Source organism: Pleurodeles waltl, chromosome 5 (genome assembly GCF_031143425.1).
Source record: "Pleurodeles waltl isolate 20211129_DDA chromosome 5, aPleWal1.hap1.20221129, whole genome shotgun sequence".
Classification (NCBI taxonomy): Eukaryota; Metazoa; Chordata; class Amphibia; order Caudata; family Salamandridae; genus Pleurodeles; species Pleurodeles waltl.
This window is the reverse complement of record NC_090444.1, coordinates 1,377,426,802-1,377,498,890: the sequence shown is the minus strand read 5'-3', so window position 1 is coordinate 1,377,498,890 and position 72,089 is coordinate 1,377,426,802.

Here is a 72,089-nt window from a genome sequence, read left to right as displayed (position 1 = left end):
AAATAACAGGGGCTACTGCTTCCCAATTTAGGGATACATGCTATATGAACATCAAAAGAGTGAGTGACTGAGCCTGCAGTGCTGGGTTTCATAAACATTGGCTTCAGAAGACAGAAATGAAATATAAGTGACAATGACTGACGGGTTGGGAATAAAATAGAGCTAAAGGGAGGAGCTGAAGAGAGAAAAAGAGGAAAATTAAGAAAAGAGAAGTGCTGAAAGGAGGAGAATGCTTGAGTGAAAAGGGCTGAAAGGAAGTGGAGAAGCGAGAAGGGCAGAACGGAGTAGAGTGAGGCCAGAGGAACGGTGAAGGAAAGTAAAGGAGTTGAAGGAATCACATTTAGAGAGATGAGGTTTGGGGAAGTGGACGAAAGAAAGGACCTAAAGAGGCGAGATTGGAGAAGACTGAAGGAGTTAAAAGGATGGAAGGCAGTAGACCCAGGGCTGAGGAGAAGGGGAGAGGAGTATTGAAGTGGGAAGAAGGAAGGCTGAAGAGAAGTGATGGAGAGCCAACGACTGAAGAAAGGAGAATGCTGGCATAAAAGGACTGAGAGGGGAAGGGGGAAGAGGAGAGAAGCCTCCAGTGAAGAGGAGTGAGGTAGAAGAGACAGATAGAAGGACATTATAGAGTGAGGAAGGACTAACTTGTGGAGATTGGAGGAGTTTAGCAATAACCCACCTCTTGTTATGAGTACCCTATTAAGGTATATTTTCCACATGACCAGACACTTTCATATATTTAGCACGATAATATGTTTACTTGGATATTTAATACTGGTGTGTGTGGGGTGATATTTGAAACAAGGCATCTAATTTGATGATCTTTTTTTATTTTACGTATTCACTCGTATAGCACTATGCGGTCGCCATAGGGTGGTGAGTAGCAGTGTTTAGTAGCGAATTATCTTTTGAGTAAAGGCAACTGGCTGCAACTACAGCTTCTGCATATTTGTTTCCTAGGGGATGTTCGCTTGTCACAAGCAAACACCACTGTGTAACTATTGGTTTAGGTGTAGCATAGAATTACAATTTCTTAGGGGAATGATTAACAGCAAAATGAGAAACTCAGCACAAAGTGTTATCAAGGACTGTATCCGTGCTTTAAGAACACAGGTATGTCAATTCAAAACTGCATAAATAGTTAAGAGTCTTGCAAAATGAAAAAGCACAAGTGTTAGGTGTTATCGTAATGGTTCAAAGCGGCCACGAACATTTTATAAAGAAAAGTTTAGTGCTGGCAATAAGAGAAAGAAAACAAACATGAGACAGCTGCAGTGCTGTGCCTTCCTGTTCGGTTATACAATCACGTTTCTTAAAATGGAGTGGTTGTTGCATTTAAACACTCTGATTACTATTGCAGGATGATTTCCAGTCTTTTGCTGCCACCTTTTGCTTTTTGTTATAATTGCACAAAAACACACAGAAATACTGAAATACTAGTAACTAAGCACAAATTATATGACATCAGTATCTTTTAAACATTGGGGACAAATTAAGATGCCTCTTCTTTCACTGAATGATCAACTTTTACTCATAAAACGTTCAGGTTGTAAAACCCTCCATTTTTATTTGTTTGTATATTTACATAGTCTACATAACAAAAATAGTAAATACTGGGAGTCATTACATTCGCCTAAACATTGTGAAGGTTTATGAACACTCAGGGCCGTATTTATACTTTTTGGCGCACAACTGCGCCAACGCAGTTGTGCGTCAAAAAATATAACGCCATTCCAAAGCGCCATGCGGGCACCGTATTTATGGAATGACGTTAGCCGGCGGAGCTGCCTGGTGTGCGTAAAAAAAAATGACTTACACCAGGCAGCGCCGGCGTAGGGGAAAATGGAGCTTGGGCGCCAAAAAATGGGGCAAGTCAGGCTGAGGCAAAATTTTCGCCTCAACCCGATTAGCGACATTTGTTTTGACTCCCAACCCCCATTGAAATGACTCCTGTCTTAGCAAAGACAGGAGTCATGCCCCCTTGCCCAATGGCCATGCCCAGGGGACTTATGTCATGGTTATTGGGCATAGTGGCATGTAGGGGGGCACAAATCAGGCCCCCCTATGCCACAAAAAGACTTACCTGAACTTACCTTAAGTTCCCTGGGATGGGTCCCTCCATCCTTGGGCGTCCTCCTGGGGTGGGTAAGGGTGGCAGGGGGTGTCCCCGGGGGCATGGGAGGGCACCTCTGGGCTCCTTCCGAGCCCACAGGTCCCTTAATGCCTGCCCTGACCAGGCGCTAAAAAACGACGCAAAAGCGGCTGGATGTCATTTTTTTTGACCCGCCCACTCCTGGGCGTCATTTTTGCCCGGGAGTATAAATACGGCGCCCATGCCTCGGAGTCATTTTTTAGACGGGAACGCCTACCTTTCATATCATTAACGCAAGGAAGGTTTCCATGCTAAAAAATGACGCAAACTCCATGAACTTTGGCGCTAGATGCGTCTAACGCCAAAGTATAAATATGGCATTCGTTTTGCGTCGAATTAGCGTAAAAAAAAACGACGCAAATCCGGCGCAAACAGAGTATAAATATGCCCCTCAGTGCTTTCACAAAACATCCAACAGTACTTGTGGAAAATTCACACACTGTGAAGTTTTATGCACACACTCGTTCGCCCAACCTTATGTACCTGATTAAAGAAAGGCATTTCGGAGTGCGTAAAGTATGTTACAGTAGTATTTCTTCATTTACTAGAAACTGCAGTTCAGAAATACTCATATTTCAGAGCTCTCTACCTCCCTCTCTCCTTCTCTTATCCTTTATGTATGCATCCTTTATGTGCAGATAATTCATGTTGATTAATTCATTTATAAAGTGCGCTGTTACCACAAGGTTTTCTGGTTCTGTAGCTATTACCTGAGGAGGGTTAAGTGCTGCTTAAAAAACTGAAGCCCATGTTTATACTTTTTTTGGGCTGCATTTGCATCACTTTTTGACGCGAAAGCAACACAAAAATAAAATTATTTTTTTATGCTGCTTTTGCTAAAAAAAATAAGCAAATGCGGCGCAAAAAAAGTATAAATATGGGCCTGAGGGCCTTATATGTAAATTATGTTTGCAGTCGGAAATAGGCCGATTCACAGAAACAGTCTATTTTCTGACCCCAAAAATAGTTTTATATATGTACAATGTAGGAAAGTACCATCTTGCCTGGCATGTTACCCCCATTTTTCACTGTATATATGTTGTTTTAGTTGTATGTGTCACTGGGACCCTGTCACCCAGGGCCCCAGTGCTCATAAGTGTGCCTGAATGTGTTACCTGTGTAGTGACTAACTGTCTCACTGAGGCTCTGCTAATCAGAACCTTAGTGGTTATGCTCTCTCATTTCTTTCAAATTGTCACTAACAGGCTAGTGACCAATTTTACCAATTTACATTGGCTTACTGGAACACCCTTATAATTCCCTAGTATATGGTACTGAGGTACCCAGGGTATTGGGGTTCCAGGAGATCCCTATGGGCTGCAGCATTTCTTTTGCCACCGATAGGGAGCTCTGACAATTCTTACACAGGCCTGCCACTGCAGCCTGAGTGAAATAACGTCCACGTTATTTCACAGCCATTTTACACTACACTTAAGTAACTTATAAGTCACCTATATGTCTAACCTTTACCTGGTAAAGGTTAGGTGCAAAGTTACTTAGTGTGAGGGCACCCTGGCACTAGCCAAGGTGCCCCCACATTGTTCAGGGCCAATTCCCCGGACTTTGTGAGTGCGGGGACACCATTACACGCGTGCACTACATATAGGTCACTACCTATATGTAGCTTCACAATGGTAACTCCGAATATGGCCATGTAACATGTCTATGATCATGGAATTGCCCCCTCTATACCATCCTGGCATAGTTGGCACAATCCCATGATCCCAGTGGTCTGTAGCACAGACCCTGGTACTGCCAAACTGCCCTTCCTGGGGTTTCACTGCAGCTGCTGCCAACCCCTCAGACAGGCATCTGCCCTCCTGGGGTCCAGCCAGGCCTGGCCCAGGATGGCAGAACAAAGGACTTCCTCTGAGAGAGGGTGTTCCACCCTCTGCCTTTGGAAAATGGTGTGAAGGCAGGGGAGGAGTAGCCTCTGGAAATGCTTTCTTGGGCACAGATGTGCCCAATTCTGCATAAGCCAGTCTACACCGGTTCAGGGGACCCCTTAGCCCTGCTCTGGTGCGAAACTGGACAAAGGAAAGGGGAGTGACCACTCCCCTGACCTGCACCTCCCCTGGGAGGTGTCCAGAGCTCCTCCAGTGTGCTCCAGACCTCTGCCATCTTGGAAACAGAGGTGCTGCTGGCACACTGGACTGCTCTGAGTGGCCAGTGCCACCAGGTGACGTCAGAGACTCCTTCTGATAGGCTCCTTCAGGTGTTGCTAGCCTATCCTCTCTCCTAGGTAGCCAAACCCTCTTTTCTGGCTATTTAGGGTCTCTGTCTCTGGGGAAACTTTAGATAACGAATGCAAGAGCTCATCCGAGTTCCTCTGCATCTCTCTCTTCACCTTCTGCCAAGGAATCGACTGCTGACCGCGCTGGAAGCCTGCAAAACTGCAACATAGTAGCAAAGACGACTACTGCAACTCTGTAACGCTGATCCTGCCGCCTTCTCGACTGTTTTCCTGGTGGTGCATGCTGTGGGGGTAGTCTGCCTCCTCTCTGCACTAGAAGCTCCAAAGAAATCTCCCGTGGGTCGACGGAATCTTCCCCATGCAACCGCAGGCACCAAAGAACTGCATCACCGGTCCCTTGGGTCTCCTCTCAGCACAACGAGCGAGGTCCCTCGAATCTAGCAACTGTGTCCAAGTGACCCCCACAGTCCAGTGACTCTTCAGTCCAAGTTTGGTGGAGGTAAGTCCTTGCCTCCCTACGCCAGACTGCATTGCTGGGAACCGCGACTTTTGCAGCTACTCCGGCCCCTGTGCACTTCCGGCGGAAATCCTTTGTGCTCAGCCAAGCCTGGGTCCACGGCACTCTAACCTGCATTGCACGACTTTCTAAGTTGGTCTCCGGCGACGTGGGACTCCTTTGTGTAACTTCGGGTGAGCACCATTTCATGCATCCTTGTAGTGCCTGTTTCTGGCACTTCTCCGGGTGCTACCTGCTGCTAAGAGGGCTCCTTGTCTTGCTCGATGTCTCCTCTACCTTCTGGTCCAATTTGCGACCTCCTGGTCCCTCCTGGGCTACAGCAGCATCCAAAAACGCTAACCACACGATTTGCAGCTAGCAAGGCTTGTTGGCATTCTCTCGGCGGGAAAACACTTCTCCACGACTCTCCATGCCAAGAGAGATCCGTCCACCAAAGGGGAAGTCTCTAGCCCTTTTCGTTCTAGCAGAAACCTCAGCTTCTTCTGTCCAGTAGAAGCTTCTTTGCACCCACAGCTGGCATTTCCTGGGCATCTGCCCATCTCCGACTTGCTTGTGACTTTTGGACTTGGCCCCTTGTTCCACAGGTACCCTCAACTGGAAATCCATTGTTGTTGCATTGTTGGTTTGTGTCTTTCCTGCATTATTCCTCTATCACGACTTCTTTGTCCTTAGGGGAACTTTAGTGCACTTTGCACTCACTTTTCAGGGTCTTGGGGTGGGCTATTTTTCTAATCCTCACTATTTTCTAATAGTCCCAGCGACCCTCTACAAGGTCACATAGGTTTGGGGTCCATTCGTGGTTCGCATTCCACTTTTGGAGTATATGGTTTGTGTTGCCCCTATCCCTATGTGTCTCCATTGCATCCTATTGTAACTATACATTGTTTGCACTGTTTTCTAAGACTATACTGCATATTTTTGGTATTGTGTACATATATCTTGTGTATATTTCCTATCCTCTCACTGAGGGTACACTCTAAGATACTTTGGCATATTTCCATAAAAATAAAGTACCTTTATTTTTAGTATAACTGTGTATTGTGTTTTCTTATGATATTGTGCATATGACACTAAGTGGTACTGTAGGAGCTTCACTCGTCTCCTAGTTCAGCCTAAGCTGCTCTGCTAAGCTACCATTATCTATCAGCCTATGCTGCTAGACACCCTATACACTAATAAGGGATAACTGGGCCTGGTGCAAAGTGCAAGTACCCCTTGGTACTCACTACAAGCCAGTCCAGCCTCCTACATTGGTTGTGCAGCGGTGGGATAAGTGCTTTGAGACTACTTACCACTCTTGTCATTGTACTTTTCATAAGAGAAAAATATACAAAACAAGTTCAGTGTGTGTACACATAACTAACAAGTTTTGCATTTCCTCTTTTCACTCTTTCTAAAGTGCTGAAAAGTACTTCTAAACTTTCAAAAAGTTCTTAAAAGTTTAAAAAGTTTTTTTTCTGTCTTTCTAAAAAGCTCTGACAAACTTTTTTCTCTTTTTCTATCACTTTAACTCTTTCTAAAAATGTCTGGCACAGGCCAAAATGTTGAACTGTCCAAACTTGCATATGACCACCTTAGCTGGAAAGGAGCAAGGAGTCTCTGTGTAGAAAGAGGTTTGAGTGTAGGGAAGAATCCTTCCTTGGAATTGTTACTTAACATGCTTAGAGAACAAGATAAGGCTAAAAGTGCCCCATCTGTTGAAAAAGTAGCTAATGGTTCCCAATCTGATCCAGGGACTCCCCAAGGAAAAGATTCAGGAAAGAAACTTCCAAGCCTGCCCATTACTAGACAGTCTAGCATAGTTGGTACTGATGTTGAGTCACACCATACAGATAGTGTTGTCTCACATCATAGCAAGAGCATTCATTCTCATCACAGTAGAAATTATGTTTCTGTTAGCCAAGCTGTTAGGGTGTCCTCTGTAAGGGACAGGTCTCCTTCTGTCCATTCTCATCATACTTCTGTTTCAAGACATGTCCCTCCCACCCACCCTGATGACAGATTGTTAGAAAGGGAGCTCAATAGATTGAGAGTGGAACAAACCAGACTGAAGCTCAAGAAGCAACAGCTGGATTTGGATAAACAGACCTTAGAAGTAGAGAAGGAGAGACAGAAACTGGGTTTAGAAACCCATGGTGGCAGCAGCAGTATTCCCCATAGTCATCCTGCAAAAGAGCATGATTCCAGGAATCTGCATAAGATAGTTCCCCCTTATAAGGAGGGGGATGACATTAACAAGTGGTTTGCTGCACTTGAGAGGGCCTGTGCTGTACAGGATGTCCCTCAAAGGCAGTGGGCTGCTATCCTATGGCTATCATTTAGTGGAAAAGGTAGGGATAGGCTCCTTACTGTGAAAGAAAATGAAGCTAATGATTACAAAGTTCTTAAGAATGCACTCCTGGATGGTTATGGCTTAACCACTGAACAATACAGGATAAAGTTCAGAGAGACCAAAAAGGAGTCTTCATAAGACTGGGTTGATTTCATTGACCATTCAGTGAAGGCCTTGGAGGGGTGGTTACATGGCAGTAAAGTTACTGATTATGACAGCCTGTATAACTTGATCCTGAGAGAGCATATTCTTAATAATTGTGTGTCTGATTTATTGCACCAGTACTTGGTGGACTCTGATCTGACCTCTCCCCAAGAATTGGGAAAGAAGGCAGACAAATGGGTCAGAACAAGGGGTAACAGAAAAGTTCATACAGGGGGTGACAAAGATGGCAACAAAAAGAAGGATGGTAAGTCTTCTGACAAGGGTGGGGACAAATCTAAAAATGAGTCTTCATCAGGCCCACAAAAACACTCTGGTGGGGGTGGTGGGCCCAAATCCTCCTTTAATCAAAACAAAGAAAAGAAACCATGGTGCTATTTATGTAAAGTAAAATGCCATTGGACAACAGATCCCAGTTGTCCAAAGAAAAGCACCAAGCCTCCTACCACTACAACCCCTACTGCTACACCTAGTGTCCCTACTAATAGCAGTGGTGGTGGGAGCAAACCTACTAATAGCCAATCCAAGGGAGTAGCTGGGCTCACTATTGGTAACTTAGTTGGGGTTGGTCTTGTTAGGGAGACCACAGAGGCTATATTAGTCTCTGAGGGGGCTATTGATTTAGCCACCTTAGTTGCTTGTCCCCTTAATATGGATAAGTACAAGCAGCTACCCCTAATAAATGGTGTTGAGGTTCAGGCCTACAGGGACACTGGTGCCAGTGTGACTATGGTCATAGAGAAACTGGTCCACCCTGAACAACACCTACTTGGTCACCAGTACCAAGTAACCAATGATCACAACAACACACTTAGCCACCCCATGGCTGTTGTAAATCTCAACTGGGGGGGGGGGGTTACTGGTCCAAAGAAAGTTGTGGTAGCCACAGATTTACCTGTAGACTGTCTACTAGGAAATGATTTGGAGACATCAGCTTGGTCAGATGTGGAGTTGGAGGCCCATGAAGCAATGCTGGGCATCCCAGGGCATATATTTGCTTTAACCAGGGCTCAGGCCAAAAAGCAAAAAGGACAGGGAAGCTTGGATCCTGGAACAATGGACCAAGTGCTCCCTAAAGCTAGGGCTAGTAGAAGCAAACCACTTCCTACTATCCCTCCCTCTACAGTGGATTCGACTTCTGAGGAAGAAGAATTTCCACCCTGTGCAGAACCTACACCAGAGGAGCTGGAAGCAGACACTGCTGAGCTTTTGGGTGAAGGGGGGCCTGCCAGGGAGGAGCTGAGTGTGGCACAGCAAACCTGTCCCACACTAGAGGGTCTAAGACAGCAAGCTGTCAAACAGGCTAATGGGGATGTCAGTGACTCTCACAGAGTTTACTGGGAGGACCACCTCTTGTACACTGAAGCAAGGGATCCTAAACCTGGAACTGCCAGGAGGTTAGTGATTACTCAGGAGTACAGAAAGTTCCTCCTAACTCTTGCCCACGACATTCCCCTAGCTGGACATCTGGGGCAAATGAAAACTTGGGACAGGCTTGTTCCCCTGTTTCATTGGCCTAGGATGCCTGAGGACACAAAGGAATTTTGTAAGTCCTGTGAAACCTGTCAAGCCAGTGGCAAGACAGGTGGCACTCCAAAGGCACCCCTTATCCCACTGCCTGTGGTTGGGGTTCCCTTTGAAAGGGTAGGGGTTGACATAGTTGGCCCCCTTGACCCTCCTACTGCTTCAGGCAATAGGTTTATCTTGGTGGTAGTGGACCATGCCACAAGATATCCTGAAGCTATTCCTTTAAGGACCACTACAGCACCAGCAGTGGCAAAGGCCCTCCTGGGAATATTTTCCAGGGTGGCCTTCCCAAAGGAAGTAGTATCAGACAGGGGAAGCAATTTCATGTCTGCATACTTAACGGCCATGTGGAAGGAGTGTGGTGTAACTTACAAGTTCACAACACCCTATCATCCACAAACAAATGGACTGGTGGAGAGATTTAACAAAACTCTCAAAGGCATGATTATGGGTCTCCCTGAAAAACTCCGCAGGAGATGGGATATCCTGTTACCATGCCTCCTTTTTGCCTACAGGGAGGTACCCCAGAAAGGAGTGGGCTTCAGCCCCTTTGAACTCCTCTTTGGTCACCCTGTTAGGGGTCCACTAACACTTGTCAAGGAGGGTTGGGAACAACATTTAAAAGCTCCAAAGCAAGATATTGTGGATTATGTACTTGGCCTCAGATCAAGGATGGCTGAGTATATGAAAAAGGCCAGTAAAAACCTTCAGGCCAGCCAAGAGCTCCAGAAGCAATGGCATGATCAGAAGGCTGTTTTGGTTCAGTACAAACCAGGGCAGAAAGTGTGGGTCTTGGAGCCTGTGGCCCCAGGAGCACTCCAAGATAAATGGAGTGGACCCCACACAATTGTTGAGAAAAGGGGTGAAGTCACCTATTTAGTTGACTTAGGCACTGACAGGAGTCCCCTTAGGGTGCCTCATGTCAACCGCCTGAAACCCTACTCTGACAGGGCTGATCTCACCCTGCTCATGGCAACTGATGAGGGACAGGAAGAAGACAGTGATCCTCTACCTGATCTCTTCTCTTCCACAGAACAAGATGCTCTTGTGGAAGGTGTAGTTTTGGCTGATTGTCTTACTGCTGAGCAGAAAGACCATTGCATAAATCTCCTGGGTCAGTTTTCTGAACTCTTCTCTACTGTGCCAGGTACCACTTCTTGGTGTGAGCACACTATAGATACTGGAGACAGTTTACCTGTCAAAAGTAAGATCTATAGGCAGCCTGACCATGTCAGGGACTGCATAAAGCAAGAGGTGCAGAAAATGCTAGAACTGGGAGTGGTTGAGCACTCTGAAAGTCCATGGGCTTCTCCTGTGGTACTTGTACCAAAACCCCATTCCAAAGATGGAAAGAAGGAAATGCGGTTTTGTGTAGATTATAGAGGTCTCAACCAGGTAACCAAAACTGATGCTCACCCTATACCCAGGGCAGATGAGCTCATAGATACACTGGCATCTGCCAAGTATCTAAGCACTTTTGATTTGACTGCAGGGTATTGGCAGATCAAATTATCAGAAGATGCTAAACCTAAAACTGCATTTTCAACCATTGGAGGCCATTACCAGTTCACAGTAATGCCTTTTGGATTGAAAAATGCACCTGCCACTTTTCAGAGGTTGGTGAACACAGTCCTGCAAGGGCTGGAAGCTTTCAGTGCAGCATATTTGGACGATATAGCTGTCTTTAGCTCCAGCTGGGATGATCACCTGGTCCACCTATGGAAAGTTTTAGAGGCCCTGCAAAAGGCAGGCCTCACTATCAAGGCTTCAAAGTGCCAGATAGGGCAGGGTAAGGTGGTTTATCTGGGACACCTTGTTGGTGGGGAACAGATTGCACCACTTCAGGGGAAAATCCAAACAATTATTGATTGGGTTCCCCCTACCACTCAGACTCAGGTGAGAGCCTTCCTAGGCCTCACTGGGTATTACAGGAGGTTCATTAAGAACTATGGCTCCATTGCAGCCCCTCTTAATGACCTCACATCCAAGAAAATGCCTAAAAAGGTATTATGGACAGCAAACTGTCAGAAAGCTTTTGAGGAGCTGAAGCAGGCCATGTGCTCTGCACCTGTCCTGAAAAGCCCTTGTTACTCTAAAAAATTCTATGTCCAAACTGATGTATCTGAATTAGGAGTAGGGGCAGTCCTATCACAACTTAATTCTGAGGGACAGGATCAACCTGTTGCTTTTATTAGTAGGAGGTTGACCCCTAGGGAAAAGCGCTGGTCTGCCATAGAGAGGGAGGCCTTTGGTGTGGTCTGCGCTCTGAAGAAGTTGAGGCCATACCTGTTTGGCACTCACTTCATTGTTCAGACAGACCACAAACCTCTACTTTGGCTAAAACAAATGAAAGGTGAAAATCCTAAATTATTGAGGTGGTCCATATCCCTACAGGGAATGGACTATACAGTGGAACATAGATCTGGGAGTAGCCACTCCAATGCAGATGGACTCTCCAGATATTTCCACTTAGACAATGAAGACTCATCAGGTCATGGCTTGTCTTATTGTCCTTCGTTTGGGGGGGGGGGGGTTGTGTAGGAAAGTACCATCTTGCCTGGCATGTTACCCCCATTTTTCACTGTATATATGTTGTTTTAGTTGTATGTGTCACTGGGACCCTGTCACCCAGGGCCCCAGTGCTCATAAGTGTGCCTGAATATGTTACCTGTGTAGTGACTAACTGTCTCACTGAGGCTCTGCTAATCAGAACCTCAGTGGTTATGCTCTCTCATTTCTTTCAAATTGTCACTAACAGGCTAGTGACCAATTTTACCAATTTACATTGGCTTACTGGAACACCCTTATAATTCCCTAGTATATGGTACTGAGGTACCCAGGGTATTGGGGTTCCAGGAGATCCCTATGGGCTGCAGCATTTCTTTTACCACCCATAGGGAGCTCTGACAATTCTTACACAGGCCTGCCACTGCAGCCTGAGTGAAATAACGTCCACGTTATTTCACAGCCATTTTACACTGCACTTAAGTAATTTATAAGTCACCTATATGTCTAACCTTTACCTGGTAAAGGTTAGGTGCAAAGTTACTTAGTGTGAGGGCACCCTGGCACTAGCCAAGGTGCCCCCACATTGTTCAGGGCCAATTCCCCGGACTTTGTGAGTGCGGGGACACCATTACACGCGTGCACTACATATAGGTCACTACCTATATGTAGCTTCACAATGGTAACTCCGAATATGGCCATGTAACATGTCTATGATCATGGAATTGCCCCCTCTATACCATCCTGGCATAGTTGGCACAATCCCATGATCCCAGTGGTCTGTAGCACAGACCCTGGTACTGCCAAACTGCCCTTCCTGGGGTTTCACTGCAGCTGCTGCTGCTGCCAAACCCTCAGACAGGCATCTGCCCTCCTGGGGTCAAGCCAGGCCTGGCCCAGGATGGCAGAACAAAGGACTTCCTCTGAGAGAGGGTGTTCCACCCTCTCCCTTTGGAAAATGGTGTGAAGGCAGGGGAGGAGTAGCCTCCCCCAGCCTCTGGAAATGCTTTCTTGGGCACAGATGTGCCCAATTCTGCATAAGCCAGTCTACACCGGTTCAGGGGACCCCTTAGCCCTGCTCTGGCGCGAAACTGGACAAAGGAAAGGGGAGTGACCACTCCCCTGACCTGCACCTCCCCTGGGAGGTGTCCAGAGCTCCTCCAGTGTGCTCCAGACCTCTGCCATCTTGGAAACAGAGGTGCTGCTGGCACACTGGACTGCTCTGAGTGGCCAGTGCCACAAGGTGACGTCAGAGACTCCTTCTGATAGGCTCCTTCAGGTGTTGCTAGCCTATGCTCTCTCCTAGGTAGCCAAACCCTCTTTTCTGGCTATTTAGGGTCTCTGTCTCTGGGGAAACTTTAGATAACGAATGCAAGAGCTCATCCGAGTTCCTCTGCATCTCTCTCTTCACCTTCTGCCAAGGAATCGACTGCTGACCGCGCTGGAAGCCTGCAAAACTGCAACATAGTAGCAAAGACGACTACTGCAAATCTGTAACACTGATCCTGCCGCCTTCTCGACTGTTTTCCTGGTGGTGCATGCTGTGGGGGTAGTCTGCCTCCTCTCTGCACTAGAAGCTCCGAAGAAATCTCCTGTGGGTTGACGGAATCTTCCCCCTGCAACCGCAGGCACCAAAGAACTGCATCACCGTTCCCTTGGGTCTCCTCTCAGCACGACGAGCGAGGTCCCTCGAATCCAGCAACTGTGTCCAAGTGACCCCCACAGTCCAGTGACTCTTCAGTCCAAGTTTGGTGGAGGTAAGTCCTTGCATCCCCACGCCAGACTGCATTGCTGGGAACTGCGACTTTTGCAGCTACTCCGGCCCCTGTGCACTTCCGGCGGAAATCCTTTGTGCACAGCCAAGCCTGGGTCCACGGCACTCTAACCTGCATTGCACAACTTTCTAAGTTGGTCTCCGGCGACGTGGGACTCCTTTGTGTAACTTCGGATGAGCACCGTTTCACGCATCCTTGTAGTGCCTGTTTCTGGCACTTCTCCGGGTGATACCTGCTGCTAAGAGGGCTCCTTGTCTTGCTCGACGTCCCCTCTACATCCTGGTCAAATTTGCGACCTCCTGGTCCCTCCTGGGCCACAGCAGCATCCAAAAACGCTAACCGCACGATTTGCAGCTAGCAAGGCTTGTTGCCATTCTTTCGGCAGGAAAGCACTTCTGCACAACTCTACACGGCGAGGGAGATCCGTCCACCAAAGTGGAAGTCTCTAGCCCTTTTCGTTCCTGCAGAAACCTCAGCTTCTTCTGTCCAGTAGAAGCTTCTTTGCACCCACAGCTGGCATTTCCTGGGTATCTGCCCATCTCCGACTTGCTTGTGACCTTTGGACTTGGTCCCCTTGTTCCACAGGTACCCTCGACTGGAAATCCATTGTTGTTGCATTGTTGGTTTGTGTCTTTCCTGCATTATTCCTCTATCACGACTTCTTTGTCCTAAGGGGAACTTTAGTGCACTTTGCACTCACTTTTCAGGGTCTTGGGGTGGGCTATTTTTCTAATCCTCACTATTCTCTAATAGTCCCAGCGACCCTCTACAAGGTCACATAGGTTTGGGGTCCATTCGTGGTTCGCATTCCACTTTTGGAGTATATGGTTTGTGTTGCCCCTATCCCTATGTGTCTCCATTGCATCCTATTGTAACTATACATTGTTTGCACTGTTTTCTAAGACTATACTGCATATTTTTGGTATTGTGTACATATATCTTGTGTATATTTCCTATCCTCTCACTGAGGGTACACTCTAAGATACTTTGGCATATTGTCATAAAAATAAAGTACCTTTATTTTTAGTATAACTGTGTATTGTGTTTTCTTATGATATTGTGCATATGACACTAAGTGGTACTGTAGGAGCTTCACTCGTCTCCTAGTTCAGCCTAAGCTGCTCTGCTAAGCTACCATTATCTATCAGCCTATGCTGCTAGACACCCTATACACTAATAAGGGATAACTGGGCCTGGTGCAAAGTGCAAGTACCCCTTGGTACTCACTACAAGCCAGTCCAGCCTCCTACATACAAGTCTCAAATTGAGATTCAGTAACTGTTTCTTCCTGGGCTGAGAGAAGGGAGAGGCGGGGCACACCTACATTTGTAAAGGCAGTGCCCTGGCCTCACACAATAGGGCCGTTTACCCCCCACTGATGTTTGGAGCCTTTGCTGAAGGAGAGAGGGGGCACTCCCAGAACCAGTTGTAACTGGCTGGAACCTCCTCTCCCTACCATTGCAAAACATTGTAAGGACTGAGTATAAGTACGGGGGAATTTTCTCCACAATTTGGAGACACTTTGAATCATCTTGGAACTGGACACAGAAATGCTAGAAGCACCAGGAACCGCCATGGACTGCTGCTTCTGTACTGACCTGTGACCTGCTTGGTCACTGTGATGGACTTGCCACTGGCTGCATCCTCTTTGTGCTGGCCTGTTTCTGGGCCCCTCCACCTGTGAGCCCCTTTTCCTGGACTGTTGTCCCCCAGGGGCAGGGTGTTGTGGCCCCTGACCCCTGCATCCACTTTGAAGCACGAGGGGTGCTTCAACTTTTTGGCTGAAATCAAGCACTTGTGAAAGTGCTTGCTGGGGGATTTCTTTAACGCTTGAAAGGGCTTCACCTTAAAACGCGGTTATTTATTGCTGCCTAAAGAAATCCCTGCCGCGACCCGGGCTGCGTGGTCTCCAGCGCTGGAGTCGCGCTGTCTTTCGTGCCCCCAGGACACCAGAAGATCCGACTCAGGGCGAAATTGGAGCAAGAGCACTCTTGTCGTGCCACTGGGGTGAAGCGCACTCCATGGAGCACCCCCGGGGCACAGGCAGGCACCTACATTGGTGCCTGTCCCTTTCCAACAGCCGGAGCCGGTGAGCAGGGAAGGAAGCCTCATAGGAGGCTCCCTCACCTCACCAGGCCCCTTGTTGTCTCTTCTGCCGGGCAGGGGGAAGGGAAGCCTCACCGGAGGCTCCCTCTGCTCCCCGACACGCCGGACTTGTTTGTCGAGGCCGTGGGTGGGGCGGGAACCCAGCTGGAGGTCTCCCCCCACCGCCGGCTTCCTCGTGTGGCCCCGTGCAGGCCAGTGTCAGCTTTTGAGGTCCCCCCCCTCAACGGAGGGCCAGTGCAGGCCTGGGGGAGACCCCAGGAGATCGCGGGCCCCAGGAGGGGCCCGTTACCAGTCTGAGGAGGTGCGTGGCACCCCCTTAGTTATCTGGAGGACATTAGCCCCCATCAAGAGGGCCGGTTGAGGCCCGGGGGCCCCCAGTAATCACGTGCCCCCACAGGGGCATGTCCACAGTAGAGGGGAGGTAGGTGCCACCCTGTTCTGCTCAAAGGATAATAAAAGCCCTCGTTTTGCACAGAGGAGCACCGGGGGCCCCATTTTTCATATTCTAGGCACTAGAGGTGCCTCATCAGACAAGCAGGTATTTCCAAAGGGAACAATATAGCTAATTTAAGTTCTTTCTACCCTCTTGAATACGAATATTGCCTACCTGTGTTTTGATATGTGGATATATGTATGAACATGTTCCTATTATGGGCATAACATACTAATATGTTTTATGACTTGCCATATGTTTTCTAATGTTCCTACTATGGGCGTTTATGATATCCTTATGACAAATGCTTTGGTGTAATAACGTTTTTCCTGACTTCTGCTTATGTTGCAGAATACTGAATAACCTGTGTGTTATATGTGACTACTGCTAGTTGGCAGAGTAACTAATGTGTAATGTTCTGACAACTGCTAAGGTAGAAGGATACTACTGATATGTTATGTTTGGTCTAATAATTGTGTTGTGTACAATACAGTATATTTCCATACAATTTGGTGTTGTGCTTCCTTTGTGGTGGGGATAGTGCATCACGTGTGTTGTGTGTGTTGTGCAAATGCTTTACACATTGCCTCTGGGATAGGCCTGACTGCTCGTGCCAAACTACCAAGGGGGTGAGCAGGGGTTATCTTGGACGTGTAGCTCCCTTGCCCTGACTAGAGTGGGTAGGTTCTGCCTGGCTGAGGTGCATACCCTAGTAAACCAGAAACCTCATTTCTAACAGTAACACTTACTGAATCGGAATTTGTGTTTGTGGATCAGTATTTGGAAGGGGTGTGTTAAGGGCTTCCCTTCCAAATATAGAATCGCAGGTATGTATGAATGTTTTGCGACCCAATCACAATTGGAAAACATTCAAGTTTTGCAGACATGTCAAAGGAGGTGGTAAACATTCACAAAGGGGAAGGGAACCCCTTTTAGAATGTACAAAGAAATATTTTTAAGAGCAGGCAGTGGTCTCATGGACTACTTTTAAAAGATAAAACTTAAAAGATTCATTTTCTTTTTTTTCTTTTTTTAAATATATCCCATTTTCCTTTTAGGAAAACAGATTTCACTTAAAAAAATAAGGGCCAGATTTACAAGGCCCTAGAACTTTTTGCGATGCTCTGGTGGCACTGTGCAGTGCGCCACATTTGCAAGGCAGCGCTAAGCCACTTTTTGTGGCATAACGTCACCTTGTAAATATGGACCCCTCTGATGCAGTTTTCTGCATCAGAGGACACGCAATGAGTGTTGCTGTGGACATACCACCTATTGCTTTTGACACTGCCCCAGATTTACAAGGTGTAAATATGTGACAGCTCCAAAAACCCTTGGGGGTGTTAGCATAGCACAACGGCATTCTGCAGCAGACATAGAAAGAGCAAAAGGCCATGAATGAATGTTTATGTGAAGGAAGTAGTTGTTTCCTGCACATAAACAATCATTCAAAAATGAAGATTTTCTACTTCTAAGTGTGAGGCATTCTGCAGTACACATAGAAGTGCCAAATCACCATTGTATATTATTTATGTGCACGTAAACAATCAATCCCCTCAGCGCACACACCTTTACACTGTGGTGGAAGGGTGCCTGCTTTGGCACTGACAGCTAAATTCAGCACCGGTGCATGGGGAAACACAGGGGTGCACCATATTTTAGTACAGCACATTCCTGCACTTTTAAATTGATGCAGCACAGTGCTGCACATTTTGGCGCAGCACCGCGCTGCACCACATTTTTGTAAATCTGGCCCTAGGTTTGCTAAATTTGAAAGCAATCTCAGACATGGTGGTCTCCTGAACCTGCCGACCACCATCCATGTGATGGCAGCGATTCCTAGTGGGTCACAAATTGCAACCCAGCTCTTCAATATTCATGTGGTAGTCAATTTGAGACCCCACTAAGAATAGCTATTTTTAAATATATTCTTCAGTACATTAGGAATTGCAATTTGGTAAGAATCCCAGTTTGTATATTGCAATTCCTTACTTTTGCAAATGTGGCCCCAGGTCATTAACTTTTTGTGAAAGAGGTCAAGTGTGGTAGAGCAGGTGCTTCCTAAGGTATGCAGGGTCACTATTATTGACAGTTTGGTAATTGAAGCATACAGCTTTGGAACAAATACTTTGGTGATTCTTTACACAATAGAGAGCATTAACATGGGACGAAATGGAAGTATGAGTGTGCAGATTCAAAAGTAAGCATGCTGCTGAATTTTATACAATTTGAAGGCAGTAGGTATTTAGGAATTCCTAAGTAAAGTGAATTTACATAATTAAGCCCAGAATTTGTAGTTGCCATTTTTCAAGATGTTGTAGGGAGAAGAGGAAGAACATTTCAAGACATTTTTAGCAAATGAAAACAAATTGCCGCTGCATGAGTTATCTGCTTGAAGAAGTAATGTTTGTCATCAAATACTCACACATATTTTTTCCAGTGACTACAGGCGAAGGGCAGTGTCCTAAATTGCCCTATTACAGGCTAAGGGCCAGATTACAAGTTTGGCAGTCCAAGGACTGCCAAACCTGTGGTGGCAGTTGGACCGATGCACTCGTGACGGTCCGACTGCCAGATTACGACCCTGGCAGTCGGACCGCCAGGGGACCTCTGCCATCACCAGGATCATGGATACCAGCGGGGTGGTTGAAGTCAGAGTCGTGGTCAGCTGTACTGATCACGAGTCCTCTTCCCACCAGCCTTTTCAAGGTGGGATCCCCACCATGAAAAGGCTGGTAGAGAGCCAGTGTGGGGGCAACAAGGGGTCCCCCTGCACTGTCCATGCCCATGTTGTGTCTAAGATGGTCGGCTAAATTGACATGGTACTTAAGTGCACTCCACCCCCCCTCCCCCATGGCCCAGTCCGCCCTTCCTGCACACACTGGCTCAGTCAGCAGCTGAAAAATAAAACAATGATAAAATATTGTTTTGTTTTTCAGCTGCTGGCTCTGAGTCAGTGGGGCGACGCTCCTCTGCCATTGCAGAGGACACGCTGCTGTGTGGTGCTAGTTGCAGTCTGGGTAAGAGCAGGCGCACGGTCAGTTTGAATATGAAGTCCACAATGAAGAACAGGACGTGGTTTAGCCGATTTAAAAGCTTGGGAATAAAATAGGAAGGTGAAAACAGATAATCGTTCTAGAGCCCAGCCACTCCTAATCCTAGTAGACTGCTTCTTCTATTGGAGTATATTGGGAAATTAAATCAAATAAAACAATAACACAGCCACATAAACAGAATAAAAGATGATTATCTGCTTTCAAAGACTGTGACTCCAAAGCAACTGAGTTTGAACCAGGCAGTCCCAGCACTACAAGTAAAAGAAAAAGATTGTTGCAAATAGGTGATTGATCAGAATAAAAGTGAATACTCAGGATAAAAGGTGCACGAGTAATCAGTTTTGCCAACCAATGAAGAAAATGTCATGACGTGGTCAAAGATAGACTGTGCTATCGGCAGGAGCAAGGATAACATAGGGAAGTCAAAATAAAGTCAATCCACGGCCAGACACTTCTACTCCAATCAGAAGTCACCCACCTTTTTTGGAGTAACATATAAGACAATAAATTAAATGACATATTAAATAAAACTTTATTTAAATTAATGTTATTTTTATTAGTGATTCATTTTTAAAATTCATAATTTCTGTTATTTTTTAATGACATAATAAACACAAATACAATATTGCATTAATTAGATCCAAAACAGTTAAACATTCAGCATGTTATAATGTAAGTGGCAGCGAAGGACTATTAACCTTTAGATCAATTTATTTATTGAAGAATTAGTTAAATTGAAATTAAAAACTAAAATAATGTAAAATGTTATTACATGATACTTTTAGTGCTGTTACATTGTCTCCTTTTACTGTGGTAGTCCTGGGTGAATCTGAATTAGAGCAGTGTGCTTTCCTTTTTTAATACTTTTCCTAAAATACCCTTTTACTCTTTATAAGAAGGTTTCCGTCTTGGTGACAGAGATCTCTCTAAACAGATTGGAAGTTAATAACACTAACTTTAAACCTGTAAAATCAGGTGTAGGAGTCTCCACCTCCTTAATTGAGGGTTTAGAGATTTAAGACTAAGGGCCTCATTCTGAGTTTGATGGTCCATCAACCGGCATGGCAGTGGCAGTGTTCTGACTGACATTGGGTTGGCGGTCGGACCGCCAGATTACGAGTCATGCGGGTCTATGGAGCAAAGACTACCACGGTCCTGCTGGCACTGCTAGGCAGCACATGCCGCCACTGTCACGAGGCTGAACAAACAGGCTGGCAGAGCCTGTGTTACTGCTGCACACCTTATGAGGTTGCACTCTGTCAGTGTGACTGTGGAGGTCCAGCCACCATGTCTCAGCAGGGGGAAACTGGGACTTTAAAGGGAGACACTCACCTGCAGGCAGCCCCCCATGTCCTGTGCCACTATGGAGCCCGCACACACATCTTGCCACTGTTGCTGGTCATTGATGGAGTACAAAATCCACAGCGCCGTAAGTGCAACTGACATACGTACACACACCCACCTGTATCATTACGATCAACGACAGACTGTTGCACCGTCATCCACATATGGTGGTCATGCTAGGGGCACCAATTACACGTCTCATTGTGAACACAGTCTGCATCATACAGAAAGATGGACACATTCACAGTCACTATACGCCCCTTTAGTGCAGGTCACTCACACTGCACTGTAACACTACACCTTCCGGGCGATGAGTCTCCATAGCACTCATCTCAGACACAGGGATAGCGAAGGCTACACGTTGTCTCACACAACACCAACAGTACACCAACATCACATATACAAATATAACTCACATACTCACATTCCTCACAGGCCAGTGACTGTTGTTACATACAACACCCATGTGTATGAATGTGTCATAGTACAGAAACACCACTCCCATGAAACAGCCCTCCAATGGACACACACATCCCTCACATCACAGCACAGTGGACAGAGAGACAAATATACAAGAACCACTATGCTAACAATACCTGCACAATAGGAATGGGGGCATCAAGAGCACTCAGGGAAGGAGGCTGCACTTGGACACATATCACTTTGCACAGGCCCCTTAAACAACATTTGCACAAGAAATTGCCCTACATGTGTCTGTAGGACAAATAATACTAGACCCAAATGAGATGCCTATCTGTACAATGTGGAAGGGCAAGTCAACAAGGCACATACAACTTCAACTGCATAGAACATACCTCTACAGGAACTGGCTGCTAGGTATGCACAGCTCAATGGACATATGTGCAGTTAATTGCAAACAGAGGTAGCAAGCCTGAACACACTCCATGTCTGCACAAACAAAACTCATGCTGACACACATCAGATGAATATATAATCCATATCACGGGGATGCATCAAATACCAAACACGCTCACATTGAACAACACAAGATGAAATACCATAACAAACAGCACACAATGCAATGACACCACCATTGCATGTACACCCACATATCCATACTTGAGGGACACCAACAAATGGATCAGCAAGCAGGCTGAAACACACACAACTGTAGGCACACAATACAAGTCACTCAGGAACAACATTATGATAGTAAAGGAATTGCAGGACAAATATGTACCCAAAAAACAATGTTTGGGATTATTATAGGTACCTTTTCAAAGTCAAAGGCAATTGGCCAGTCCATAGTTTTTCTGCATAAGTACCTCATGGTGCCCTCACCTGACTCCTAACTGCCATGGAACCTCCACAGAAAGGGGCAGGCACCTCAGGGATCATCCTTGGGGAGGGGTCGAATTTGAAGGTGGAGTTTGGTCTTAGGTTTGGGAGGGGTGGTCTGCTTTTTGGGAAGGGAGAGCTTCTTCCTAGGGGAGAGGTATGGGTGCTTGCAGGGGGGCAGGGGAGGTCCTGGAGGTGGAAGGGAGAGACTTGGAGGTGGATGGAGCCTCTTGGGCTTGGGACGGGGTGGAGGGAACAGGGGAAAGGTTAAGGTCCAACAAACACAGGGGTGGTCATCAGAAGGGGGTTGGGATTTGGAGGTCGAGGGAGAGGTTGTCTGCTGTGTTGGTGTGGATGCTGTGTGTGCATGTTTCCAGGAGGTATGCTTGTGTTTGTGTGGTATCTCTTGGGTGGGTAAGTGAGTGTGTTTGTGTGTCTTGGGGGTCTGGGCGGTAGAGGTGGTGGGGGATGGAGTGCTAGATGTGTGTGTGCATGTTGGGGTGGTGACTGCAGGTATATGTCTGTGTGTCTGTAGTTGTGCTGTCTGTGGGTATTGGCCTTGTGGTGGATATCTGGGGGTCTGTTTGGTTGTATCTGAGGGTATGATGGGTCTGGTGGGTGTGTCACTGACTGTTGGTATGGTGCCTGTGGACATGCTGGATGTTGTGTGTGCATTGCTGAGGTGGTGCCTAGGGAAGTGGTGACTGTTGCTGTGTCTGTGGGTGGCTGTTGTTTGCTTGCATGCCAGTGTGTTTTGTAGTGCTTATGTTTCTGTGTGCTCCTCTTGTGTATTGATGTAGATGCGTGACGATCTCGATGTCTGCTTTGGGTAGGTATGGGGAAGGGGGGATTTGGATTAGGAAGAGGGAAGTGGAGGGGGGATGGAAAGTGGGGGATGACTGGCTGCCGTCAGTAAGGAGGTCACAGCCTGAAAAGATCTCTGTAGGCCAGCCATTGCACCATGAATGACTTCCTAGAATGAATTGATCTGTTGTAGGTGAGTTGCCAATCCATGTATAGCATTTGGGATACTTTTCAGGAGGTCAATACCGTCCTCACTGAGGGCAGCAGGGATAACAGGGGCTGGGGTAGAGGTGCCTGTGGCAAAGGAGACACCCACCCTCTTGGGTTCCCTTCTCTCAAATTGGGCTGATAGTTAATGAATTGACCATGAAGGATTATTGCTGACTGCTGTATATGAATGAATGAAATATAAATAACTTTTACTGACATGAATAAACCACAAGTTTGCAACTAAGAAGATCTTTTTAAGGACTGGTCCAAAATCACTATATATTTGGAAACGGACATCTACTTTCTATGTACTCATACCAGAGTTATATGGTCTTAATTGGATTTATGTACTAATATGTGTTACATGTCTTAACAGTAAAATACTGCTAAATTCAGTCTTCACTATTGTAAGGCCTATCTCTCTCATAGATTAACATGGGGGCTGCCTTTAAATATTATTAAATATTACAGCAGATAGAAATGTAGAGTTTGGGGTCTCTGAACTTACAATTTAAAAATACATATTTGAGTGAAGTTGGTTATTAGACTGTAGGTTTGAAAATGCCACTTTTAGAAAGTAGGCATCTTGTTGCTTAAACCATTCTGTGACTCTGCCTGTTTGTGGATTGCCTGTCTGGGTCAGTGTGACAGTTGGGCTGTTTGTGAATCCACTCTAGACAGTGACACAAAGGGATCTGGGGTGTAGCCTGCATATCCTGATGAGCCATCTGTGCTGGAGTGGAGGGAGGAGTGGTCACTTACACCTGAATGGGCTGTGCCTGCCCTCTCACAGCGCAATCTCCAACCCGCTGGTGTGTGTCTGGGGCCTGGTCTGGGCAAGGCAGGATCAGGTGAACAATAGAGACTTTCCTTTGAAGTAGGCCTACTTCAAAGGCAGAAAGGGGTATAATTATTGGATCAAACCCCCCTGAAAATTCGATAATTTCTGAAACCAGGAGGAACCTCTTCCAAAAGGAAGAGTTGAAGAGCTGAGGAGGAGTGATGCGCCTACCTGTGCTTTGTTTGACTATCCTGCAGTTGCTGCTTCTGCCTGTGAAAGTTGACAAAGACTGGACTTTGTGGTATATTCCTACTTGTGAAAAATCTCCAAGGGCTTGAACTGAGCTTGCCTTCTGTTTTGAAGTCTCAGGGCCATCAAAGACTTCCTCTGCTAACATCTGACTCTCTTCTGAGACTCCTTCCCTGCCAAGTTGTGCCCTATCCAGTCCATGGGCCCTTGAAAGGTGAAGTTGGCAGACAAAAGCTGAAAATCCATGCACAGAAAGCCGTGCGGGGAGATTTTCAATGCACCATCTGCAACAAGGCTGATACACGTCGCGCCGCCTGCCTCGCAGCTAAAATCAATGCTCCACCTGCATCGCAGCTGGGAGATTGACACATTGTGGCTGGAGAAACAACGCGCAACATTCGCATGTGCTGCTTTTAATGGCACAAACCCCACACAGCGTGGGTTTCTAACACCTTATGACAGGATTTTCCACGCATCGTCCCTAGGCATCAAAGTCAACCTGACTGTGCGCGGATCCGAGGTTCCCCATCCGGAAATCAACGCATCACTCTCTTATGAGGGAGAAAAACAACACATTGCCGACCCAACCGGAGAAGAAACGACGCACGGCCACCCTTGCGAGGAAGGAATCGATGCACAGCTGCCTTTGCCTATGCACCCTCGCCCGTGCAGCTTTATTTTGACGCTAACCAGGTACTTTGTGCAAACTCCTCATTTCCATTGTTTTCTATGGAGTAAGGCTCTTAGGGACATATTTAAACTTTTTGGTGCAAAACTGCGCTAACGCAGTTTTGCAACAAAAAAGTTATCACCGGCTTGCGCCATTCCTGAGCTCCAGTCGGGTGCATATTAATGGAATGGCACAAGCCGGCGCTAAGCTTGGGCTAGCATAAAAAAATTATGCTAGCCTGGTGGGGGGGTGGTATGGGAGTAGGAAGATGTGAGTCTGGAAATGACGCAAGACTGGTTAGCGGCAAAAAAATGCCGCTAACAAGCCTTGCATCATTTCCAGATGTACATCCATCCTAAAACATGACTACTGTCTTAGAAAAGACAGGAGTCATGCCCACCGCTCCAATGGCCAGCAAAGGGGACTAGTGTCCCCTGGGCATGGCCACTGCACCCAGTGCCATGCATGGGACCCCATGTTAGGGCCCCCAATGGCATTTAAAAAAAATACTTACCCTACTTACCTCGGATGGGGTCCCTCATCCTCTGGTGTCCCTCTGGTCTGGGTGAGGGTGTTCCTGGGGCTTAGGGTGGGCACCTGTGGGCCCATTCCATAGTGTTTGACCATGGAAATGGGTCTACAAGTCCCTTAACGCTTGGTCTGACCCAGGTGTTAAATAATGGGGGATCCCCCTTGTGCGTCATTTTTGCACTGGGGATAAATATGCCGCTATGGGGATAGCACCACTTTTTAGATGGGAACGTCTACGCAAGGTAGGTTTATGCATCCAAAAAATTATGCAAACTCCAGTATTTTTACGCTAGACGTGTCTAACATCAAAATAAATATGGAGTTAAGTTTGCGCCGCATTTGCATAGAAAAAATACGCAAATGTGGCACAAAGAGAGTATAAATATGCCCCTGAGTCTTTTGAAAATTCATATTTTAACTTGTCTATGTTGGATTTTTGTCGGTTTGGTCTTGTTTGATTTAAATAAATATTACCTATTTTTCTAAACTGGTGTGGTGTCCATTTTGTAGTGTTTTCACTGTATTACTGTGTGTGTTGGTACAAATACTTTACACATTGCTTCTGAGATAAGCCTGACTGCTTTTGCCAAGCTACCAAAGGGGGTAAGCAGGTGTTATCTAAGTGTGTTTCTCCATTGCCCTGACCAGAGTGAGGATCCATGCTTAGACAGGGGATACCTGACCCCCAACCAAAGCCCCCATTTCTAACATGGCGACCAGCGGCAAGGATTGGACTTGTATTTGTACTTGACATACAGTGATTAATTGTACACTATTGTTTTCAGTGCAGACCAATACATAACCGCATACTACTTGCTTTTGCTCTTTTTGGACTTGTTTTTTCTCCTTCCATATTTTTGGTGATCTTTATATTGATTCTTGAACTTCTCATTGGGAACTCTTTTACTGCCCTGGAACTATGCATTTTTGATTTGCCATCATGTCTCAGTTTGGAGATGCACCAGCTGGAGCTGTTTTTGAATTAGGGAAACTAGAAAGTTACACAGTTGTTCAATTGGAACAATTCTGTCTTGCCTGTCCCATTAAGAGGTCCACCAGGAAGGAGGAGCTGCAGACAGCACTGAGAACCTGGGTGACAGCCCAGGAAGCTGGGGGCCACACAGAAAAGGAGAATGAGGATGAGGAGGTGTACAGTTTACACAATAGTATAATGGGTGGTCATGTTTTGTCCAGGGAGAGAGTCTCCAGGGCAGGTAGCAGTGTGTCATCCAAGGGTCTGACTCCTGAAGAGTTGCAGGGCAGACAGGCAGAGAGGGCTCAGCAGTTGGAATTAGACAAGTTTAGGGTGAAAAGGGAGCTAGAAGAGAAGAGACTTGCCATTGAAGAAAAAGGTTACTGTTGGCTCATGAGCTCAGCTTGAGGTAGCTGGATCAGAGGAGTCAGTTCAGTAGGGATGGTGGCAGAAATACCTCAGTAGAGTCTGAGAGAAGGGTACAAATTCCTAAAGACTTAGTGAAGGACTATAAGAGGGAGGATGGCATATATTTGTGGTTCAAGGGGTGTGAGGCAGGGTGGGTCTGTGGAAGCACTTTGAGGTAGAGGGGAGTGACACTCTGACATCCTTTGGGGATCCTCAGGGACTCACCTACACCATAATGAAGGCTGCCCAACTCACAAGATCTGGTCTGACCCCTGAGCAGTATAAGGACAAGTTTAGGTCCTACAAAGAGAAAGAGTCCCAAACTTGGTTGGAGTGTGTAGATTCCTTTTGCAGATCGCTGGACGGTTGGGTTAAGGGCAGTAAGGTAACAACGTATGAGGGGCTTTACAATTTAATTTCTTGGGAGCACTTGTACAGTCTTTGTTTTCCAGAGCTGCGCCAGTACCTGATTGACAGCTAGTTGATTGACCCCAGGAAGCTTATGCAGGAAGCGGACCACTGGGATAGCACCAGGGTCCAGAAGAGATATGGGGGAGACCACACCAAGGGTGGGCAGGGCCCTTCTCAGAAGAAGGGGTGAGATAAGTGTAAACAGGGGGAGTTCTCTAAAGGGCCCCAGCCTAGTTCCCAGAGTAAGGATTCCCAGCACCCCAGAAGCCATGGTTATCCAAACGGAATCCAGTGGAAGTGGGTCTCCCTAAGTACTTCGGATGTGACCAGGTGGGTCATGTGAGAGGGGATACCAAATGTCCCAAGGGTACACCGGCGCCCACTGGTGCTCAGTCACAGGGTTTGGCCAGTGTTGCGCTTGGGGAGGAGTTGGTTCCTGGTGGGTGGGCACCAACTTAGATGACCCTTGTCTCACTAGGAGACAGTGAGATGGTCCAGAGAACCCTACTGCCTGAGAACAGTAATAAGTACAGGCAGTGGCTAACCATCAATGGATAGAGGTTGGAGGCTCTGAGAGACAGTGTGACTACAGTGAAGAGTTACCTGGTGTCTGAAGAGCAGATAAACCCCTGTGTACTTCACCAATACTTGCAGTGGACAACTCAGAGAACATGTGCAGAGTGGCACAGGTTCCCCTGGAAATGGGGAGTGTCTCAGGTTTCTTGAAAATAGCTGTGAGCCCAACCATGCCTGTAGATTGTTTGCTTGGCAATGACCCGGAGGATTCCCCTTGGAAGGAGGTGGAACACAGGTCACACTTGGAGATATTGGGTCTGCCTGGTTGGGTAGATGTATCTACCCATTCAATGTCAGCCCGTCAGGGTGGTCAGAAGCCCCTGGAGCCTGAAACAGTGGCCCAGAGGTCTGCCAGTAGGAGGAAGGGCAAGGGGTGTAGGAAACTGACCCTAGAAGTTCCCATGGCCCGGGAGGGAGCTTAGCCTGAGGGTGATGTCTCAGAGCATATAGGGAACAGGTGGCTGAGCTGGGGGAGGTCCCTGAGCTACCACAGTGGCAGCAGGAAGAGGGACCCACCAGGGAGGGATTTTGTGAGGTACAGAGAGTATGCCTTACTCTGGAGGGTTTGTAGCAGCAGGCTGCAGACCAGGTGGCTGGTAAGGAGCCAGGATCACACCTAATCTCTTGGGAGGATGGCCTCCTATATTGAGTGAGCCTAAGGCTGGTAAGCCTGTGCCAGCCCATGTGCTGGTGGTACCCCAGTGCTTCAGATCCTTCTACAGAGTCTGGCTCATGGCGTGCCTTTAGCTAGACATTTGGGGCGGGACAAGACCTTTGAACGGCTTGTCACCCACTTTCACTGGCCCCTAAAGCACAGGCACTCGGATGCACATTGTAGGTCTTGCCAAACTTGTCAGGCAAGTGCCAAGAGTAGGGGGAAATGTAAGGCTCCCCTCCAACCTTTTCCTGTGGTTAATACCCCATTTGAAAGGGTTGGTTTTAACATTGTGGGGCCTCTGGATCCCAAGACAGCCATGGGCAACAGGTTTATCCTGGTCTTGGTGGACCATGCCACTCAGTACCCAGAAGCTATTCGCTGAAGTCAATCACCTCCCCTGGGGTGGGTCGTGCATTGATGGTGGTTTTTATCCGCATGGGGCTCCCCAAGAAAGTGGTATCTGATAGGGGTGACAACTTCATATCTACTTATATAAAATCTGTAGCAGGAATGTGGGGTAATGTATAAGTTCACCACTCCTTACCACCCCCAAAGCAATAGTCTGGTTGAAAGGTTCAACTGCACCTTAAAGGGTATGATCCTGGAACTGTCAGAGCCCTTGAGGCATAAGTGAGACGTCCTCTTACCATGCCTTTTGTTCGCCTTTAGGGAGGTGCCTCAAAAAGGGCTTGGATTTAGTCCTTTTGAGTTGCTTTATGGCCTCCCTGTCAGGGGACCTTTGAGTCTGTTAAAGGAGAGCTTAGAGAAAGCCCCCAGTAAACCTCTGCAGGATGTTTTCAGTTACATGCTGGCTTTTAGAAACCGGACTGTCTGCTTCAGAGCTCTTGCACAAGAGAACTTGGAAGCCAGCTAGGAAGACATGAAACAGTGGTGTGACCAGAATGCCACTATGGTCCAGTTTCAACCTGGACAGAAAGTGTGGGTGATCGTGCCACTGGAGCCTAGGGCGCTCCAGGACAAGTGGATTGGGCAATCTGGAGTGGTAGAGTGCAAGAGTGAAGTCACCTACCTGGTGGACTTGTGGCCTCCCAGGAATCCCTTGAATGGTCCTGCATGTTAACAGCCTCAAACCACACTTTGAGCGGACTTAACAGATGTATGTGGATGAAGAAATGTATCAAACACATGTGATTTCAACATCACTGCAAGTCACTGCATGATGATGGCCAACAGTCAAGGCATAAACCTCACCCATTACACATCCGTAGTGCACTTTTCCACATGATGCCACGTCAATAGCATAGATATTCATATTGTGGCTCTAAACTCTAGTCCTACCTGTCATGTTCTGCATTGCTACTACAGTTGTACATGCCAAATGACATGCTATGACCAGTGAGAGTATGTGTGAGCCAATAAACAATGGTGACACACTGCTGTCTGTGGCACAACATGAAATATGTCCCAATTGTAAATGTACTATTCAAGAAATAGTTTGCCATTCACATATAGGTGAGGGAATATAGCCATCATCCCATGAACATAGGTAGACCATGCATGAAACTGCAGCTTACAAATGTTTTGCAAAGGAAAAAAGGGACACATGCTGACATGTAGGCACAAGGAATTTTGGCAACAGTGATGGGACATAAATCATGTCAATGGGCGCTCCCCACTTACCAAGGGGAAGTATTGACCTATAGCAGCTGCCAAAGAACAATGTAAGCCCTGTCACATCTATGTTGGACATATTCACATTTCAGACTGCAGTGAGGCACCAGCACTCATCATATGCTGAAGACAACTAGCTTCTGGGTGGCATATACCTTTATGCACATTTACCCAGACACATGGCAGAGAACAGTGATCCATCACCCACTTACCTTTGGACTGGAACATGAAGGATTAGTGGCCTGTTGCATGGAAAATACACACACTACAACAACAAACAGTACTTGATTGATCAATGTACCCAGCCATATATCATCCCTGCAGAGCAAGTGGTTTGTGGATTTCACCCAATTGTGTCCTAGGTCCCTGATCCATATGCAAGGCACATCCATATGCACCACATGACGTTTCTACACAAGCAATCACTCATCTACTGTGTGACACATGGTTCATCCCTAATTGTCAGGGGGAGCTGTCAGGCCACTAGGGGGCTGATGGTCCAATGGGCACCTTGTCCACTTTGGGAGGACATCCCCAGCAGGACCTCTGCAATCTTCCAGGCCCAGTGCCTCAGGTTCACCCACCTTTTTCAGCAGTGGGCACTCCGCAAGCTGTGGAGCCCCAGGGTCTGCATCTTCTTGGCTGTGGCTCACCAAAATCCCTTCTTTTGATGGGCGTTAACCTGGATGGATGCAAAAGACAAATCAAGAGATAATGATCACATGTTTCATCACAAATGATAGAGTCACATACATATCAGTAAAATAAAGCTAGAACTTTTCTATTTGTCAGAACTCTCCAAATGTGACATATACAAGCCAATAAGTACAGGGACATGACTATAGACATACATTTCTCCATCTGCAGACTAACCGACTATCCTGTTCAAGCCCTTCAATGACTAAGCAAGCTTACTGACATTTTGTAGGCCATGCTCTAGCAACCTGACTGAGAAGTGAGCCAGTATGAAATACATCACACCTCAGTGGCTTCTGAAGGATAAGCATGAATGGACCATCACATTCACACTCTGTGAGAATGACTCCCTGCATACAGACTCTACAGGCAACTGCCAGAGTACAAACTCAAACATTACACATGGGTAACAATGAAGGGACTGGCATGGTGGGTACAGAAAGTGCCTTCCTTGTCCATATGTGGACATGTAAACTAACAAATGCAGACTCATGCTTCTTCAGGGGATGGGTTCTGTGGTATGTACCTGTGCCACAAAAAAAATCCTTTGGACATATTTGTCTATCCTACAGAGATGGTATCCAGCAAACAAAGGCATGTGCTGTACAGTTTCTGCTATGTGACCAAACTACTGAACCATATATCATGGCCTCCCAGGAATCAACTCACTGTCTGCACTGTGGGTCTGTCATTTATGCAATAAGCCTGTAAAGTACAAATATGACCCTGTGGGAAGGTGACAAGAGGGCTGTGGGAGTAAGAGACCTGAAATAAGTCAAAACACACATTGACAATGATGCTAAGTGCACATACGTGCTAGCTTAATGACTTATCTTTGTGCCCACCCCTAATCTAATCAAAGGAATGAGGCATTCTGGGCAGGATCTTATTCCAGAGCCTTATATTTGCCACATGACAGGATCTGCTGGGGGACAGGGAGTGGGCACAGTGCCACAGTTGCATAGCAACAGTGACTCCACCCCAGCCTAGACTAGGACTTATACTGGGAGATACATTTGCCAGGCCCTGGTCTCTGCATGCTGAGCAGACTGAACCTACATGACACTCCATTCCTGTTACTTCAATGGATGACAGTACATCATGTAGCCAGCAGCAATTTAGCACATGGTGTGTGTGGCAACCTGAAGGACAGAGTGAGTCATGATATGCCTTCCAGATAACAGTTTAGCAAGTGCAGATGTGTTTGGAAATCTCCGTGGCACCATATACATTGCTCACATTACTCTCATCTGACTCATACAACATGCATACTCAGTTCATGTTGTCATGCAGATAAATGTTGTCTGACATTTACAATAATCATGAAGGAGATGTCAGTGGACAGCAGTAATGTCTCCTCACCTACCTATGTACATCCAACACAAGGAGGATGTAGGAGCCCAAAACCCTCACCCAACACAATGTGACTGAGCTTTCCATGGCACTGGCCACCAATACATCCCTTTGATGCCACACAAACAGCAAAAACAGGCACATGGGTAGTCAGCCTGCCACACATAGCTACATTCTAGCCTGTGAGAAGGGAAAGGATGGTGAAGTACAATGAAAACTGTGCACATTAGGTATTTGCATGCTTCTCTGGTGTATCATAGAGCTGTTCATACAGGGGTAGGACCCCATCTACTAGATACTCCAGCTCCTCTGGTGAGAAGGCAGGGGTCCTATCACATGCTGGACATGGCATGATTGCTCCAAGAGGCAGCACACTGCAGCTCAGGTCATGAGGTCTGGCAGCAGTGTCAGGAGTCAAGTAAGTTAATCTGCAGAACATGACGATCACGTCTGTCATGTATGCGGTCATAACCACCGCTGCACACAGCCATTGGCCCGCGACCACCACTGGCAACAATGTTAGACTATGGCTGTGTTCACCCAGGTTGTAACTGCCTAACATCAAGATAACTTTTTTCAGCGGTCGCAGGTGGTCCTAATGTTCAGTTGAGGAGGTCAGGCAGCTGCCATTTTAGAGGTTATGAAATGTGGTACTGGGTTTCACAAAATGCAATAGCTCCAAAAATGTTGTTTTGAGCACACAAACAGGTTTATCCTGTCTTGTCATTTAGGTCCTACTACTCAAACACCATTGTAGAATGTTGCAGGGCACAGATGGCATTTAACAGTGGGGCACAGTCCACACCAGCCGAAGGTCATTTTTGCAATCAGGATACCCTGTCACATTTCGATGGACAATTGTGATACACATTTTTGAGTTTGGTCCAGATACATATTGAGGACACGTGTGGAAAATCATGGGTGTCACATTTGATCCTTGTGTTCTTTGCCGCTGTGATGTGTCCTTGTTGCAATGTCTATCCCTTCTGAAATGCCTTGTCATATAATATCATTGACATGCATCATGTATGTTGCTGTGGACACAATGACTAATGTTTGAACTCATTTCTTGTCATACTTAGGTACCCAGGGAGAGGGAGGATGCAACAAGCACCTGTCTGCCGTCCACTGCCAGACCGTAAGACCATGGAAGAATGCCATATAATCCTCCTGTATCATCTGAATTGGCAAACAATAGTGGACATATGTCATCAGTTGGAGCCAGATCTGATGCCTGCTGCTAGTTATCAACCCAGCATACCACCCATTGTACAAGTCATGTCAGTATTGCACTTCCTAGCCACAAGGTCCTTCCAACATACAGTGGCCCTGTCAGCTGGCGTGTCCCAACCTATGTTCAGTCTGGTGTTGACGGATGTCCTCTCAGCAATGTTGAAACACCTGTACAGCTACATCCAGTTTCCCAGACATTAGGATTTAGGCCAAGTGAAGGCTGACTTTTTAAGATTTTGCATGTATCCCACATGTGGTGGGGCCATTGATGGCACACATGTTGGCTTGGTCCCACTGCATGCCAATGAACAAGTATACCGCAACACAAAGAACTTCCATTCCATCAAAGTGCAAGTTGTCTCTTAGGTGGATCTTTACATTTCACTGGTCTGTGCCCTTAATCCAGGTTGAGCCCATGATTCCTTCATAATGAGGAACAGCACTATACCCCAGCTGATGTCACAACTGTGCCTAGAGAGGGCCTGGCTGGTTGGGAAGTCACATCTGTCCTTTTTGAGTGTGTGCAATGTATGGTGCTACAATCCTGAAAAGACGGGCTCACTGATGCACATAAGTTCCATTCCTTAATAGGACACGGTGCATATCCAAATCGTCCCTGGTTGTTGATACCAATAAGGAATCCAACTACACCAGGGGAAGTATGCTTCAATGAGGCTGATGGAACAACACAGCGGGTAATAGAGCCAGCGTTTGGGCTCCTGAAGACCAGATTTCAGTGTCTGGACCGGACTGGTGAAACCCTCCTCTACTCACCCGGAAAGGTGTGTCAGATCACTGTGGCATGTTGCATGCTCCACAACATTGCTCTGGGATGGAATATCCCATACATCTCAGAGGAGAGGGAGCCTGGAGTGCTGCTGGGTGAAACTCATGAAATGCAAAATGAGGATGACAGTGGTGAAAAGGAAGGAGCTGACTTGCAGGAAGATCTGATCAATAGCTACTTTTCATGAGTGTAAGTATATCATGTGATGTAATGACTGACTGTACAAACAACTGTAGTTGTTAGAATGTGTGGAGTAGAGTGTTTTAGCAACAACTGGGGAGCTTATACTCTGCAATATTGTAGGAAAGTATCATCTTGCCTGGCATGTTACCTCCATTTTTACTGTATGTATGTTTGTTTTTGCCTATGCGTCACTGGGATCCTGCTAGTCAGGACCCCAGTGCTCATAAAATATGCCCTGTATGTGTTCCCTTTGTGGTGCCTAACTGTATCACTGAGGCTCTGCTAACCACAACCTCAGTGTTTATGCTCTCTCTGTTTTTAAAATGATCACTGCAGGCTAGTGACTAATTTTACTAATTCTCATTGGCACACTGGAACACTCTTATAATTCCCTTGTATATAGTACCTAGGTACCCAGGGTATTGGGGATCCAGGAGATCCCTATGGGCTGCAGCATTTCTTTTGCCACCCACAGGGAGCTCAGACCAACTTTACACAGGACTGCCACTGCAGCCTGAGTAAAATAACGTCCACGTTATTTCACAGCCATTCTACACTGTACATAAGTAACTTATAAGTCACCTATATGTCTAACCACCACTTGGTGAAGGTTAGGTGCAAAGTTGCTTAGTGTGTGGGCACCCTGGCACTAGCCAAGATGCCCCCATATTGTTCAGGGCAAATTCCCCGGACTTTGTGAATGCGGGGACACCACTACACGCGTGTACTACATATAGGTTAATACCTATATGTAGCGTCACTATTGTAACTCCGAACATGGCCATGTAACATGTCTAGGATCATAGATCTGTCACCCCAATACCATTCTGGTATTGGCGGGACAATTCCATGCATCCCCGGGTCTCCAGCATAGAGCCCGGGTACTGCCAAACTAACTTTCTGGGGTCTCCACTGCAGCTACTGCTGCTGCCAACCATCAGACAGGTTTCTGCTCCCCTGGGCAGCCTAATCCCAGGAAGGCAGAACAAAGGATTTCCTCTGAGAGAGGGTGTTACACCCTCTCCCTTTGGAAATAGGTGTGAAGGGCCTGGGAGGAGTAGCCTCTCCTGGCCTCTGGAAATGCTCTGAAGGGCACAAATGGTGCCCTCTCTGCATAAGCCAGTCTACACCGGTTCAGGGATCCCCCCAGTCCTGGTCTGGCACAAAACTGGACAAAGGAAAGGGGAGTGACCACTCCCCTGACCAGCACCACCCAGGGGAGGTGCCCAGAGCTCCTCCAGTGTGTCCCAGACCTCTGCCATCTTGGATTCAGAGGTGTGAGGGCACAATGGACAGCTCTGAGTGGCCAGTGCCAGCAGGTGATGTCAGAGACCCCTCCTGATAGGTGCTTACCTTTCTCAGTAGCCAATCCTCCTCTGTGGGCTATTTAGGGTCTCTCCTGTGGGCATCTCACCAGATAACAAATGCAAGAGCTCACCAGAGTTCCTCTGCACTTCCCTCTTCGACTTCTGCCAAGGATCGACCGCTGACTGCTCCAGGACGCCTGCATAACTGCAGCAAAGTAGCAAGAAGACTACCAGCAACATTGTAGCGCCTCATCCTGCCGGCTTTCTTGACTGTTTCCTGGTGGTGCATGCTCTGAGGGCTGCCTGCCTTCACCCTGCACTGGAAGCCAAGAAGAAATCTCCCGTGGGTCGACGGAATCTTTCCCCTGCTAACGCAGGCACCAAACTTCTGCATCACTGGTCCTCTGAGTCCCCTCTCATCCTGACGAGCGTGGTCCCTGGAACACAGGAGCTGAGTCCAAGTGTCTTCGACAGTCCAGTGGTCCTTCTGTCCAAATTTGTTGGAGGTAAGTCCTTGCCTCCGCATGCCAGACAGTAATCCTGTGTACTGCATGAACTGCAGCTGCTCGGGCTTCTGTGCACTTTTGCAAGACTTCCTTCGTGCACAGCCTAGCCCAGGTCCCCAGCACTCCGTCCTGCATTGCCCAACTCGCTGAGTTGGACTCCTATGTTGTGGGACCCTCTTGTGTTGCCCTGAGTCGACCGTCGTTCTCAGATCTTCTAAGTGCCTGTTCAGGTGCTTCTGCGGGTGCTGCCTGCTTCTGCATGGGCTTTTCATGTTGCTGAGCGCCCCCGCTGTCTCCTCCTCCAAGGGACGATCTCCTGGTCCTTCCTGGGCCCTGGCAGCACCCAAAATCCTCAACAACGACACTTGCAGTTAGCAAGGCTTGTTTGTGTTCTTTCTGCGTGGAAACAACTCTGCATTCTCCAGCACACCGTGGGACATCTTCTGACAGAAGGAGAAGTTCCTGGCACCGTCCGTTGTTGCAGAATCTTTGGCTTCTTCCACCCGGAGGCAGCCCTTTTGCACCTTCATCCGGGGTTTAGTGGGCTCCTGCCCCCCGGACACTTGCGTGAATCTTGGACTTGGTCCCCTTCCTTTACAGGTCCTCAGGTCCAGGAATCCGTCTTCAGTATTTTGCAGTCAGTTGCTGTCCTTACAGAATCCCCTATCACGACTTTACTGTCTTTCTGGGGTAGTAGGGTAACTTTACTCCTACTTTTCAGGGTCTTGGGGTGGGGTATATTGGACACCCGTAGGCCCATATTATATTTATACATTTTTAGCACCGCATTTGTGGCGCTTTTTTACGCAAAAGCAGCGCAAACTTACAAAATACAATTGTATTTGTATTTTGTAAGTTTGTGCCGCTTTTGCGTAAAAAAATGATGCAAATGCAGCGCTAACAAAGTATAAATATGGGCCTTAGTGTTTTCTTACACTCCAGGCGACCCTCTACAAACTACACTAGGGCTGGGGTCCATTCGTGGTTCGCATTCCAATTTTGGAGTATATGGTTTGTGTTGCCCCTAGGCCTATTCCTCCCTATTGCATTCTATTGTGTTCTACATTGTTTGCACTACTTTTCTAACTGTTACTTTCCCGATTTTGGTTTGTGTGCATATATTTTGTGTATATTACTTACCTCCTAAGGGAGTATATCCTCTGAGATACTTTTGGCATATTGTCACTAAAATAAAGTACCTTTATTTTTAGTAACTCTGAGTATTGTGTTTTCTTATGATATAGTGCTATATGATATAAGTGGTATAGTAGGAGCTTTGCATGTCTCGTAGTTCAGCCTAAGCTGCTCTGCTATAGCTACCTCGATCAGCCTAAGCTGCTAGAACATCTCTAATCTACTAATAAGGGATAACTGGACCTGGCACAAGGTGTAAGTACCACAAGGTACCCACTATAAGCCAGGCCAGCCTCCTACAAATATTCAGCCAAAGGGTGCTTGAAGTGTTAGCCTTTGACATATCCCCACCTTGATGTAGCTACTTTTTCTGTGTCAGTCTCATTGGATTCCTTTCCGGATGCTTGTCATATGATTTGTGTAATAGGTATTTTTTCACAGCCTATACTCTTTGTTTTGTCTTTGTACAAGTACCTTCACCATGACATCTTCATGTGGGCATTTCAGAGTGGTGACATTAGCAGGTGTCTGTTGAAGTTCCGACATATGAAGTCTACAGGGATTGTTCCAGATAATGTAGGTCACAATTTTGGGGTTTATGAGATCTGTGCCAATATAGCTTGAACAGTGTTCGGGTGGAAGGTCAGAAGTGCACATTGGACTTGTTTAGTGTGTTGTATTGGGCCGATTGCATCATGTGTGTGATCATGTGGGCATGAAATATGTTGTCATCAGGTGTAAGCAACGCATTCACCCTATATATAGGCTAAACACTCTTCTTGTATTACCTCTATGTAGCTGTAGATGTTTTTCATCATTGCAGGCCACAGTGCCAGTGCCACAACACTGACATATGTTTGTGTCATACCACCAGATGCATGGCCATTGGATCATGATGGACCTGTGATCAGGGACTGTTGTAATGCCCTCTGTCTGTACCTTGGTTTATGTGATGTTGGATTTCTTTTGTTTGCTATGTGATAAGGCTCGTGCTGGTGATACCATTCACTTTTCTGTTTGCCTACAGGGCCTGCTGTGAGTTGCAGTCATGTCACTCTCTCTAGTACACGCACTTGACCAATGTTCTCCTCTCAGTGAGTACACTAACAGATGTATTTGGGCAAGTGAACACTGTGCTGGTGGTTAGAGTTAGAAAAACAGGGCCTATTGGGCTTTGCAGTCAGGTGACTCCCTCTGCTTCTCAACACTTGAAGAATGTTATTCTCCCAGGAGAGTAAACCTAATTTGAGAGTTCACAAACAGATGCATTGGGGCAAGTGAACACTAGTCTGGTGGTTGGAGTTACAGATATAGGGCCTGCTGGAAGTTACAGTCAGGTCACTGTCTCTACTACACACATTATGCAAATGTTATCCTCCCAGGTGAGTGCACTTCAAATGGGAGTTCACTAACAAGGGTATTTGGAGAAGGAATCATTGTGCTGATGTTTGGATTTACAGAAACTGGCACTGCTGGGAGTTGCAGCCATATCACCCCTTCTAGTACACACACTATACAAATTTTATCCTCCAAGATGAGTACATTTCAGTTGGAAGTTCACAAACAAGGGTAGGTAGAGATGGAAACACAGTGCTGATGTTTGGAGTTACAGAAACCGGGCCTGCTGGGAGTTGCAGTCATGTCAGTCCCTGTACTACACACACTATATGTCAGAAATTGGGTCTTTGGTTGGCAGTCAGGTTGTCCCCTGTCTAAGCAAGGACCTTCACTTTAGTCAGGGTAAAGGAGAAGCACACTCAGTTAACTCCCGCTCACCCCCATGGTAGCTTGGCATGAGCAGGCAGGCTTAACTCATAGATAATGTGCTTAGTATTTATACCAACACACACAGTAATACAGTGGACCACTACAAAATGACACAACACAGGGTAAGAAAAATAGTAAATATTTATCTAAATAAACAAGACCAAATATGACAAAAATCCACAATACACAGTTAACAAATATGATTTTAGCAATTAAAAACACAAAAATGTTACCTAGAAGCATCAATGCTGCAATTTAATGTTAAGCAGCGTCATGACGGATTTGTTTCCCACAATGCGACACCACTGGTGCCGTTTACGGAGTCCCACGGACCCCAGGTACAGTACCTTAGCAAAAAGTGTGGAAAGTAGGGCGTTACAGTCGGGGAGCGAGGCATCGCTGGATCCGAGGCGGGGGCGGTTCTGTTGCTGCGGGGTAGAGGAGCAGGGGAGTTGTGAAGAGGTGTCTGGTCCTTACTGCAGAGCGGTGGAAGTGAGGTGGCATCAGTTGCGAGGCGTTGGTGCCTTCATACATCCAGCAGAGACGAAGTCCGGTGAAGTCTCAATGTTGCGGGGCAACCTCAAGGGGTTGTGCTCAAGTCACGGGTCACAGGTGCCACAACTGAGTCCGGTGTCACGAACATCAGTGCTACGGCACTCCGCTCTCAGCAAAGTCATGTAGGATCAGGAGCTGTGGCGAAGCGAGCCCTAGGGGGTCATTGGGGTCGTAACGCTCCTGCAAGGTCCACGGCTTCAGGTGCAGGCAGCGTTGCGAGTTCCATGCAGCAGCGTCCTTAGCGAAGTTGCACGGTGTTGTCCGGCATTGTTTCACAGGATTTTACCAGAAATTCACTTCTAGGGGCCCAGGAACTGGAATGGCACCTTCTGGCAAGCTAGAGTCAACAGCATGCAGACTCAAAACTGGATGGTGAAGCCTTTGCTGTCCCTGAGGCTTCAAAAAATGAGGCAAGCTCTACTCCAAGCCCTTGGACATACTTCTCAAGCAGGAATGCACAGCAAAGTCCAGTCTTTGTCCCCTTTCACAGCCAGAAGCATCAACTGCAGGATAGCCCAACAAAGCACAGTCACGGGCAGCGGCACCACTTCTCCTCACCTCTTCAGCTCTTCTCCTTGGCAGAGGTTTCTCTTGAATCCAGAAGTGATCTTGAGGTGATCTAAAGTCTGGGGTTTTGGGTCAACTACTTTCTGCCTTTGAAGTAGACAAACTTCAAAGGAAATTCTCTGTTGTTCACTAGATCCTGCCTTGCCCAGACCAGGCCCCATACACACACCAGGGGGTTGGACACTGCATTGTGTGAGGGCAGGCACAGCCCTTGCATGTGTGAGTGACCACTCCTCCCTCCACTCTAGCACAGATGGCTCATCAGGATATGCAGGCTACACCCCAGCACCTTTGTGTCACTGTCTAGAGGAGATGCACAAACAGCCCAACTGTCAAACTGACCCAGACAGGGAATCCACCAACAGGCAGAGACCCAGAATGGTTTAAGCAAGAAAATGCCTACTTTCTAAAAGTGGCATTTTCAAGCTAACAGTCTAACAAACAACTTCTCTAAAAGATATAGGGGGTTATTCTAACTTTGGAGGAGTGTTAATCCGTCCCAAAAGTGACGGTAAAGTGACGGATATACCACCAGCCTTATTACGAGTTCCATAGGATATAATGGACTCGTAATACGGCTGGTGGTAAATCCGTCACTTTTCTGTCACTTTTGGGACGGATTAACAACTCCTCCAAAGTTAGAATAACCCCCATAATTTTTAATTGTGAATTCAGAGACCCCAAACTCTAAATTTCTATCTGCTCTCAAAGGGAATCTACACTTTAATAATATTTAAAGGTAGCCCCCATGTTAAAGTATGAGAAAGATAGGCCTTGCACAGTGAAAACCAAATTTGCCAGTATTTCACTGTTAGGACATGTAAAATACAACAGTACATGTCCTACCTTTAACATACACTGCACCCTGCCCATGGGCTACCAAGGGCCAACCTTAGGGGTGCCTTACATATATTAAAAAAGTGAAGGTTTAGGCCTGGCAAGTGGGTACACTTGCAAGTCAAACTGGCAGTTTAAAACTGCACCCACAGACACTGCAGTGGCAGGTCTGAGCCATGTTTACAAGACTACACATGTGGGTGGAACAACCAGTGCTACAGGCTCACAAGTAGCATTTGATTTACAGGCCCTGGGTACCTCTAGGGCACTTTACTAGGGACTTAATAGTAAATCAAATAAGCCAATCATGGAAAAGCCGATACATACAATTTTACATAGGGAGCACTTGCACTTTAGCACTGGCCAGCAGTGGTAAAGTGCCCAGAGTAACAAAAAAAAAAAAAAAGAGAGTCTAGCACACAGAAACAACCTGGGAAGTAGAGGCAAAATGTTAGGGGAGACCACGCCAAGGATGCCCAGTCTAACACTATACAAATCTTATCCTCCCAGGTGGGTACACTTCAATTTGGAGTTCACAAACAAGGGTCTTTGGAGAAGAGTGCACTGGGCTGTCTGAGTGGAGTAACAGTAACAATGCCTCCTGGCCTTAGCAGTCATGTCAGTCCCTGTACAATGCACACTATAAATATTTTATCCTCCCAAGTGAGTACACTTCAACTGGGAGAACATAAACAAGGGTCTTTGGGGAAGAGGACACTAGGCTGGCTAAACGGATTAATAGTGCCTCCTGGTCTTAGCAGTCACATCAGTCCCTGTACTACACACACCATTCAAACATTATCCTCCCAGGTGAGTACACTACAATTGGGAGTTAACATACAAGGGTATATGGAGAATGAAACATTGTGCTGGTGGTCTGAGTAACAGTAACAGTCCCTGCTGGGAGTTGGAGTCATGTCAGACCATGTACTGCACACACTTGACAAAAGTAATCTTCCCAGGTGAGTACACTTCAAATGGGAGTACACAAACAAGGGTCTTTGGAGAAGAGGACACTGGGCTGGCTGAGTGGAGTAATAGTAAGAGTGCCTTGTGGCCTTAGCAGTCATTTCAGTCCCTATACTGCACACACTATTCAAATGTTATCCTCCCGGGTGAGTACACTATAATTGGGAGTTAAGATACAAGGGTACTTAGAGAAAGAAACTCTGTGCTGGTAGTCTGAGTAATAGTGCCTCTTGGGAGTTATGGTCATGTCAGTCCCTGTACTACACACACTATACAAATCTTATCCTCCCAGGTGAGTACACTTCAATTGGGGTTTTAAAACAAGGGTATTTGGAGTCTGGTGTTTGGAGCTGTAGAACAGTGCCTGCTGGGAGTGGTGCTCATGTAACTCCCTGTACTACACACACTATGTTATTCCCCCAGTTAAGCCAACTTTAATTGTGAGATGCCATAAAGGGGCCTTTTGACTGGTGGACATTTTGCTTGTGAGTGGAGTGACAGTAAAGGTGGCAAAAGGTGAGCAGTGAACATACATGACATGGCATTTTTGTGACTTTTTTTGTGGAGCTGGTGAGTCACAGCACAAAAAAATTCACTAGACTCCACTCCCCCAGGTATTCCTGTCAAGCCCTCAGGACACAGGAAGGCCACAACCTTCTCCTTCTAGGAAAGAGATGTAATGGAGCAATGGGAGGGTCACCGCCAGGCTCCTTGGCCTGCAGCTGGTGCCTCGTGACTAAGGAATGAATGGTCCTTGCACCTGAGTTCATTCCACCTCTTCCTGATGTCCTCCTCTGTGAGCAGGGCGGTGCCTTCAGCATTCACTTTGTCGACTATCCTGTTCTATATTTCCATTTTCCTACTGAGATGAGTGTGTGGACATGGGCTACAATTGTGGCTCTACTCTTATGATTTCATCCACCATGACTGTTAACTCATCTTCTGAAAAATGGGGATTGTTTTACCATAACACGGTGGAGAAAAAAGAGTGACATTGACCTACTAAGGAGCGAAAGTGCAAAAGGGTGTGACTGGACAAAAGTGTTTGTAGGGTGTTGTATGGGATGGTAAAAACATGGTGGCTACTACCTGTGGAGTATTGGAAAATGTTTCTCTGTCTTGCTGGGTCTTGCTGTGAAAATTCAGAGGATTGTGGTGTGTGTAGGGGTGTATTCTATAGTGCCCTTTGCTGGTTTGTCCAGTGTGGCAACGTGTGTCAGCTGTGTTGTTTTCAAATCCATCCAATGCACCATTGGGTATTACTTTGGCAACCACGAACCACCATGGTTCAGACTGCCATTGGCTGACCGCCATTGGTGCCTGCCACTACAACTTTGGACTACATTCAGTGGTAGGTCACTGTGCTGTAGGGGCTGAAGGTTGGACCGCCTATTTCCAGGCCTCCGCGGCACTGCTGGTCTATCTTTTTTGGTTGGTGGTTGGCAGTCCTGCCTTTCTGACTCGTAATACAATGATCTGTAACACTGCCAATATGGCCGCCTGGCCGTATAACTGCAAAACTCATAATGACGCCCCATATCTATATGTAAATGTCCTCATTGAAATGGTGAATTCCATTCTTGAGGATATTTAAACCTAGGGGTTGGTGTGGATTTACATGTGGAAGTGCAACAAATGTAAAGAGAGCCCTTTGTGTTTAATCTTATTTTGTCATAATTTCCTTAAAACACAAAAACAGTAAAAGAAATTTATACATATTATACTACACGTCAAATGTATTTAGTATAATAAATATACTAATGCAATGTACCTGTAGGCATTTGAAAAACATGTTGTAAAATACCACAATGTAGTGATATGTGTTGCAATGATGGGCTTGCATTCTCCTGGGAGCATTCTTAGTCCAGGTAAAGTTACTTCCTATGAAATATCCAATCTGAAGGGAGGTCCAGTGCTGCAGTGTTCAGGGATATCCGTTGCTGCAGCCTCCATTCAATTCCATGAAATATCTAGACTCACAAACAGTGGGGGTTGTGCACGGCAAGCATGCATGAGTCTTGGGGACATGGCTTTCTGGGGATTGTGGTGGAGGTTCTTGGGCTTGATGTTAAAAAATATGTAATGCAATTAAGGCCACACCTCCAACATGTGTTTGTCTTTAACAGTATGGCTAGTACTGTTTTGCAAGCAATCATGGCAACCACATTTTACATGCTGTCAGGAAAATGCCTGGTTTTGTTTGAGAGTTACACCAGGCAGCTAACATTGCCTGCAGGTCTGTTGTTGCTTTATCCTGGCGCCAGCAAGGATAGGTGAGTGTGAAATGCCAACAGAACTATGGCATAGAAGCATGTTTGCACTTACTGAAATTAGGACTAATGTGTCTAGCTCTGTGACAGCACCCCAGGCCTTTTAGTCGTACTGGTGTGACGAGAGCTACCTTAATTTCTCAATAATCCAGCCTGCCTTTGGCTCCTGCTAGGATCAAGGGAATGCTCAGTAAGAATCCCTGAAGTTCATTGGTTTAAATAGGGCTGCGGAAGACAGACAAAGATGTAGGTCCAGATGTCCCGCTTCGGCAGGTCTTGGGCTCAATTCCCCTTGACCAGATAATTCTCGCCTCGGTGCCTAATCTAATTCATGGGTCCCACTCTGCAACTCTGGGCAATAGCTTGCTTAATCTCCACAACGGCCCCAACAGCGCTTGGATGCCTGGCTTCACCCTGGGGGTGCTCAGGAGTGGGCGCCTCACAGGGAAAAGCCAGGAGGGGTTCCATAGCGGTATGAGTACAGCGCCTTGAGACCCTAACGGGTGAGTAGTGCGCTATACAAATGCTAATTTACATTTACATGTACCAGACCACAGATTTATGGCCAAAATAGCTTACCGAACGCATTCTTAAACCTTACTTTACTTTTTATCATTTCCAAAAGGACACATATTTGCCTTGCCTTCCCAATCTATATACAACAATCTATTTTACCTGTAAAGTAGATCTATATTTCTGTACAAGTTGCAGCCCTGTTTTGGGGACATGGAAGTTGTATAATTTCTCAGTAGACACACTATTGTTACAGATGCCTTTAAATATGTGTGCTCCTTGCATTGTTTGGCAAATTACCTTCATTTGCCTGTTATAACATGAGACAGGGGGATAATTATCCTTTGCAAGACGGAGCTGGCCAGTTGAAGATAAACCTAGTCATGATGTTCTGGACATAGTTTGAGTTATTACCTTGCATGCTATGACATCAGGAGTCCTTAAATCACAGTAATACTGAGAGTATCTTTACATTGGGAGGTTTTACATAACAAGTGACTTTGGTTGCATCATTGAATGTAAGTATGCATATATGTGTGTGTGTGGATATATATACTGTATATATGTGTATACGTATATGTATCATTTAAAAAAACAAAGATTACAGAGACGTTATAGTTCGGGTCTGAATTTCTGCACACAAAACCATAGAAATTCAGCAGTTATGGTTATCTCAAGTAACTATAACTCATGCCCAACGCTAACTATGACTCGCTATGACATGCACAATTTTCTCCTCAAATAATTTACTGATCTTATCAATTATATTATCAAAGATGTTATGAGTGTGGTATTTAGCAGTGCATGGGATGGGTGTGAGTTATAGTTACATTAGGGCACAAGGTATAATTACTTGAGATAAACATTACTATAACTGCTGAATTTCTATGGTTTCGTGCGAGTAAATTCACAACCTATCTATAGCGTTCCTGTAACCTTTGGTTTTTTAAGTGAATTTCTATGGTTTTTTAATTCTATTTCCTAACTATAATGTTCCCGTAACCTTTGTTTTTTTCAGTGAATTTCTATGGTTTTTAAACGTAAAGTAATTTAATTACTTTACGGTAATCCAACCACCTCCGCGTGTGGCCATCGGCCAACTCTGTATAACCGCCCAACTCCGCCTTTGGCTGTGCATGGTAGGGGTTGGCCACAGAGCCCCATAAAACCAGTTAACCCCTCGCCACACATGGCTATCCCAGGGGCACCAAATTAAAAATAGTTAGGGGGTGTGCAGACTCCCTCAGGCCATGACGACCACCACCTCCCTGGAGCTACATAAAATAAGTTCCTAGGGAGGCCACACATACTCCCCACTGGCCCCAGGGAACACTAACTCCATGGGGCTACATTAAATAAATATATGGAGGGGCGACATAGACCACCTGGGAAAACCACTTCCCCAGGGCTACATAATAAAAAAAATTGGGGGGGGAGCAGAGTGGACCCCCCCAGTTCTGAGGACCTCCACCTCCCCGGGATAACATAAAAAAAATATATGGGGGGGGCGCACGGGTCACCCGCGCCCCAGGGTCCATCACCTCCCCAGGGCTACAAAATAAAAAAAAATAGCTCCCACTAAGCAAAATCAAACAGCTACCTCCCGAGGGTGGGTTCCTCAGGAGGTAGTAGGAGCCAGACCTGGGGGTGCGTGGCTGTCTCCAGGGCCATGTATGACTCCAGAAGAGGGGCACTGCTATCCCCCTTCATCATTTAAAATTTGCCCCGGGGAGGTGGTGGTTCCCAGGGCAGGGGGTCTGTGATGGAACCCCTCCTTATTTAATTTTGTAGCCCTGTGGAAGTGATGGTCCCTGTGTCCAGAAATGGTCCGGAGGACCCCCCCTATTTTTCTAGCAGTATTTTGCTCCAGGGAGGTGGTGGTCTTCAGGGCATTGGGGGGTCACATGCCCACTGTATCCTATTAATTTTAAGCTCCGTGGAGGTGCCAGTGCCCGGGGCCTCTTGGGGTCCGGAGAACCCTCGAATTATTATTGAAGTATTTTGCCCCGGGGAGGTGATGGTTCCCAAGGACCCGGTGGCTGCACAGCACCACCACATACTTTATACTTGAAGGAAGGTGGAAGTCCCAGAGGCTATAGTTAGCCTAGGAGGGGTGGCCCTTAGAAGCACGGGAGACCCCCCATGTTTATTTTTTTTTTTAAATCACAGCAAAATCCGCAACAGTAGTGATTTTTGTGATGATTTAAAAAAAAAATGCTTTCTAGCCTTAGGAGGGACTCTGGGAAACCCCTGCACCACAGATAGGGCGTGTTGGGTAACAGTACCCTGCCTCCTTTTCTATTTTTATTAGTTTTTTTGAGACACGACTGAAGCCAAGTCTTAACCCCTTCGCTGCCAGGCCTTTTCCCCCTTCTGTGCCAGGCCTTTTTTGGGCAATTTGGGGCAGTTCGCACTTAGGCCCTCATAGCTTTTTGTCCACATAAGCTAGCCAAGCCAAATTTGCGTCCTTTTTTTCCAACATCCTAGGGATTCTAGAGGTACCGAGACTTTGTGGGTTCCCTTGAAGGAGGCCAAGAAATGAACCAAAGTACAGTGAAAATTTCGTTTTTTTAAAAAAAATGGGAAAAAGAGGCTGCAGAAGAAGGCTTGTTGTTTTTTCCTTGAAAATGGCATCAACAAAGGGTTTGCGGTGCTAAAATCACCAGCTTCCCAGCTTTCAGGAACAGGCAGACTTGAATCAGAAAACCCAATTTCTCAACACAAATTTGGCATTTTACTCAGACATATCCCATTTTTATGATTTTTGTGCCTTCAGCCTCCTTCCAGTCAGTGACAGAAATGGGTGTGAAACCAATGCTGGATCCCAGACACCTAAACATTTCTAAAAGGTAGAAAGAAATCTGAATTCAGCAAGGGGTAATTTGTGTATATCCTACAAGGGTTTCCTACAGAAAATAACAACTGAAAAAGAAAAATATTGAAATTGAGGTAAAAAAACAGCAATTTTTCTCTACGTTTTACTCTGTAACTTTTTCCTGCAATGTCAGATTTTTGAAAGCAATATACTGTTACATCTGCTGGACTCTTCTGGTTGCGGGGATATATAGGGCTTGTAGGTTGATCAAGAACCCTGGGTACCCAGAGCCAATAAATGAGCTGCACCCTGCAGTGCGTTTTCATTCTATACCGGGTATACAGCAATTAATTTGCTGAAATATAGAGTGAATAATAGCTATCAAGAAAACCTTTGTATTTCCAAAATGGGCACAAGATAAGGTGTTGAGGAGCAGTGGTTATTTGAACATCTCTGAATTCCGGGGTGACCATACTAGCATGTGAATTACAGGGCATTTCTCAAATAGATGTCTTTTTTACACACTCTCGTATATTTGGAAGGAAACAATGTAGCAAAAGACAAGGGGCAATAACACTTGTTTTGCTATTCTATGTTCCCCCAAGTCTCCCAATAAAAATGATACCTCACTTGTATGGGTAGGCCTAGCGCCCGCAGCAGGAAATGCCCCATAACACAACGTGGAAACATCACATTATTTGACAGAAAACAGAGGTGTTTTTTTGCAAAGTGCCTACCTGTAGATTTTGGCCTCTAGCTCAGCCGGCACCTAGAGAAACCTACCAAACCATGTGCATTTTTTAAAACTAGAGACCTAGGGGAATCGAAGATGGGGTGACTTGTGGGGCTCTGACCAGGTTCTGTTACCCAGAATCCTTTGCAAACCTCAAAATCTGGCTAAAAAAACAAGTTTTCCTCACATTTCGGTGACAGAAAGTTCTTGAATCTGAGAGGAGCCACAAATTTCCTTCCACCCAGCGTTCCCCCAAGTCTCCCGATAAAAATGATACCTCACTTGTATGGGTAGGCCTAGCGCCCGCTGTAGGAAATGCCCCAAAACACAACGTGGACACATCACAATTTTTGACAGAAAACAGAGGTGTTTTTTGCAAAGTGCCTACCTGTAGATTTTGGCCTCTAGCTCAGCCGGCACCTAGTGAAACCTACCAAACCTGTGCATTTTTGAAAACTAGAGACCTAGAGGAATCCAAGATGGGGTGACTTGTGGGGCTCTGACCAGGTTCTTTTACCCAGAATCATTTGCAAACCTCAAAATTTGGCTAAAAAAACACTTTTTCCTCTCAATTTGGTGACAGAAAGTTCTGCAATCTGAGAGGAGCCACAAATTTCCTTCCACCCAGCGTTCCCCCAAGTCTCCCGATAAAAATGGTACCTCACTTGTGTGGGTAGGCCTAGCGCCCACGAATGGAAATGGCCCAAAAAACAACGTGGACACATCACGTGTTTTTTGCAAAGTCCCTACCTTTAGCTCAGCCGGCCCCAGGAGGGGGCAGAAATTGCCTAAAATAAATTTGCCCCCCCACACCCCTCAACCCCTCCCCGGGAGCGACCCTTGACTACGGGGTCGCTCCCCTTGCGTGACATTGGCGCAAAAAAAATAATCCCTGGTGCCTAGTGGTTTCTGCCCCCTTGGGGCCAGGTTGACCTAAAATCGGCCGATCTGCCCCCAAGGGGAGCAGAAATGGTCTAAATACAATTTGCCCCCCAGGGGAGCAACCCTTGCCTAATGGGCCGCTCCCTATCTCTAAAAAAACAAACAAACAAAAAAAAAACACCAAAAATTTTTTGCCCTTGCGTCTAGAGGTTTCTGCGCCCCCTGGGGGCATATCCGCCTAATAACAATAGGCCATTCTGCCCCCGGGGGGGCAGAAATGGCCTAAAATAACTTTTCCCCGCCACCCCCCTACCCACCCCGGAGCGACCCTTGCCTACGGGGGCCCTCCCCTGCGTGACATTGGCGCCCCAAAAAAATAAATCCCCGGTGCCTAGTGGTTTCTGCCCCCTTGGGGGCAGATTGACCTAAAATCGGCCGATCTGCCCCCAAGAGGGGCAGAAATGGTCTAAATACAATTTGCCCCCAAGGGGAGCAACCCTTGCCTAATGGGCCGCTCCCCATCTCTAAAAAAACAAACAAACAAAAAAAATACACAAACAAAAATTTGCCCTTGCGTCTAGAGGTTTCTGCGCCCCCTGGGGGCATATCGGCCTAATAACAATAGGCCGATCTGCCCCCAGGGGGGGCAGAAATGGCCTAAAATAAATTTGCTCCCTAACCCCCCCAAACGCCCCCCGGGAGCGACCCTTGTCTACGGGGTCACTCCCCCTGCGTGACATTGGCACCAAAAAAAAAATCCCTGGTGCCTAGTGGTTTCTGCCCCCTGCTAGCGCTCCCCCCAGTTCCCGGGTGCAGGACGAGGTGATCTCGTCCAAGGTACCCTAGGGGTTAAAATGGCTGTCAACACTTCCAGGTTGAAGTGCTGGCAACCAATCATATCCCTGCCCGAGATAGGCAGTTTTCGCAAACTTGTTGCGACCCTAGATATACAAATTTTTTAAAATGATTCATTTTCTGGTCAAAAGCTACCTTTCTGCCAAATTTGTGTAATTCTGTCCAGCGGTCCGGGCTGCAGGCGTGTCTAAAGAGTCTATGGGAATTAACATGGGAAACACACATTTTTTGAACCCCTGTTTTTCTTAGCCCCCGCTAGATGGATAACCCCGAACGTTTCAATGCACAACAAGATTCTAAGGAGCACTTATTTTGGAAAGTTTTGTGAAGATTTGTCAAACGGAGCCAAAGATATAGGCAAGTCAAAACATGTGTGAATTGCAGCAGATCGGCTTCACTTTTTTCAAGCCCCTGGTTGGACCAAGACTCAGGGGCAATGTTGATTTGTAATGGGGGGGCCGCCTGGCCTCCACCCAAAACCCCGGTGACTGCCACCTCCCCAGGGTGATGTTAAGAATTAATACATAGGGGGGCACCCATCCCCCCTGCAGCCCCAGGATCACCACCTCCCTGTGGAAAATGAAAATAATGGAAAGGGGGTGCGTTTCGTACCCCATTAGTCCCGGGGACCACCACCTCCAGAGAGCTCTTTTTTGCTGCAGGGGAGGCACGCAGCCCCCCTCAAGGAGGCACTGATGGCCCTGAGGACCACCACCCCCCCAGGGCCAGCTACTGCTATGTCCCGGGGTGCTCACCCTTGAGACATAGCTGTTTGCTGTAGCTTGACTGCAGCTTTGATAGTTGCAGCAAAATCACAGCAAGCACTTTGCTTTCTGACAGCAGGACCTATCAAAAAGCTCCCGCTGTCAAAAAGCAGAGTTTTCATCTCTCTTTCATATCTGGGTGCAGGGAACAGAGATGAAAGCTTTGCTCCAGCAAGCATGAAGCTGCTACTTAAAGCAGCTGCCTGCTTGCTGCAGTAATGGGACCGCGATGGAGGCCTTGAGGCTCCCTTCTGTGGTCGCAGATAGCCTGTAAACAGCTTAGAATAAAATAAATTTAAAAAAATAGTCAGGTCCCAGATAGCCCATAAAGGGCTAATGAAATAATATGAAAACAAATTGCTGAAGTGTGAAGGTTGCAGACTTTCCCTGGTCGTTTCTTACCTTTATTGTGTTTTTTTATCCAACTGTTTAAGACTCATACTGAAAGGAGATCTTACTGGTTTTAAATGACAAATACACTTTTCTTTTCAAATTGTGAAGAGATACCTCATTCTAAATATGTCATGCATCAAAGCCTAAAAAAACTCTCTTTCTCTCTCTCTCTCTCTCTCTCTCTCTCTCTCTCTCTCTCTCTCTCAATCTCTCTCTCTCTTTCAATTTCTTTCTCCCACTCACACTCCCACTCACTCACGCACCCACTCACAGACCCACTTAGACTCTTGTGCACTCACTCAGATCCTCACGCACCCACTCACAGACCCACTCAGTTATGCACCCACTCACAGACCCACTTAGACTCTCACATACCCATTCACAAACCCACTGACACCCTCATGCACCCACTTACAGACCAGTGCACTCACTGACACACCCACTAAAACACTGAGTTATGCACTCTCACACCCAGACACTATTTCAGTCACTCTCACTCCCACATACACCCTCTCACACCTATTCTCACACCCAGAGAGGCTGCGGCCTACTCCCACCATGCACACAATCTCCACTGCCCATGAACAAAGGTTGTGCACAGTGAAAAGTTGGGTGCTTATATGGGGTTAGCCTCAGGGTCTGGCGGTGGTTGGATTAATGTAAAGTAATGAAAATCACTATGGGCCAGATGTAGCAATCTTCCAAATTGCGACTTGCAATTTGCGAGTCCCTGCGACTCGCAAATTGCAACTCGCAATTTGGAATGCAGTACGGTGTCTCAGACACCGACTGCGACTCGCTATGGGGTCGCAATGACCCACCTCATGAATATTCATGAGGTGGGTCGCAAATTGCGGCCCCATAGCGAGTAGAGGCACTCGCAAACATGGAGGCCTGCTGTAGTCAGCAGACCTCCGTGTTCGTGACTGCTTTAAATAAAGCAGTTTTTTTTTTTTTAAGTGTAGCCCGTTTTCCTTAAAGGAAAACGAGCTGCACTTAAAAAAAAAACGAAACCTTTAATTTCGGTATTTTTTCAGGGCAGGGAGTGGTCCCTTGGACCACTCCCTGCCCTGAAAAAATATTTTTGGGTCCATTCACAAAGTGGAAGGGGTCCCATGGGGACCCCTTCCAATTTGCGAGTGGGTTACCATCCACTTGAAGTGGATGGTAACTGCGACTCCATTTGCGACCGCGTACGCGGTCGCAAATGGAATTGCATCCCACTGCGAGTCGCAAATAGGAAGGGAACACCCCTTCCTATTTGCGAGTCGGAAATGCATTTTGCGAGTCGGAGCCGACTCGCAAAATGCATTTCTGCATTCCGGTGAGGCTTTTGCGACTCGCAAACTGCGTTTTTGGCCGTTTGCGAGTCGCAAAACCCTTGCTACATCTGGCCCTATATGTTAAAAAAAACATAGAAATTCACTAAAAAAACAAAGGTTGCAGGGACGTTATAGTTAAGGAATATAATTATAAAAAAGTATTATATAAAATAGAATTATTAAAAAACATAGAAATTCACTTTAAAAAACCAAAGGTTACAGGGACGTTATAGTTAGGCCCACATTTTAAACGTACGAAACCATAGAAATTCACCGGTTATCATTAGAGTTACCTCTAGTAACTATAACTCATGCCCTAAGGTAACTATAACTGGTTTTGTGCGTAAACAAAGGTAAAAGTGATGTAGTTAGCTGATAAAATAAAGTAAACCCTAGTAAAGTAAAAACTAATGTTTTCACACCAAACAAACCTCAGAAATTCATCATAGTTTACTGACCTAACTATAACTTGTGCTCTGCCATGCAGTGCTTATGACCTCACATATTACATCATTCAAGACAGCTTAAATTACATAATTGATGGCATCAATAGTCATATTCAGCATAGAGTTAGTGAGTTAGTGAGTGTACACATGTGGGTTGATAGTAAGTTGATGTACAGCTCCACAAACCCTATAGTATGGTGTCACAATGATTGTATATCTTCAGTGAGAAGTCATCAGTGATTTCATCAATGATGTCATTTAACAGTGAAGTTTCTCTTCCATGTGTAGGCTGCGGCTGCATCCTGGCAGCTGTAGCTGGTGTGTGGATCTTACTTAGTTAGCAAAGTAACAAAGGCCAAGGGCAATAGCGCGGAGACCAGTGTGTGGCCAGAATGTATGTGTTTGCCAAGTTTTTGTGACTGAGGTCAGGTGAAAGCTGTTTGCCTATTCACATTTTGGGTTTTCCATAGCTGCAGAGACCTCCATCTATAGCCACAGACATGAAATCCAATCATATAATTACTAGTCATAACTGTAATGTTGTAATTTCAGTTGGAACAGTCTCCACTGCCTTGTGTAAGAGGGTGGACACTCATAAATTCTATTACTGGGTGGGCATTTCCCTCTGGAATTGGCGAATACCATGAAGGCAGAGATATCCCCATGTTGATTTCCTTTTGTGAATTTGATCCAAATGTCTTTAGAAAGACTAACTTCATTCTGAAAAACCTCTTTAAATAATTCAAATATGTCTTCCTTGTGTAGTTCTTTCTACCATCAGAACGTGAGCAACAATTTGGAGCTTTAGCCTAATTCCTAGTTCTTTTTCATATGTTGGATGCCTCCAATACCAGGGCCAGACTGGGAACCCTAAGAAGCCCTTGCACATTTTGTCAGAATAGCCCCCTCAGGATGCACAGAGTGAGCCTGACCACAACAATGAGGCTTGGGAGGTTTCCCCCTCCAAGAACATTTGGGGAAATGGCAAGAACAGTGCATTCTCCAACACATCTTTCATTATATATTCAATTGTATTAGTTTTTAATAAGCATAGTAAATGATGACCTTACAATGCACAAGGATACATTAGTCTTTATTGGGGCTTTTCAATGATTCCCTTACCATCACCCTCTAACAGTGCCTCTGTCATGAGGCAGGGGGATCACCAATCTGGTCGCTACCTGTCCCTCCACCTCCTGCTAATCTTCGACCTGCTTGTCTTCTTACATCGCAGAGCGATGCATGGGGTCCTTTAAATCCAGGAGCTGAAGAGGAGTGGGCAGACTCCACTTGGAGCATCCCCACCCAAGAGCTCATCATCACAGGAAGTCAGGCAGAAAAAGAAGATGACCTGGAAGCTGACACATGAGTTTTAATGCAGAGGACGCCAACCATGGAGGAAGGCACACAGAGGGAAGAACAGAGCAGTGCCACCGAACGCCGGTCAGCAGGAGGATTTCCCGTGTTCACCACTGTGGAGACAGCAGAGATAGTTCTGAACCCTACTACTGCTGAGGCACTTTGCAAAGGAGCCCGCTGAGATGCCTGAGGACCAAGCCATGTTCCATGAGGAATGTGGCTATGGCAGGTGCATAATAAGTTGCTGGCTTGGGGGAAGAAGTGTGGCGCTGGGCATCTAAGAGATAAATCGCCCTCTGTAAGCCTTGACCTGCTCACAATTTGAGTTTATGCTCAATTGCTCTAGTGCACACTATCTGGGATACAGGTTTCCCTAATGGTGGGGCGATCTATGGAATCCTAAACTTAAGCACCACCACTATTTTTTTTTTGAGAAGTGTGATACACCATTACACCAGGTGAAATTGGTAATAGATACACAAGTAGGAGCAAACAGAAACACTTACCTGCCACACTCTTCTTCTTCATCTTATGTAACGCCTTGCCTTTTAAGGACTGAATGCAGAGAAAGTCTCTCTAGTTTCCATCTTGATGTGAGGATGACTCCTCTTATTACCTACAATGAAAACTTGGGGCCAGATGTAGCAAATTCCCAAATTGCGACTTGCAATTTGCGAGTCCCTGCGACTCGCAAACTGAAAATCGCAATTTGGGATGCAGAAAGGTGTCTCAGACACCTTCTGCGAGTCGCTATGGGGTCGCAAAGACCCACCTCATTAATATTAATGTCGTGGGTTGCAATTTGCGACCCCATAGCGATTCAGGGCACTCACAGGGCTGGAGGCCTGCTGTAGTCAGCAGACCTCCATGTCCGTGACTGCTTTTAAATAAAGCAGTTTTTTTTCTTCAAAGTGCAACCCGTTTTCCTTAAAGGAAAACGAGCTGCACTTTGAAAAATAAACCGAAACCTTTTGTTTCGGTATTTTTCAGGGCAGGTAGTGGTCCATTGGACCACTGCCTGCTCTGAAAAATTATTTTTTGGTCCAGACACAAAGGGGAAGGGGTCCCATGGGGACCCCTTTCCGTTTGCGACTGGGTTACCATCCACTTCAAATGGATGGTAACTGCGCTTTCATTTGCGACCGCAATCGTGGTCGCAAATGAAATTGCATACCAGTGCGACTCGCAAATAGGAAGGGAACACCCCTTCCTATTTGCGACTCGGAAATGCATTTTGCGAGTCGGTTCCGACTCGCAAAATGCATTTCACATAGCAAAGTGTCTTTAGCGACTCGCAAACGGCGATTTTCGCCGTTTGCGAGTCGCTAAAGCTTTGCTACATCTGGCCCTTGATTAGGAATATTCACAAAATTGTAGTCAAGTATCTCAATATGAGGAACCGCAGGAAAAAGTCACAAATCTTGTTAAAAAAACATTTGACAATTTGGTAATGCTTGATTGCAGTTGATAGTTAATATTGAGGGTGAAAAGCAAGGCACTAAAATTACCCTGATTCAGGGATGGTAAGAGCTCTTCCAGCAGAGAGAATACCAGAGAAATCTTGCTAGAGAAAAAAGAGCCACAATTCAGGAGCAAAAAGATAACTGATAAGATGGACCCACTCTCCTTAGGGAACAAAAAGAGGTCTCCAGTAGAGACGAATTGTAGACTATTGGGATGCCATGCTTGATGCATTCATAATGCATTCTATTCTAACTAAGTTCAAGCTGTTGGCAACCATACTGCTGTTTCATAATTTCAGATCTACAACAGAGACTCTCGGGCTCGTACCGCTTACACACTCACACCATTGTGCCCTTATCTAATCAGCTTGTTGCCTCGCTTCCCATTCCCTCCTATACAACCTTATCACCGCCCACCCTCCCCCGGGAACTGGGGGGCTCTTGCTTTCTTTTTGGTACTTTGATAAATTAAATAATTGGCGTACTGCACAGGCACCAGCACTAAGACTGAATTTTAGCCCTGGGTCTTCCACTCTTCCTTGTGAATGCTGCAAGATCCCAGCTGTAGGCTGGAAAGGATGGGGAGGGTCATTCGTTTACTTTTTGTTTTTGTTTTTTTCCCCTCAGGGGTTCAATGTTGCAAACATAAGAATGTAATTCTCCTCCTCAGCAGCATTTGCTTAAATACTGGTGCTCTGTAATACTATTTTTCTACAAACCTCTATCAGTTGATGATTGTTGTATTTTGAACGTTTAAAAAGCCTTGAATAAAGATGACTTGAAAAGAAACATTTTAGTTTTCAAGATAAAAGTGAGCAAATCCTGAATGCCACTTTGCTCGAATAAGAGCTGTTGAATTTAAAGTCTCTCCTTAAGAGCTAGCTGAAGTAAATTAATTTGAAATGTTAATGCAGGCATAAAACCATAGGTTGGAAATGTGAGGAGAGGTGTAGGTTTTCAATATTTTGAGGCATAATATATTTATAAAGGAGCAAAAAATAGGTAAAGAGAAAGTGTGAAATTAATTTTCATTAGAAAATTAATGCTTAAAAGAGGTTTGTTTTAGACCTTGGAGAAATGTAAGTTGTTCAGGCGTAATGTGTGTAATTTGGGGAATTGCAGTTTATGCTCGTTACATATAATGATGTGCCATTTGCAGTAAAAATAAATACGATGAACAGCACACTTTGTAGTACTTTGTGGTAAACGTTTGCCACAAATGCACAGGAACAACAGAAAGCACGTAACCATTGTTTTCTGTACTCTTTTTTAGTGCATCATCACACCAACAATTGATGCAAGAATGCATTTCATGCTAACATACAGCATGAAATGTCAGATTTGCGTTTTACTTAAGCATGCTACTTTTCACATAACTGTGCCGTTATTATGCAAAAGCAATTTGTGCAATTTTTGCACACTCCTAGTTTGTTTCAGTTAGCATAGCTAGGCAGAACTAAGCCATATAATGAAAAGTGTACGTTTAACTGTTGTGCATGAGCAATTCTTTTCATTTGCTTTTCAGAAAATCATTGAAATTCATCTTCAGTCGTTGTCTGTCTGTATATGAAGTAACCCTTTTCTGTAGCTTCCTTAGCTGAGAATGTACTTATAAGCATTAGAAGGCTGTTAGGAATTGGGTTTCTGGTTGACAGGGGTATGCAACCTGTCCAAGCAGAAACCACACTCTTAATCAGAGTAAGTCACAAGCACACCCCAGGGTATTCTGTGCTCACCCTCTGGTAGCTTGGAACAGAGCAGCCAGACTTAACTTAAAAGGCAATGCATAAAGGGGGTCATTCTGAGCTTGGCGGTAAAAGGCCCATACCGCCGGTCAGAACTCCGCCATACTACCGCCGCGGCCGCGGTAAACCGCCATGGTCATTCTGACCACCAACTGTGAATCCGCCAAAAACCCGACATCCAAGGAAGGCCGCCTCATCAGCGGGCCGCGGAAAACTGGAGATGACCAAACCTCCACCGCCACGCCAACACAAACACGCCCATGCCATTATGACCCACCAATCCAGGCGGCGGTCTTTCAACCGCGGTATTCCATTGGCGGTACACACCGCCGCGCTCAAAATACACACACACCTCCAAAACACTGCCACATTGGGCAATTTGAAATCCACACACCTGACACACATACCAACAACACTCCCACACATCCATACAACTATAAAACACACACCCACATCACCCACAAACCCCTACGACCGAAGATCAGAGACGGAGGAGAGAGAGACACATCACAGAATAGAGAGCTACATCACACAGAGGCACACTACACCATCACACACACCACATAGAAGCACAAAGCACCACACACCAACACACTCATCACCATATACACCACCCCACACCTCATCCACACCACCCCATGGCACCCCAAAGGCACCCACGCTTTTCGGACCAAGAACTCCGGGTCATGGTGGAGGAAATCATAAGAGTTGAACCGCAGCTCTTCGGCTCACAGGTGCAGCACACCACTATAGCCAGGAAGGCGGAGCTATGGCAGCGGATCGTGGACAGGGTCAACGCGGTGGGACAGCATCCCAGAAATCGAGACGACATCCGCAAACGCTGGAACGACTTAAGGGGAAAGGTGCGCTCGATGGTCTCTCGACACAACATCGCAGTGCAGAAGACTGGCGGGGGACCCCCACCCACTCCACCCGAATTCACAGCATGGGAGCAAGAGGTACTAAACATCCTGCATCCTGATGGCCTCGCTGGAGTACACGGAGGCATGGACTCTGGTAAGTACAATCTCAACTACTTCACCCCCCCCCAGCATGCTAACCCCCACCACCACCCTCACCCCCAACCCCCCATCACACATCCTCCCTGAGAATGTCTCTCCAGCACAACCCACCCAACACCAACCCCTGCATGCCACCACAAACTATGGACACCCATCACCCAAGCATGACCACTGCACATACCCCCCCCCCCCCAAAACACCCCCACAACACCTCCCCCAAGGGAATGGCAGCACTGGGGGACAAGGGCACCAATCAATGGCACGCAATAGCACTCACAGAAACAATAACCATACTCTCTTACCCCATGCAGGACCCGAACGCCAACACACCGGCCAGGAGGGTCCAGAAATGTCCATCCCCCCCCCGGAAGAGGCCCCCAGTGATGACAGCAGCTCTGTCGACCTGGAACCTGATGACCAGCCCGGACCATCGGGGACCTCTGGACAGTCGGTTCCCCACACACAGGCCACAGCAGACCCAACCCCCTCTGGGACCAACAGCACAGCTCCCACCCAGCGGGCCCATGCCTCTGTCTCCAGGACAGGTCAATCAGCGGTGTGTCTGCCACTACAGGGCACCCAGGCTAACCCACCACCCCAACAACAACAGGGACCTGGGGGCAGTGGTAGTGGGCACACCGTCCAGGGGACAGAGGCCGGGGGAAACAGGGCAACTCGGAGGGCTGCTGTGCGACAGGGGGGGAGGAGAGGCCCAGGGAACCCACTCTCCAAGAGGCCCTCACCACCATCATGGCAGCCTACCACCACTCCCAAGAGACAATGGCGACAGTACTGGCCAGGTTCCAGGAGATCCAGGCACAGCAGGAGGAACGCTACATGGGGTTCACCAATCAACTCACCAACATCTCTACCGCTATGGGGAGCATAGTCCAGGCCCTCAACCAGATAGAAGACACGTTGCGGGACCATGTGGCACCACACAGGGCCCCGGTCACTAGCCAGGAACAGCCTACCACCTCCGCCAGCGCTAGTGGACAGGAGGCCCCCCCACAACGACAGGCCACCAGAACCCCACCTCCTGCTGAAGAACAACCAACCCGCAAGAGGAGCCTGAGATCAAAAAAATCGACAGAGTAGGATGTCAAGACCCCCGCCAGCATGAGACACCGCCTGAACTCATCCCACTGTCCCACATTGCCACCCTGTCCAACCTTGAACTGCCCCTGCTCCATCCTTCCACATGCATATGGACAATGCACCTGTGAGACTGAGAACTGGAATCTGCCATGGCCATTACTCCACCCCCACCCATCACCGTGTTTATATCATGTACCATTATCTAGCACAAAAAATAAATCACTCAATGCACTGAAATCAAACAGGAGTCAGGCTGTATTATTTACAAATGTATAACACATTACCGATCAATTATGTTCTGTTAACTTTGTGCTGAACACATACCGAGATCAATAAGCATTAGTCCATGGGCTAACCAAGCAGTAGTCACGGAGTGGGTCATACAGCACTGAAAAGGGAAGGGAAAATCAAACATCAGTTTAAAAGAACTGGGGGGTCATAGACAAAGTTGAGAAGCAGGAGGCTTGCAGGAAAAGTAAAATGGCGTGGGTGATTCTTACCTGTGTGCTACTGAAAATACTGTTGGATAACTCTGTCCCTGTTGTCTGTGTCGTCCTCTGAGTCTTCCTCCTCTTCACTCTCCGCAGGCTCCACAGCTGCTTCAACACCACCATCTGGACCATCCTCCTGCAGGAAAGGCACCTGACGTCGCAATGCCAGATTGTGAAGCATACAGCAGGCCACGATGATCTGGCACACCTTCTTTGGTGAGTACATCAGGGATCCCCCTGTCATATGCAGGCACCTAAATCTGGCCTTCAGGAGCCCAAAGGTCCTTTCTATGATCCTCCTAGTTCGCCCATGGGCCTCATTGTACTGTTCCTCAGCCCTGGTCCGGGGATTCCTCACTGGGGTCAATAGCCAAGGCAGGTTGGGGTAACCAGAGTCACCTATTAGCCACACACGTTGTCTCTGTAGCTGTTCCATCACATAAGGGATGCTGCTATTACGCATCACATACGCGTCATGCACTGACCCAGGGAACATGGCATTCACATGGGAGATGTACTGGTCAGCCAAACAGACCACCTGGACGTTCATAGAATGGTAACTTTTCCTGTTTCTGTACACCTGCTCATCGTCTTTTGGGGGGACTAAGGCTACATGGGTCCCATCAATGGCACCAATGATGTTGGGAATATGTCCAAGGGCATAAAAATCACCCTTCACAGTGGCCAAATCAACCTCCTCAGGGAATATAATGTAACTCCGCATGTGTTTCGTCAGGGCAGACAACACTCTAGACAAAACTTTGGAAAACATAGGCTGAGACATTCCAGATGACATGGCCACTGTTGTCTGGAATGAGCCACTTGCAAGAAAATGGAGGACTGACAGAACCTGCACCAGAGGGGGAATTCCTGTGGGTTGGCGGATGGGGGACATCAGGGCTGGCTCCAGCTGGGCACACAGTTCATGGATAGTGGCACGGTCAAGTCGGTATCGTAGTATGATGTGGCGTTCTTCCATTGTCGACAGGTCCACCAGCGGTCGGTACACGCGAGGATTCATCCTTCTCCTCGCAAGTCCCAGCGGATGGTGCCTAGGAATGACAACATGGAGCACAGAGTCAAGCCAATCACTGGTACGTTCACCACAGCTTGCATAGCACACGGTTATCTATTTTTTGAAAGGCGTGTATGTGTGGCAATGCAAGGCCTAGGCCTGTGTGTCGCAGTAGAAATTATGCCATGAAATGGCGGCTGCCTGACCTGTGAAGTGGGACAATGGGATGTGAGGTCAATGCGCTGGCGGAGCACACCGTGGCGGTAGGCGGTCGAAGACCGCTACACGGAGCCGCATTGGTTAACATTGAAGCCTATGGGTTTCAGGAGCCAATGACGAGGTGCGCCGGCGGTAGCGGTACGCACCGCAGCGGTACGCACCGCTGCGGGCCTGACCGCCATTTTCTATCTGCCTAATCACTCGAGACCTGATCATCCACAGGAGAGGACCTATACTGCAAGTGCTGCTGTGACCTCGGTCTGGAAGTGACAATGGCTGCTGCGACTGGGGAAAGGGCCCCTGCCTTCACGTCTGAAGAGTTGGAGAAGCTCGTGGATGGGGTCCTCCCCCAGTATGCGTTACTCTACGGTCCTCCAGACCAACAGGTAAGTACACCGGGTGCACATGGAATGGCCGATGCCTGTGTGGAGTGGGGTGGATGTAAGTTGGTGGGGTGGGGGGCGAATGAGGAGTGCAACGCACGACAGATGAGAGCATGTGCCATATGGCAAGGTTGGGGAGGGGGGGCCAATCACATCTAACATGCAGTAAGTTGATGAATGTTTCCTTCCCACCCTGTACATGTCACATAGGTCAGCGCCCATCAGAAAGTCGAGATTTAGCGTGCCATCGCCAAGGAAGTCCGGGCCCTGGGGGTCCACGTCAGACGGGGCACCCACTGCCGCAAGAGGTGGGAGGACATCCGCCGCGGAACCAGGAAGACCGCTGAGTCACTGCTGGGGATGGCCTCCCAACCTAGGAGGGGTGCCAGTCGTACCCTGACCCCCCTGATGTCCCGGATCCTGGCGGTGGCCTACCCTGATTTGGATGGGCGCTTGAGAGCATCACAGCAGACACAAGGGGGTGAGTATCAGCACATTCTGCTATCTTTCTGCGCAGTGGAGGCGTCTGGGTGGGGGAGGAGGGTTGTGGGTGACATTAGGCCAGGGCGCTTTCTGTAGTGTAGTCCTCTCCCTTAGGCATGGCCCTGTGCTCCCAGCCCCCACCTCTGTAGGGTGACAAGTACAGCTATTGATGGTCCAGCCTCACACATCTGCGCGTTTGTCCTCTCTTGACCTGTTGTCTTAGTCAGAAGTACTGAGTAGTGTACCCCGAATGCGCGGCTTAGTGCATGAGGCTCCTGTGTCTGTCCTCTCCGCCAACGGTGTTGACATTGCATGCACTCAACCTGGTCTTCTTTTTTCTCCCCCCACCCTTCTTCTTCATCTTCTTGTGCATGTGTGCATTAGCATCATCAGGCGGAGGAGATTTGGCATCGGAGCACGAGGGAGCTGCAAGTCACAAGGCCCCGGGGGGCCCAGGAACAGACACCGAGGGCACCAGTGATCCGGAGGGCGAGGGGAGCACCACAACGGGGACCGGTGGTGAGAGCAGCGACACAGACACGTCCTCGGATGGGTGCTCCCTAGCGGTGGCGGAAACATCCGGGACCCCCGCCTCTACAGGTACAGCCGCCACCCAGCGCACCAGCCCCTCCCTCCCTGCAGCCCCTCAGCCTACGCTCCGTGCCCGCTCGCCCAGGAAGGCGGGCGTCTCCTTCGCCCCAGGCACCTCAGCCCCTGCCCCTGTCACCCCTGCTGCCCTCAGTGCGGAGCTCATTGACCTTGTGAGGACGCTCATTGTAGGGCAGACTACTCTTTTGAATGCCATCCAGGGGGTAGAAAGGGAGGTGCATCGGAGCAATGCCTACCTGGAGGGCATTCATTCGGGTCAGGCTGCCCATCAACGATCGTTCACTGCTCTGGCCTCAGCACTGACGGCAGCCATTGTCCCTGTTTCCAGCCTCCCTCTTCTGACTGCCTCCAGCCTGTCTCTGTCTCCTGTTCCTCAGCCTATGCCATCCACACCATCTGACCAGCCTGCACACACCTCAACACCCAAGGGCAGCTCATCCAGACACAAGCACCACAGATCCCACAAACACTCACCCAAGCAACACCCAGATGCAGACATTCCAACAGTCACTGCCACCCCTGTGTCCCCCTCCTCCTCGTCTCCCTCCTCCCTCCCTGTGACGTCTACACTCACACCTGCATGCACACCAACATCAGCCAGTGCTTCCATCACCACCACACCCTCCTGTACAGTCCGCACGCGTGCAGTCACCACCCACACTGCCATTTACACGTCCCCTTTGTCCTCTCCCACTGTGTCTGTCACCCCCTCTTCCAAGACACACAAACGCAGGCAGCCACCCACCCAACAGACATCCACCTCACGACAGCCTACAGCACCAGCACCTTCACCCAATGACAGCACACCTGACTCTCCTACAACCACATCCTCTTCCTCCACTCCCATCACCACTTCTCCTACCCTTTACCTTGGCCCTAAAAAACTTTTCCTGGCTAATCTTAACCTCTTTCCCTCCGATGACCTACCCCCTCCATCTGCAAAGAGTCCCAAGAGCACCACAGCCACCACCAGCCCAGCTTCGGGTGCCACTGTTGTGCATGGGTTCTGGAGTCCACCCTTTGCCAGCAGTGACACCTCAATCAGCAGCAAGGACACATCCAGCCCCCCCCCGGCAAGAGGACCAGGAAACACAAGGGCCGCCGTGCGAGGACTGACACGGCTGCCCCAAGGAGCAAACTTCGCCCACTTCACCAGCCACATCATCTAGGGGAGGCAAGGGCCCGAGAGCCCCATCTAAGGAGCGTAAGGGCAGCAGGGCGGAGAAGTCAGGCAGCAGGAGCGCGGAGCAGGTGGGCCCCACATGCCACATCCCAGCTGGAAAGGAGGACACCAAAGGGCCCAGGACTCCGTCCCCGAAGGGTCCAGAAGCATCACGTCGGAGGGCGACTGAGCAGGGAGTCCAGGCCAGGTCTGGCTCCCTTGACCTACTGGATGTGCACCGCTGAACAGGGCCCGCCGTGGAGAAGAGCACCGCTGAACAGGGCCCGCCGTGGAGAAGAGCATCGCTGAACAGGGCCCGCCGTGGAGAAGAGCACCGCTGAACAGGGCCCGCCGTGAAGATAGGCACCGCTGAACAGGGCCCGCCGTGAAGATAGGCACCGCTGAACAGGGCCCCGCCGTGCAGAAGAGCACCGCTGAACATGGCCCGCCGTGAAGATAGGCACCTCTGAACAGGGCCCGCCGTGGAGAAGAGCTCCGCTGAACAGGGCCCGCCGTGGAGAAGAGCACCGCTGAACAGGGCCCCGCCGTGCAGAAGAGCACCGCTGAACAGGGCCCGCCGTGAAGATAGGCACCTCTGAACAGGGCCCGCCGTGGAGAAGAGCTCCGCTGAACAGGGCCCGCCGTGGAGAAGAGCACCGCTGAACAGGGCCCGCCGTGGAGAAGAGCACCGCTGAACAGGGCCCGCCGTGAAGATAGGCACCGCTGAACAGGGCCCCGCCGTGCAGAAGAGCACCGCTGAACAGGGCCCGCCGTGAAGAAGAGCACCGCTGAACAGGGCCCGCCGTGGAGAAGAGCACCGCTGAACAGGGCCCGCCGTGGAGAAGAGCACCGCTGAACAGGGCCCGCCGTGAAGATAGGCACCGCTGAACAGGGCCCGCCGTGAAGATAGGCACCGCTGAACAGGGCCCCGCCGTGCAGAAGAGCACCGCTGAACAGGGCCCACCGTGGAGAAGAGCACCGCTGAACAGGGCCCGCCGTGGAGAAGAGCACCGCTGAACAGGGCCCGCCGTGGAGAAGAGCACCGCTGAACAGGGCCCGCCGTGAAGATAGGCACCGCTGAACAGGGCCCGCCGTGGAGAAGAGCACCGCTGAACAGGGCCCGCCGTGGAGAAGAGCACCGCTGAACAGGGCCCCGCCGTGGAGAAGGGCACCTCTGAACAGGGCCCCGCCGTGCAGAAGAGCACTGCTGAACAGGGCCCGCCGTGGAGAAGAGCACCGCTGAACAGGGCCCGCCGTGGAGAAGAGCACCGCTCTGCTGGGCCCCGCCGTCTCAAGCACCGCTCCGCTGGGCCCTTCCTCTCAAGCACCGCTCTGCTGGGCCCCACCGTCTCAAGCACCGCTCCGCTGGGCCCCGCCGTCTCAAGCACCGCTCCGCTGGGCCCTTCCTCTCAAGCACCGCTCCGCTGGGCCCCGCCGTCTCAAGCACCGCTCCGCTGGGCCCCGCCTTCTCAAGCATCGCTCCGCTGGGCCCTTCCTCTCAAGCACCGCTCCGCTGGGCCACACCGTCTCAAGCACCGCTCCGCTGGGCCCTTCCTCTGAAGCACCGCTCCGCTGGGCCCCGCCGTCTCAAGCACCGCTCCGCTGGGCCCCGGCGTCTCAAGCACCGCTCCGCTGGGCCCTTCCTCTCAAGCACCGCTCCGCTGGGCCCCGCCGTCTCAAGCACCGCTCCGCTGGGCCCTTCCTCTCAAGCACCGCTCCGCTGGGCCCCGCCGTCTCAAGCACCGCTCCGCTGGGCCCCGCCGTCTCAAGCACCGCTCCACTGGGCCCTTCCTCTCAAGCACCGCTCCGCTGGGCCCCGCCGTCTCAAGCACCGCTCCGCTGGGCCCCGCCGTCTCAAGCACCACTCCGCTGGGCCCTTCCTGTCAAGCACCGCTCCGCTGGGCCCCTCCTCTCAAGCACCGCTCCGCTGGGCCCCGCCGTCTCAAGCACCGCTCTGCTGGGCCCCGCCGTCTCAAGCACCGCTCCGCTGGGCCCCGCCGTCTCAAGCACCGCTCCGCTGGGCCCTTCCTCTCAAGCACCGCTCCGCTGGGCCACGCCGTCTCAAGCACCGCTCCGCTGGGCCCTTCCTCTCAAGCACCGCTCCGCTGGGCCCCGCCTTCTCAATCACCGCTCCGCTGGGCCCCGCCGTCATAAGCACCGCTCCGCTGGGCCCTTCCTCTCAAGCACCGCTCCGCTGGGCCCCGCCATCTCAAGCACCGCTCCGCTGGGCCCCGCTGTCTCAAGCACCGCTCCGCTGGGCCCTTCCTCTCAAGCACCGCTCCGCTGGGCCACGCCGTCTCAAGCAACGCTCCGCTGGGCCCTTCCTCTCAAGCACCGCTCCGCTGGGCCACGCCGTCTCAAGCACCGCTCCGCTGGGCCCTTCCTCTCAAGCACCGCTCCGCTGGGCCCCGCCGTCTCAAGCACCGCTCCGCTGGGCCCCGCCGTCTCAAGCACCGCTCCGCTGGGCCCTTCCTCTCAAGCACCGCTCCGCTGGGCCCCGCCGTCTCAAGCACCGCTCCGCTGGGCCCTTCCTCTCAAGCACCGCTCCGCTGGGCCCCGCCGTCTCAAGCACCGCTCCGCTGGGCCCCGCCGTCTCAAGCACCGCTCCGCTGGGCCCTTCCTCTCAAGCACTGTTTATGGTTCACTGTGCCCACCATGCCTCCTCCTTGAGCAGTGGACACTGTCATCCACCAGATGGACTGTGGCTTTGCACTCCCCAGGATGGTGAAGTGGGCAACCCACCCACTGTAGAGACTTGAGAGACTGTGGCTTTGCACTCCCCAGGATGGTGAAGTGGGCAACCCACCCACTGTAGAGACTTGAGAGACTGTGGCTTTGCACTCCCCAGGATGGTGAAGTGGGCAACCCACCCACTGTAGAGACTTGAGAGACTGTGGCTTTGCACTCCCCAGGATGGTGAAGTGGGCAACACACCCACTGTAGAGACTTGAGAGACTGTGGCTTTGCACTCCCCAGGATGGTGAAGTGGGCAACCCACCCACTGTAGAGACTTGAGAGACAGTGGCTTTGCACTCCCCAGGATACATCAATGGGCATGGTGGCCCCTTCGTGGATCTGGCGTCGTGGACTCATGTGGCTGTGGTGCCTCCCCCTTCCCTTCCCCCTGAGTTGCCTGTAATTTTTTCATCAGATGCCCCTGCAGTGTTCTCTCCAAAGGACTCAGGTCTCCTGTGTGGGCTTTGCCCTTGTGTCGCTACACTGTAGCCCACGGACTTTTCCATTTAACTTTAATTGCCTCGGTTCTCCATGGCAGTGTATATAGTATCATTTTGTTATGGATATTTTGCATAGTTGACCGCTCCATATCAGAGTCTATTTTTTATATAAATTTTTCGTCCCAATTTATTTCTGTCTTTGCATTTTTAAGGGGGGTTTGGGTGGTGTCACTGTGCATTGTTGCTCTGCATTAGTGTGTACATAGTTTGGGGGGGTGGGGGTCGCACATGTGTGTGCCGTAAGCTTCACTCCTCCCCCCTCCCGTGTGTCGTAGGTGCAGTACTCACCGTTGTCGTCTGCGCCGGAGTTCGTACTCGTGGTAGATGAGAAGGTAGACGAGAGCAGGTAGGATGTTTAATTCGGGTTCCATGCTGTCCTCCTTCCTCGTGGAGTGTGTTTTGGTGCGCGTTTTCCCGTTCGTAGTCTGTTTCCGCCGTGTTTTTATCGGCGGGGCTCCCGCCCCGGAAAAGGTGGTGGATTGGTGAGTTGTGATAGTGTGGGCGGTACATTGTCTGCCGCCTGCCTGTTGGCGGTGACCGCCACGCTGTTTGTCTGCACCGCCGCGGCGGTCGGAGTGTTAATGTGGCGGGCTGTGTTGGCGGTTCCCGCCAGGGTCAGAATTCCATTTTTTCGACCGCCGGCCTGTTGGCGGGTTGGCCGCTGCTTTATCACCGACCGCCAGGGTTAGAATCACCCCCAAAGTATTCAAACAGTAAAACACCACACAAAAGGATACCATACCTGGTCAGAAAAATTGAACTTAGTTTAATAAATAAAAGACCAAATCAAAAAGAATCCAATACATAGAACTTGACTTATGAATTTTTAAAGAATAAGGGGCCAGATGTAGCATTATTGCAAATTGCGACTTGCAATTTGCGAGTCGGAGCGACTCGCAAATTGCAAGTCGCAATTAGCAATGCAGAACGGTGTCTCAGACACCGTCTGCGAGTCACTATGGGGTCGCAAAGACCCACCTCATTAATATTAATGAGGTGGGTCGCAAATTGAGGCCCCATAGCGACTATAGGCACTCGCAAACATGGAGGCCTGCTGTAGTCAGCAGACCTCCATGTTCGTGACTGCTTTTAAATAAAGCAGTTTTTTTTTTTTTAAGTGTAGCCCGTTTTCCTTAAAGGAAAACGAGCTGCACTTAAAAAAAAAAAAACGAAACCTTTAGTTTCGGTATTTTTTCAAGGCAGGTAGTGGTCCCTTGGACCACTACCTGCCCTGAAAAAATAGTTTTGGGTCCATTCACAAAGGGGAAGGGGTCCCATGGGGACCCCTTCCCGTTTGCGAGTGGGTTACCATCCACTTCAAGTGGATGGTAACTGCGACTCCATTTGCGACCGCATATGCAGTCGCAAATGGAATTGCATTCCACTGCGAATCGCAAATAGGAAGGGAACACCCCTTCCTATTTGCGATTCGGAAATGCATTTTGCGAGTCGGTCCCGACTCGCAAAATGCATTTCTGCATGGGAAACACGCATTTGCGAGTCGCAAACGGCAAATGTTGCCGTTTGCGAGTCGCAAAGTGTTTCCTGCATCTGGCCCAAACTGTAGAAAAGCTCTTAGAAGTAAGAAGCATTAATCAGGGATATCTTGTTGCACCGGACCAGAACAAACTCAAGAGGTGAGGCTGACCACAATGGAGCGTGGGCTGGATAAAGCGACTTACTTAGGCCCACTGAACAAAAGTACCTTGATCCATGTTGCATTGACGTCGAGGATGTGGTGAGCAGACTGAAGCAATGTATCAGTGTCCATCCTGGCAGTAAATGTGATGTGTTGATCCTTCCCATGCAGTTGCACGATACATTGATTTTCTCCATGCAGCCAAGGTGATGCTTCGGGTCTAAGATGTGGTGTTCCGAAGGTTCTAGGCCAAGGTCAATCTGTGCTCCACGCAATGGGGCTGATTCACCAGTTCTGATACACGCAACAAGGGTGATGTATTGGTTCCGATCTGCGCATCTGCAGCAATGCATTGATTCTGACTAGAGCAGCAATTTATTCCCATTTCCAAAGCCCAGGACTGGATTGGCACCACTTGGCAAGAGAAGACTCACAGTTGGCATTGTCCAGGTGATGTAGAAAGTGAGTTGGAAGTCTCTTGTGTCCCTAAGTCCATCAGTTACACCTAACCTCCCTTTGTGTGGCTGTCTAGAGGGAATGCACCATACCCAATTGTCACCCAATCCAGATGCGTATTCAAAGACAGGCAGAAGGCACCAAGGGCCATATGTACGAACACTTTTTCCCATTGACACAGAATGGGGAAAACCCTTTGCTACATCTGGCCCCAAATGACTAAAGTAAGAAAATGCCAACTTTCTAAAAGTGGCATTTTCAGAACATGCAATGTAAAATCTGACTTCACCATAAGTTGTGATTTTAAATTGTGAGTCCAAAGACACCAAACCTGACAAACGTATCTCTTCCAGATTGTGAATTCTACTTATGAAATATAAAAAGGTAATCCGAATGTTATTATATGGGAGAGATAGGTCTTGTTGTACTGAAAAACGACTTTGGGAGTTTTTCACTACCAAGGCATATAAAACTTAAAGGTACATGTCCTGCCTTTTAAATACATTGCACCCTCCCCTCTGGGTTGTCCATAGCCTACCTTGCAGGTGACATATGTGTAAAAAGGTAAGGTAAGGGTCTGGCTAAAGGGTGATTTCATCAGGGCAACATAGCATTGCACATGCAGATTCTGCAATGGCAGGCCTGAGGCATGGATAGAGGGCTACTGTAGGAAAGTACCATCTTGCCTGGCATTTTACCCCCATATTTCACTATATATATATGTTGTTTTAGTGTATGTGTCACTGGGACCCTGCCAGCCAGAGCCCCAGTGCTCATAAGTGTGCCCTGTATGTGTTCCCTGTGTGATGACTAACTGTCTCACTGAGGCTCTGCTAACCAGAACCTCAGTGGTTATGCTCTCTCTGCTTTCCAAATTGTCACTAACAGGCTAGTGACCAATTTCACCAATTCACATTGGCATACTGGAACACCCTTATAATTCCCTAGTATATGGTACTGAGGTACCCAGGGTATTAGGGTTCCAGGAGATCCCTATGGGCTGCAGCATTTCTTTTGCCACCCATAGGGAGCTCTGACAATTCTTACACAGGCCTGCCACTGCAGCCTGAGTGAAATAACGTCCACGTTATTTCACAGCCATTTACCACTGCACTTAAGTAACTTATAAGTCACCTATATGTCTAACCTTCACCTGGTGAAGGTTGGGTGCTAAGTTACTTAGTGTGTGGGCACCCTGGCACTAGCCAAGGTGCCCCCACATTGTTCAGGGCAAATTCCCCGGACTTTGTTAGTGCGGGGACACCATTACACGTGTGCATGATACATAGGTCACTACCTATGTATAGCGTCACACTGGTAACTCCGAACATGGCCATGTAACATGTCTAAGATCATGGAACTGTCACCCCAATGCCATTCTGGCATTGGGGAGACAATTCCATGATCCCCTGAGTCTCTAGCACAGACCCGAGTACTGCCAAACTACCTTTCCTGAGGTTTCACTGCAGCTGCTGCCAACCCCTCAGACAAGTTTCTGTCCTCCTGGGGTCCAGCCAGGCTTGGCCCAGGAAGGCAGAACAAAGGACTTCCTCAGAGAGAGGGTGTTACACCCTCTCTCTTTGGAAAAAGGTGTCAGGGCTGGGGAGGAGTAGCCTCCCCCAGCCTCTGGAAATGCTTTGATGGGCACAGATGGTGCCCATCTCTGCATAAGCCAGTCTACACCGGTTCAGGGATCCCCCAGCCCTGCTCTGGCGCAAAACTGGACAAAGGAAAGGTGAGTGACCACTCCCCTGACCTGCACCTCCCAGGGGAGGTGCCCAGAGCTCCTCCAGTGTGCTCCAGACCTCTGCCATCTTGGAAACAGAGGTGCTGCTGGCACACTGGACTGCTCTGAGTGGCCAGTGCCAGCAGGTGACGTCAGAGACTCCTTCTGATAGGCTCTTACCTGTGTTGCTAGCCTTTCCTCCTTCCTAGGTAGCCAAACCTCCTTTTCTGGCTATTTAGGGTCTCTGCTTTGAGGAATTCTTTAGATAATGAATGCAAGAGCTCACCAGAGTTCCTCTGCATCTCTCTCTTCACCTTCTGCCAAAGGATCGACCGCTGACTGCTCAGGACGCCTGCAAAACCGCAACAAAGTAGCAAAGACGACTACTGCAACCTTGTATCGCTGATCCTGCCGCTTTCTCGCCTGTTTCCTGGTGGTGCATGCTCTGGGGGTGGCCTGCCTCCTTTCTGCACCAGGAGCTCTGAAGAAATCTCCCGTGGGTCGACAGAATCTTCCCCCTGCAACCACAGGCAACAAAAGACTGCATCACCGGTCCTCTGGGTCCCCTCTCAGCACAACGAGCGTGGTCCCTGGAACTCAGCAACTCTGTCCAAGTGACTCCCACAGTCCAGTGACTCTTCAGTCCAAGTTTGGTGGAGGTAAGTCCTTGCCTCCCCACGCTAGACTGCATTGCTGGGTACCACATGATTTGCAGCTACTCCGGCTCCTGTGCACTCTTCCAGGATTTCCTTTGTTCACAGCCAAGCCTCGGTCCCTGACACTCTAACCTGCATTGCACAACCTCCTGAGTTGTCCTCTGGCGTCGTGGGACTTCCTTTTGTGTCTTTGGGTGAGCTCTGGTTCACTCCTCTTCCAAGTGCCTGTTCCGGTACTTCTGCGGGTGCTGCCTGCTTCTGTGAGGGCTCCCCGACTTGCTGGGCGCCCCCTCTGTCTCCTCATCCAATTGGCGACATCCTGGTCCCTCCTGGGCCACAGCAGCATCCAAAAACCCTAACCACAACCCTTGCAGCTAGCAAGGCTTGTTTGCGGTCTTTCTGCGTGGGAACACCTCTGCAAGCTTCTTCATGACGTTGGACATCCATCCTCCAAAGGGGAAGTTCCTAGTCCTCTTTGTTCTTGCAGAATCCACAGCTTCTACCATCCGGTGGCAGCTTCTTTGCACCCTCGGCTGGCATTTCCTGGGCATCTGCCCAATTTCGACTTTGTCGTGACTCTTGGACTTGGTCCCCTTGTTCCACAGGTACTCTCGTCCATAAATCCACTTTGGTTGCATTGCTGGTGTTGGTCTTCCTTGCAGAATTCCCCTATCACGACTTCTGTGCTATCTGGGGGTTATAGGTGCACTTTACACCTACTTTTCAGGGTCTTGGGGTGGGCTATTTTTCTAACCCTCACTGTTTTCTTACAGTCCCAGCGACCCTCTACAAGCTCACATAGGTTTGGGGTCCATTCGTTGTTCGCATTCCACTTTTGGAGTATATGGTTTGTGTTGCCCCTATACCTATGTGCTCCTATTGCAATCTACTGTAACTTTACATTGCTTGCATTACTTCCTTTTGCTATTACTGCATATTTTTGGTATTGTGTACATATATCTTGTGTATATTTGGCATCCTCATACTGAGGGTACTCACTGAGATACTTTTGGCATATTGTCATAAAAATAAAGTACCTTTATTTTTAGTATATCTGTGTATTGTGTTTTCTTATGATATTGTGCATATGACACCAGTGGTATAGTAGGAGCTTTGCATGTCTCCTAGTTCAGCCTAA